Raw genomic sequence first — 72,089 nt, 5'->3', positions numbered from 1 at the left:
TGACAATTTTCTTTTCTGTAAGAAAAAATGGTTAAGGTGCACATGCATGACTAAATTCCACCAAGATGGTAGGTGGCAGTGCTGGTTTTTTATGTCACTTCCTGTCACATGACCCCATCCAAGATGGCAGCTAGTAGTAGAAACAGGAAGTGACATGTGCATACAGTAATGGCCGCCATCTTGAAAAATGGGCATGGCTATGGCATCACTTTTTGTGACATCACCAAAAAGGGCAGGGTTTAGGGTGGGACTATGCAATAAGGGAGTTGGGTTTGGGAGTGGGGCTATGTAAATAAAGTGGGATAAGGGGCATGGCTATTCAAAAGGGGCAGGGCTTGTGCAGGGTTAAGATGTCATATCCGGTAACATCATCCAAGGGGATGGGAAGTGGGCATGGCTTGGGTGTGGTTGGGTGGTGATATCATCAAAAGGGGTGGGGAGAGGGCATGGCTTGGGTGTGTCCTCACTTCTGATTGTCTGAAAACCCAGATGTGGGTGTGTCACCTGCTAAAATCAATTAAATTTGACAGATGCTAGTGAGGTGGGGGCTGAATTAGGAAGGGGTTGTGCAAATAAAATGGGGGAAGTGGCATGGCTATGGAAAAGTGGTGGGGCATGGGTGGGGTCAAGACATCATATCCAGTGACATCATCAAGGGGGCAGGGAGTGGGCATGGCTTAGACATGGTTTGGGTGGTGACAATTTTTAGCAGATGGACATTTCTTAATGCATTTTATAACATCCATCTGCTTTGAAAATGAGGACCATACTGTTCCCTAGTTCTACAGCTTCCCCTTCTTTGCAAAGGCTTGTTCATTAATCCCTTCCAATTGTTTAATTGTCTGTAATATAACACCTCTGTTCCTGTTCTTCCCTAGGGTATATATATATTTGGCTAAGACTCTTCTCATATGTCTTCTGGTATAGATCCTGCACCAATTTGATGGCTGTCTTGTAACCTGCCTCTAGGCTTTCATATCTTTACTGAGATATTTGTAACCTCCCCCCCTGGTCAGGCGGGCGATGTTAGCCGTAGGTTCTCTGAGGGTTGGTTGTCAGTAGTCGTGACCTCTCTCAGGAACTCTCTGCCAGAACCGGAAGGAGGTACAAATCAACTAACCTCGTCCCCCATCCTCAAAGGGCGGAAGAGGAATATAAAACTAAATTTAGGATAGATTCTGAAACAAGAGGACACCAGTCTGAAAGCCAAACTTGGTTATGTTTATTTGGTTCAAAGAAATGTTCAATATAAATATTTATTTCAACTTTTATATTCTATAGCAAATCAATTATAACCTTTGTACTTATCAATGTTACTCGTTTCTCAATATTATAATTTCAAAACATGCTAAAAGTTACCCTACCATTAGGTTTGGACCCAGTATCACATATTTCACAGTTTTTCATTAACCTTTTTTTTCTACAGCATCACTTTCCCAGCGATCGCTACCGGGAACATCATCAGATAAGTATCAGCCTTTAATAATCTCTGATATTACACTTCTTCTCAAATCCCTAGGTTAATTTAATTAAAATGAACTGATACTTCGTGTGCTCTTTTTGTCTCTTTTTTTACAGGGCAAGCCAACCTCAACTCAGGTAAGTATGTGTTTGTTTTTTTCCCTTTTTGTGTCTTGTAATTTGTTGCAACTTAGCTGAAACTTGACTTCATCGCCGTCTCTCGTGCTGTCTTTCTTGCATAGGGGCCCAGGTGCTCCTTCCACGTGTACGATATTCATGTGCTCTCCTCCAGTCAGACCTTCTCCCTACACCTGTCTTTAAAAACTTAAAAGGAAGCAATACCCTAACTCCTTATCTTAACCAAATGTCCTTCACTTGGTGACACTTATGTTTTAACTTATCAAAACTTTGGCCAAAACTGACTCAAACTAAAAGTAACTAAAATACCCTTCCCCTAAAACCTTATACTATTTTTATGTGCCCTATTCTAAGAAAGGAGTGCTTCCAGGGACACAGGAACCCAAACACTCAAAACACTTTCACATTAAACTCTATTCTTACAGTTATTTACTAATTTCTATTAATATTATATAATACATTCACTACCTAAATTAATTTAAAAATATTTCATGCACAAATTCCCCAGTGTTAGACCACCCACTCAATCAAGCCCTATTAACCATTAATCCTTTCCCTATCCCCCCTTTATACCTTAAATTACCTACAAATCCTTTATATTCCAAAACAGTAATATATCCACCCTTTTCCCTTTAATATCCCCTATCCAAACACTCTCTCCTATATAATCTTCCTTTTCCCAATCCTATCTCAGCCTAATCTCTTTCTCCACCTCAATCAGTACCAACTCCACCAGCACACAACCACTGTCTCCGCTGTCCCAACTCCTTCTGGCCACTCTCACACTCAAAAATACATATCCTCTCTTCATCTGTTTCTGCCCAACTTTTAACTGACCAGCAAGCTGTCGCCAAGGCAACCAGGTCTCAACTTGCTCAGCTGTGGTTCCAGAGTGATGTCACTATAGAACTCTTTTTTCTTTTCCCTCTGGAGGAGCCCAGTTAAGATTATTTTAACTCCTAGGTTACATATAGACTCCAAAACTGAACACAGTATTCCTAGTGAGGCTTTACCACTGGCCTGTACAGGGGTATTATCACTTTCTCTTTCCTTCTGGTTATGCCCCTTTCTATGCTACCTACCATCTAGAACAAACCTGCATTTGTCAATGAAAATTGGTCTTTCCACAGGTCTCTTCCTATGTATCTAAGGCCTTTGGCCTCACATCTATTTTTCTTATCTGACTTGCCCATGCTTCTACTGTTTTGTCTCTGAATCCCCATTTCATGCACAGAACCCAAGAGGTGGGCAGAGTTAGAGTCCTAGTGTATGGATGAGACAATAGGGCAGGGAAGAGGGCTTAGAAACTGGGCAGTGTTGTATAGAACAAGGCACCAATTCCACCAGCATGAGTTGCACCTTAACTAGGGTAGAACCAGACTGCTGGTTCTAACATTTACAAAAGAGTTAGCGTAGTTCTTAAATTACAGCAAAAGGGAAAACTGACAATCACTCAAGACAGCATGATTTGGAGTAATCTATTTTAAAAGATAAAGATACTGTTAAAATGCTGAAGTTAGAATATCCTGCTACAGAAGTTGTGGCAAAGGATAAAGTAGCTCAAATGCATTTAAATAAAGAATAGACATAGATAAATGATTACAAATAACTCCTACCAATTGCTATGCAAGTTGTGAATACATATTAAAAGCCCCTCCAATATTCAACTCGTGGCAGTCAGTGGTTTTAAAGTTGCCGATTGTCATGAGCTAAATCGAACCCAGATATTCAATGTCAGACCATGTCTGAGCACTAGCACTGCCTATCCAGGCCAGCAGCCGGTCTAGAAATTATTTAGGTGTTAGCCAATATTTAGTGCTAACACCCACATAACTTAGAGGGCAAAGATAGGGCTGCCTTTTGTGCTCTCATCTCTGCTCAGTTAACAATGTAGGCACTGGCACTGAATATGGTTGGTGCCTGCATAAGTGCCATCTTCTCCCTGACTCCACCGCTGGACCATCTGGGCACTAATTGCACAGTGCTGTGGCAGACAGAAGGGATATTCAATGGCACTGTGCAGCAAAGTGCTGCTGAATAACTGGAGACATCTTTCAATATCTACCCTATGATATACTATGGGGTTATACACAGCAGGGAATGTGGTTGCACTGCAAGTTGACAATGAGTACTGCAGTGGTGCCCTGTGATAGGCACTCTACTACAAATCATGATATTAATCCCTGAAGAAGCCTGATTGAATGGCTGAAATGGGCCCCATTAGGTTTTGAAAGATAGGTATATGTGTTTGATTTAAAATATTGTTGAAAAGTTTTTGAAATATAAATGATTGAAAATATAGGGGCTTTCTTGATCATTGAAAGAGAACTGAATCAGACTGAGTTGCAGTTTTGGAAAAAGAATATTTGCATTTCTGATATCTGAGATCCTTTCCCCTAATATTAAAAAATATTATTACAATATTATTATTATTATTATTATTTGGACACCTCTCGGGTCATACACAATTGACCCTCACATCTCCAGTCTATGCTGGTCTTGCCAGACACAGCAGGGTACCCTTAAACGTCTCATTTTTGATTGTATGTGTATTCAAGAATTTTGGATAGACATATGGCTTACTTTGACAGATGTCTTTCATTTTACTGGTCCAATGTTATAAAAATATCTGCTGCTCAAGGGTCAATGTTTTAGTAATATGTTAAATTCCGATGAACGTATGCTTGTCAACACCATGATTTCTTTAGCTTTGAAGGTAGTTTTTTCACATTGGAAAGTTCTGCATCTAGCTACTCATTAAGAATGGTGGAACTTATTATTTCAAGCTTACAAATTTGAAATGTACCTTGCTAAAAAGTCACCTCGCTTTGTCTTATATAAGGAAAAATGGTTTCCGCTATTGTCACACTTCTCAATAGCAAGATGAATAGTGTTTCTATTGCAGATTATCTTGTAATTGTGATATATGCATGAATTATTCTATGTGTTAAATAAATCCTCAATTTTTTTCTCTTCTTCCTCTCTTTTTCTCATTTAAGTTCCTGTTATTGAACCTGAAGATTTGTATTTCACTACATTCTGTATTAGATAAACATTGTTACTTGTTGTTACTTTCTCTCTTATAACAAAACCAAAAAAATATTTAGACCAACATATTATTAAAATATCAAAATATTTAAGAATATTGAAAATAGTATACACTATTGAATTACTGAAGATTTTAAAGGTGATTGTCAATGGTGGCCAGACCTGATTTGCTTTGTCGTGTTGGGTATACTATGGTCCCCAAGAAATATTATGGGGGTATACTATGGTCTACCTGGGTAGAATGGCAGGACAGTGAAATTCTAACAGAAATTAGGAAGGCTAATACATTTGTTAGAATAATAATAATAATAATAATAATAGGAGATTTCAGTTACCTCAGTACTGATTGCAACGTACTAGTGAAGTAAGGTGTCAGATGCCATAAATGACTACTCGATGGAGTGACAAGTCCTGAAACCGATGAGAAAGGGAACTACTTTAGATCTCATCCTTGCTGGAACACATGACCTTATGCAAAGGACAATGGTAATGGAGCTGCAATCAAATTTATCATAAACACTGGAAGAAAGATGCTACAGAAAACTAGTTAATGATAAAATGAGGAAATTAGAAAAAAAAAAAAACCCTAAAAGGAACGATCACCAGGGCCAAAGATTTTAAAAGGCATGAACATCATTTAAATAGTTGATTATAGAAGTTCAGATAAAATATATTCCATGCATTAAGAAAAGGTTTATACAAGACCAAATGACTGCCAGCATAGTTTAATGATGAGATGAAAGATGCAGTGATGAAATGGTCATCATTCAGAAAATGCAAAACAGATTTTAATGTGAATATGGTGAGCAGCAAAAACACTAGCAGGTGAGATGTAATGAGGCAGCCCAAGAGAAACTTTGAAAAGAAGTTTGACCTAGCAGCAAAAACTAATATTAAATATGTTTCCAAGTACATCTGAAATAAAAAGACCGTGAATGGATCAGTTGAACTGCTAGATGACCAAGGGTAGAACAAGGTGTGCTCAGAGAAGATAAGGTAATAGCTGAAAAACCAAATGAATTCTTTGACTCAGTTTTTACTGAAGAGTTCTTTAGGAGCTCAAACATGGAAGCTGCTAACTTGTTACTAGCATTCTGCAATCCATCATTTGACATGTCTATAGTACCTGAGGAATGGAGGATGATCAACGTAACATCTGTTTTTAAAAAGGCTTCCAGGGTGTTCCAGAAAACTATAGACAGATGAACCTGATCTTGGTGCCAGACAAAGTGATAGATACTATTCTATTAAACATAGTTTGTCACCAATGGAAATGAGTCAATATGGGTTTGGCAAAGGCAAGTCTTGCCTTATTAGATTTTTTTGAAGGTATAAACAAGCATGTGAATAATGTAAACCAGTTGATATAGTATATCTGTTTTTTCAGATATCATAACAAAGTCCCTCATTATGCAGTGGGAGTTATAACACTAATAATGAACATTCATGATATTAACGCACACTAACATGATAGCACACTTCAGGGGGGAAATTATCAATGTGGGCTGCTCGGCTGCAAATAAAGAAAATAGAATGTTAGGGTTATTTGAAAAGGAATGGCGAACAAAACTGACAATATTATTATATGTTCTCTTAGGCTTCTGCAGCTGGTATCATGATTGTCAGCAGACCTCACAGCATACCCTGAAGAAAGCCACAGCATGGTGGTTGAAACAACTGTTCAACTTACTCAGATGCAGCAAGACCTGGATAACTTCAACAATCAATATTATTATACCTCTGTATAGTTTAATTTAATTAAATTTAAAAAAAAAGCATATATAGTCCATTTCTAACCAAAATCAGGTTGAGGTAGGTAATATAATAAGAATATCACAATAAATACAATTTAAAATACCTTACTAATTCAGCAATAATCCTTTTTTGCCTCGACTATAAAAATTCCATAAAAGGTTCTCCCCTGTTATTTAATACTATTTAACTAGCCAGGAATGGCTCCTGGCCAGTTAGATAGGGCACCTGGTTATATTGGATATTCTGGTTAGTGGCTAGCCAGTAACCGGCTATATCGCGCAACATAGTTGGTTAGGCACAGATATTCAGCATCTAACCGGCTATGTTGAGTGGTCAAAATAGGCCTATCCTTGACTGCTGAAAAGTTAACTGATTAGTGCTGAATATCGGCATTGCTGGTTAACTTTTTAGTGGCCAAAATAAACCTGGATATTCAATGCTGGTCGCCGGATACGGATCAGCATTTAATATCCAGGTTTAATGCCGGTGGAGAACAGCAGACACACTGCCCACTGCCAGCTAAATATCAAGCCCTATAAGCCTACCTCTAATAATTACAATATCATTAATGTTAACTCCCCCCCCTCCCAAGTTAAGAAGTCTGAGTAAAAAACCAGGGGGAGGGGAGTAATATTTAGCCCACAGAGGTCAGTGTTTTTATAAATGCTGCCAACTGTGCATTTTTATACAAGGAGATTCCGTGCCAGGCCTTACCTGGTTATCAACGCTGAATGTACTGCTGATACTCTTCCATGTTAGCAGTTGTTGTGTCATTACTACATTTTAACAACTGCTACTTCACCTGCCGCCTTTCCCCAAGTTCTAGGAATGCCTCCGACCATTACTGTAGAGTTTTTTGAGATTCTGTGGGTTCAAATTTGAATGTTAACAGTAAATCTTAATGCAGCTTAGCAGATAGGAGCCTTGCTATCCTGGAATCTATTTCGTCCAGTCCCATGGCTTTATCCATTTTCACTATTCCAAGTTGTACATGAACACTCTCTTTTGTGAATGGCATGGTATCTGTTTCATTCTCACAAGTACCTTTGTTAGGCATCTGCAGTCCATTTGCAGGGTCTTCTTCTGCGAGCATTGAATAGAATTTTTTCTGTTGCATTTTCACATGTTTCTCCTCATATTGATCCTTGGCACTGCTTCTGCCTTTCCTCTTTTCCTAATGAATATTATACCAATACTATCATATGATAGATTAATGTCTTAAGGGCCCTTTCACTAAGCTGTGGTGAAAGGGGCCCTGTGCTAGCGCCAGCAGTCATTTTTGCTGCATGCTGAGGCCCTTTTTACCGCAGCGGGTAAAATGGCCAAAAAAAAGAAATGGCCATGCGGAAGATTGCACTTACTGTGTGGCCATTTGTGTGTGTGTGGGGGGGGGGGGGGGGGGGGGGGAGAACTTATCACTACCCATTCAGGTGACAATAAGGGCTCCTGTGGTAACCCGCCTGTAACCGTCCAGTGCACGGCGCTGCCAAATTACCGCCGGGTAATTCTCTGCTGAATATTTTTCAAATATTTCTGCTAGCACCAGAAATGCTGCATACTGGGGGTGGAACTACTGCCGGCGCCTGCATTGGGCTGATGGTAGTTTCGGATTACTGCATGGTAAGCCCGTGGTGGGCTTAACACTGCTTTGTAAAAAGGCCTGTAATTTTTTTTGGCCCTTAGCATCAGTTACGTTTTGTTTTCCTTTACTGTGTGAGTCATTTATGAAAGAACCCGGACTGTATATTGATCAAATAGACAAAAATGACAACATATTCAAATACTTTGGAAGGGAACTACAGCAGTTGTGTTGTTACAACAGTGGATACTAATGCTTCTATGCTTTTCCTTTGTGAAGACAAAGCAGAAGCATATTTATATTATAAAGAAAGAAAAATATAAAGTACTGGTCATTTCATTTTAATTTATGGATAGTATTTTAATCGTCCTCCTGTTTCCAACTGTTTATCCAACTGTCTCTCTTTGTTAAATTGTACAGCGCTGCGTAACCCTAGTAGCGCTCTAGAAATGTTAAGTAGTAGTAGTAGTAGTAGTAGTGATAGCTGCCATATGAATTAATTATAAGAGCTGCAGGGCAGGACATTAAACCCCAGATTCATTGCATGTGCAAATCCGGTCGTATTCTGAATTTACATGCACAACTTAATTAGTTAACAAGCCAATCAGCACCAATAATTGCCACTTAACAAGCAATTACTGACACTAATTGGCATTAATTTGAATTTACGCGCACAACTGTCTAAATTCTATGTAGCATAAGTTGAAAAGGGGGCATGGCCATGGGAATGGAATGAGTGGGTCATGACCATTTCTAAACTCTATGCGGGTTGTTATAGAATACACCTGGTCTACGTGTAATTTAGGCATAGGCATTTACACCAAGTTTTACTTGGCATAACTGCCCGTGACTAAATTTATTCACATAGATGGGTGCTCAGCGTATTCTATAAACTGCATGGAAATTTAGGCATATTCTATAAAGTATGCCTAAATTTAGACATACTTTATAGAATATGTCTACGCTTTCTTTATTGGCGCTGATTTTTTAGGCATGATGTATAGAATCTAGTCCTAAATAGCTTGTACGCCTCCATGACCAAACAAGGAGAAACCTGGGTGGGTTATTCTTATTTTGCTTTAAGACCCATATCTGTAGCAACAACTATGAGAAACTGCATTCTAGAGGGATCCCATTTTCATCCTCCAAATTCTCAAGCTCTAGTTAACAGCACAACCTGCTCTGCTGCTGAATTGTCAGTAGGCAAGACAAGTAGTAGATGGACAGGATTTCTCCTAGTAGTTTTATTGATAAAACTGTTCAATACTCTATCCCCACTGCTGGTTTCAGCAATTTAGATGGTACAAATAAGTCAACGCAGAACTTGAACTGCTCAGAGGCAATACTGTGAGACAGAAAATAACCTTCTTTGATTATAAAGTACATAAAAGTGTTTTGGAGAGTTTTCAGGTTAAAAAAATGTGTTCCTTAAAAAATGTGAGCAATGGTTATTAATCTCATATTGTATTAGAAAGCAATAACCAAATTTATAGAGGAAAGTAAAAAAAATCATAATTCAGAAAACTAGTAGAAAATTGGAAACCTTGCCAAAATTGATATTCATTAGGGTACTCTGACTGAATAGGGAGCATTTGGGCTCCGTGATCTTTTCAGAGCCCCAGCTGGTAATGGTTGAAGGTTAATGCTTTACCCCATTCTGTTCAATTTTCTGTCCTAATTAGTCCTCTAAATCCATAGCTGTGAGCACCAAGTGTCTGTGTTCCAAAGAAACTAATTAATGCTAGCAAATTAGATCAAGTCCAAAGATCCAGCAGCCAAACTCTTAGTTAAATGCTCCTTGTTAATAGGAAGTGTAGCTGTCAATAACTGCCATTGGTGTCTCTAATGAGGCTTCTTTCTTTCACTGAAAGTGATTTCATTTCTCTTTGTCCTTGGAAAAGCTGCTCCGTTTCTTTAAAAAAAAAAAAATCTATCAATGTTGAAATAGTAGAGCTAGCAATCTGACCTAATTCTTGCAATCAGTTGGGTTTAGATGACATGAAAAATCAAAAGGGGAAGGGGGGGGGGGGGAAATAATCTGTTCCCTCCCAAATCATGTTTTATAAATTCTGTTGAAAGTGCTGCCACTGGTAAGGCAATCAACATTTTCATTAACTGTCAGAATTCTAATGTCTTCATATGTCCTCTATTCAGTTCCCCAATTAGTTACCAGAATTATGTCTACACCACCAAAAGTAAATCAAAAGGGGAAAGGATGGAGGGTTGCTGAACCAATTCTACGACCCATCTCTACCATTTTTCAAATTTACATATAGCTGCTCAGGCTTCTCTATTTCAGTATACTTAATTCACATACCTGATGGCATGTGACATTGTTACTTGGGAGAAGATGCTGGTTATTTTTAAAGAAATAATATTCAAAGCTTTGCAACAGGGTAAACCCTACAGATTAAGAATAATCTGCTAATGTTCACTAATTCACATTGTTTAGCCTAGAGCCCATTTACTAATAAGTACATAGTACATAAGTACCGCCATACTGGGAAAAGACCAAGGGTCCATCAAGCCCAGCATCCTGTCTCCGACAGTGGCCAATCCCCCCCCCCCAAAAAAAAAACAACTTAATTCTTAAAAATGTTCAATGGACTTTTCCCTCAGGAATCTGTCCAAACCCCCTTTAAATTCCGTAAGGCCAGCTGCTGTCACTACATTTTTCGGCAACAAGTTCCAGAATCTAACTACACGCTGAGTAAAGAAAAACTTTCTCCTATTTGTTTTAAATCTACTATATTCTAGCTTTATCTTGTGTCCCCTGGTTTTGTTGTTGTTTGAAAGTGTAAACAAATGCTTCACATCTGTCCGCTCTATTCCGCTCATTATTTTGTAGACTTCTATCATATCACCCCTCAGTCGCCTTTTCTCCAAGCTGAAGAATCCTAACCCTCTCAGCCTTTCCTCATAGGGAGGGCTGAGAAGGTTAGGACTTCAGCTTGGAGAAAATAATGCATGTTTAAAGTGTTAGCACCCTTTAGTAAATCCAGGGGCCCTTTTACTAAGGCGCCTAGGTAGCTACGCGCGTCCAACATACGTCAAATTGGAACTACTGCCTGGCTATTGCATGCCCCAGGCAGTAATTCCATTTTTGATGCATGTTCAAAACATGCATTAGAAATTTTTAATTGGCATTGTATGCGTACTGACGATTATCGTCCGGTTAACGTGTGAGACCTTACTGCTAAGTCAGTGGGTGGTGGTAAGTTCTCATGCCAAAAATGGACATGCGCTGGTTTTAATTTGGCCACATATCTACTTTCGCCCCCCTCCCACAAAAGACCATTTTTGCAGGCGGGCTAAAAATATGGACCGGTGCATCCAAAACATGCGCCTACACCAGTGCAGGCCATTTTTCGGCACGCCTTAGTAAAACGGCCCCCTAGTCTCTGAGTTAAAAGTTACCTACTGAACCAAATATAAATTGAAACAACTTTATATGAAGCAGAAGTATACAACTCTGGTTCTCAAGAGTTACAGATTGGTTTGGCTCAATATTCAAAAAGGCTAGCCAAGATCTAAAGTTAAGTGCTGGCACTGGCACTTGATTTTATTCATAGAAGGGGTCTTTTACAAAGGCATGGTAATGTTTTAAGCGCTCGCTAAATGCTAGAGGCTTCCATAGGAATATATGGGTGTCTGTAGCATTTAGCACATGCTAAAAACACTAGCACCTTTGTAAAAGACCCACATTTTCAGCAGCGCTACCTGATTAACTAACACAGCTAAGTAGACAAGAAACTGTTGACCACACCAGTGCTTATACATGTAGAGCTATCATCAGTAAACACATCCAGTTAGCAACAGCAATATCTGTAGCAGTCTAGGATGGAAACAACATTTTCCTCCAAGTATTAATAGACCTCAGCAGTGCCACTCCAGCAGCTCAGCTTTTCATTGCTGCCTAAGTTTTATGTACCTTATCACCACATGTCTAGGAAATTAATATTCATAAATTAATTACATGTTGAGTGAAGAAAACTTTTCTCCGATTCATGCACGCTTCAACCCAATATTCTATTACACTGCACAAAATGTTTTTGGAATGCTTATGGCCAACCTATACCCCCTCCTATGGCCACACCCCTTTTTGGGTTGCACAGTATGGGGCCCTTCTACAGAGTGGCAGTAAGACCAATGTGGGCTTACCGCATGCTAATCTGTAACTACTGCCGGCCCAACACAGGCACCGGTGGTAGTTCCAGCCCTGGCACGTGCCATTTGCCGCACTAGGGAAAATAGCTAGCTATTTTCTAGTGAGGCGCTAACTCAGTGGTAATCAGGCAGTGCTGTGCACTACCCGGTTATCGCCAGGCTAACATGGGAGCCCTTAATGCCACCTCAATGTTAAGTGCTCTCCCCATATGGCCACTTGGTAGGTGAAATCCTACTGCATGGCCATGCCATTTTTTGGCTTTTTTACCTGTTGCAGTGGAAAGGGCCACTGCACACGACAAAACAGCCCCTGCTGCTAGTGCAGGGCCCTTTTAACCACAGCTTGGTAAAAGGACACCTATGGGATTTAGATGCCCAGCATTTTAGAATAGCACGCAGCCAGATGCATGTGCAAATTCTAATTAGTGCTAATTAACTTCAATAATTGGTTGTTAGCATCAAAGTAGTGATGGTTAACAGCTCATTAGCCAATTAAGTTGTCTGCACGTCTCAGAACTGTGCCCAAATTTGGGCACCCAAATCTGGACGCCATATATAGAATCCGGGGGGGAAGTACATACATGTTAATTGCAAATGAACTTAATCTATGGTAAGGGACTTTTCTGTCTGGTATCTGCAGGGGACATGCTAAAACAGTTACTGCATAGCCTTTGCACTTACCGGGGGTAATTCAGAAAAGATCACCTAAAGTTAGGTGCCGGGATGATGCGTGCTAAACTCAAATTCTATAAAGGCAATTGCGCAAGCACAATTTTCTAGAATTAGGAGGATCACGCATTACACTTGGCTCTTAACATGTGGTAAGTGCAAAGTTTTACTAAATTTTAGCAAAAAGGACCCTTTGTGCATATATAACTTTGTAAGTTAATTCGATATTGTCATCCATGTATTTCATGTAACACCAACTGTTTCTTTCACTCTGGAATGGCGAATGCCATAACAGAATATTATAAGCCACATTGAGCCTGCAAATAGGTGGGAAAATGTGGGATACAAATACAACAAATAAAAAAAAAAATAAAAAATATATGACAGATTTTGATACCTACATGTAAGTACTAGGTTTACCAAACTACTTGTCCAAAGAGATTTATTTTATTTTATTTTTGTTACATTTGTACCCCGCACTTTCCCCACTCATGGCAGGCTCAGATCTAATTAAGGAACTATCTCAAAAATTCAGGAGCCCTTTTAATATGCTGCAGTAACTAATGTGTACTTACTGTGGGGCATGCTCTGGTGTCCTGTGGTAGTTGTTGGATTGACGCATGCTTCTCACACACTAAAAAATACTTATTATGTTTCAGCCCTGTGAGAATGTTTGGAGGCGGAGAGTAGGCGTATTCTGTACTAATTGGTTAGCACAGCTACATTGCCGAGTGCCAACAGATTAGCGTGTTATTAGTACAGGGCCCCTTACTGCCTATAAAATAGGTGTCAGTAAGTGCTCTCGCGTTAATGGCCATGCACTAATGGGGAAATTAGCATGTGGTCATTAATACAGGAAGTGGAAAATGCAGCCATTTTACAACCGCACTAAAAGTGGCCTCAGCACGCCGGAAAGCCCCATGCTAGGATAGCACAGGCGCAGCTTAGTAAAAAGGGCCCCTCAATTTTAAAAAAGGTTTTTGAGATGTTTTTAAACACAAAAGTAGTAAGCACATTTTCATCCCTCAATTACTCCTCCAAAACCCAGGTCCCAATGAACAGTTAGTTGACACTTATGCATGACCCATAGCAGGTGTAAATGCCGAATTTTAAAATATTTTGAGGTATAAGTTTATTGCTGTTGCAAAATAGGAAATACATGTATACTTTTCTGGGGTCGCTTGGATTGGGAAGGCAAGTTGGCACCCGTTTTAGGGCTATTTATAATGTTTTAAAAAAAAATAAAATAGCATCATAAATGTGGCGGAAATTATGGCTAAAATGGACCCACTTACATTTACACCAACTTGAGATTATTATCTAGCTTTCTTGCATACCTTGTGACTTGGCCTGTTCTAAATCCAACCTCTTCCTCTGAAAATGCCTATCTCAAGTCACTAAATGTGCGTGCCTTCTTGTCACTGCGCATACTTTTAAGGGGAAATATTATATGAGATTTTTAATTTGTTTGGTGGAACAGTTTACCAATTAAAAAAAATAATTGAAAGTTGTCGGATGTTGGCTTAAACTGTGGGGAAGTTTTGGTATCTTTTTTAATTTTATAATTATTGGTTTGTGTTGTTAGTAGTATTTTGATCTTATGAGTGTTTTAATGTAAACCGCTTAGATCAATCATTCTTTTGTATATAAAAGTCTGGTATATATAAATAAAGAGTGGAGTGGAACGGGTAGACATGAATTGCTTGTTTTACTCTTTCCAAAAATACTAGGACTAGGGGGCACTCAATGAAGCTACAAAGTAGTAAATTTAAAACAAATTGCAGAAAATATATCTTCACTCAGTGTGTAATAACTGTGGAATTCATTGCCAGAGAATGTGGTAAAAGCAGTTAGCTTAGTGGGATATAAAAAAGGTTTGGATATCTTCTTAACAGAAAAGTCTATAAGCCATTATTAAGTTGAACTTGGGGAAAATCCACTGCTTATTTCTAAGACAAGCAGCATAACGTGTATTGTACTGTTTTAGGATCTTGTCAGGCACTTGTAACCTGGATTGGCCATTGTTGGAAACAGTGGCATAGCCACAGGTGGGCCTGGGTGGGCCAGGGCCCATCCACTTAGGCCTCAGGCCCACCCAATAGTAGCACATGTTTAGCAGTAGCTGGTGGAGATCCCAAGCTCTACCAGCTGAAGACTTCCCCCTGATGGTAATGAAAACACTACTCTCCATGATACTGGTACCTGTGCATGTTCAGTTTTCACCTCATGCCTGCTGCAGACTGCCAAGGTGGAAAGAAGCATTTTCCTGCCAGCTGAGATATCTTTTTGTGGTAGTGGTGGTGGGGGGGAAGGGAAGAACATTTGGTGCCCACCCACTTCTTGCCTAGGCCCACCCAAAATCTGTTGTCTGGCTACGCCCCTGGTTGGAAACAGGCTACTGGGCTTGATGGACTTTCAGTCTGTCTCAGTATGGCAAAGCATATGATCTCATGTTCCAATGTTCTTAAGTACACTAACAACTTTTTATGCTTGATAGTGTGTTTAATCCCCTTAGTGTTCAGTAACACAAACTTTTAAGTGGAGGAGTAGCCTAGTGGTTAGTGCAGTGGACTTTGCTCCTGGGGAACTGAGTTTGATTCCCTTCAGCTCCTTGTGACTCTGGGCAAGTCACTTAACCGTCCATTGCCCCTGGTACAAAATAAGTACCTGAATATACAGTGGTGGAAATAAGTATTTGATCCCTTGCTGATTTTGTAAGTTTGCCCACTGACAAAGACATGAGCAGCCCATAATTGAAGGGTAGGTTATTGGTAACAGTGAGAGATAGCACATCACAAATTAAATCCGGAAAATCACATTGTGGAAAGTATATGAATTTATTTGCATTCTGCAGAGGGAAATAAGTATTTAATCCCTCTGGCAAACAAGACCTAATACTTGGTGGCAAAACCCTTGTTGGCAAGCACAGCGGTCAGACGTCTTCTGTAGTTGATGATGAGGTTTGCACACATGTCAGGAGGAATTTTGGTCCACTCCTCTTTGCAGATCATCTCTAAATCATTAAGAGTTCTGGGCTGTCGCTTGGCAACTCGCAGCTTCAGCTCCCTCCATAAGTTTTCAATGGGATTAAGGTCTGGTGACTGGCTAGGCCACTCCATGACCCTAATGTGCTTCTTCCTGAGCCACTCCTTTGTTGCCTTGGCTGTATGTTTTGGGTCATTGTCGTGCTGGAAGACCCAGCCACGACCCATTTTTAAGGCCCTGGCGGAGGGAAGGAGGTTGTCACTCAGAATTGTACGGTACATGGCCCCATCCATTCTCCCATTGATGCGGTGAAGTAGTCCTGTGCCCTTAGCAGAGAAACACCCCCAAAACATAACATTTCCACCTCCATGCTTGACAGTGGGGATGGTGTTCTTTGGGTCATAGGCAGCATTTCTCTTCCTCCAAACACGGCGAGTTGAGTTCATGCCAAAGAGCTCAATTTTTGTCTCATCTGACCACAGCACCTTCTCCCAATCACTCTCGGCATCATCCAGGTGTTCACTGGCAAACTTCAGACGGGCCGTCACATGTGCCTTCCGGAGCAGGGGGACCTTGCGGGCACTGCAGGATTGCAATCCGTTATGTCGTAATGTGTTACCAATGGTTTTCGTGGTGACAGTGGTCCCAGCTGCCTTGAGATCATTGACAAGTTCCCCCCTTGTAGTTGTAGGCTGATTTCTAACCTTCCTCATGATCAAGGATACCCCACGAGGTGAGATTTTGCGTGGAGCCCCAGATCTTTGTCGATTGACAGTCATTTTGTACTTCTTCCATTTTCTTACTATGGCACCAACAGTTGTCTCCTTCTCGCCCAGCGTCTTACTGATGGTTTGTAGCCCATTCCAGCCTTGTGCAGGTGTATGATCTTGTCCCTGACATCCTTAGACAGCTCCTTGCTCTTGGCCATTTTGTAGAGGTTAGAGTCTGACTGATTCACTGAGTCTGTGGACAGGTGTCTTTCATACAGGTGACCATTGCCGACAGCTGTCTGTCATGCAGGTAACGAGTTGATTTGGAGCATCTACCTGGTCTGTAGGGGCCAGATCTCTTACTGGTTGGTGGGGGATCAAATACTTATTTCCCTCTGCAGAATGCAAATAAATTCATATACTTTCCACAATGTGATTTTCCGGATTTAATTTGTGATGTGCTATCTCTCACTGTTACCAATAACCTACCCTTCAATTATGGGCTGCTCATGTCTTTGTCAGTGAGCAAACTTACAAAATCAGCAAGGGATCAAATACTTATTTCCACCACTGTATGTAAACTGCTTTGAATGTAGTTGTAAAAACTGTTTTTCTTATTTTCTTTGAGATTGTTTTCCTGATCTTGGATCCCCCAATTGTGGACTAACAAAGATTATATTTTTCCTTAATGTTTGTTTTAATTGATATTTTCTCTTTTCTTTCCCATTTTTGTATTGGACATAAATGTAATATAAAATGAATAAATAAAATAATTTTAAAAAAATGTAGTTGTAAAAACCACAGAAAGGCGGTATATCAAGCCCCATTTCCCTTCCCCTTCCCTTAATATCCCATATGTGCTTAACAAACAGAAGAAAAATACTATTAAACAAAATTGAGAGCTAGCATTGGACATGCCGATAGTCCCTGCACCAAATCACCTTGACAGCATACAAGGATGAAATAAAAAGTCAACAATACAGAATATAGCAAAAGAAATTTGTCACACATGCACACTCACTCCTCCACATAAACATCCCTGCCCCTACCCTACCCTACAGATGCACATCCAACCTGCCCAATAGTTGTAAAACACCAGCTAGTCACACATCGAAAGGGGTGAACACAAGGAAGAATTCACCCAGGAGATGCTACTAAAATATGCACTCCCAGGCCAGCACACAATAAACAAATGGGAGAACAGAATAAAGGATGCAAATTATCCCCATCAACTTCAAAGTGGCTTGTAGATGAAAGGAAAAATACCCCAATATAAAGTATCTATATACAACTGCTAGAAGCCTAAAAAATAAGATGGAAGAGTTGGAGTACATAGCACTAATTGAAGAGGTTGATATAATAGACATCTCTGAGACCTGGTGGAAGGAGGCAATCAATGAGATACTGTGTTATCAGTGAACAAACATGTGGATAAAGACAAGCCGGTTGATGTGCTGTATCTGGATTTTCAAAAGGCGTTTGACAAAGTACCTCATGAAAGACTCCAGAAGAAATTGGAGAGTCATGGGATAGGAGGTAGTGTCCTATTGTGGATTAAGAACTGGTTAAAGGATAGAAAACAGAGAGTAGGGTTAAATGGTCAGTATTCTCAATGGAGAAGGGTAGTTAGTGGGGTTCCCCAGGGGTCTGTGCTGGGACCGCTGCTTTTTAACATATTTATAAATGATCTAGAGATGGGAGTAACTAGTGAGGTAATTAAATTTACTGATGACACAAAGTTATTCAAAGTTGTTAAATCACGAGAGGATTTAAAAATTACAAGAGGCCCTCACGAGACTGGAAGACTGGGCGTCTAAATAGCAGATGACGATTAATGTGAGCAAGTGCAAAATGATGCATTTGGGAAAGAGGAACCCGAACTATAGCTACGTAATGCAAGGTTCCACGTTAGGAGTCACCGACCAATAAAGGGATCTTGGTATCGTTGTTGATATGTTGAAACCCTCTGCGCAGTGTGCAGCGGCAGCTAAGAAAGCAAATAGAATGTTAGGTATTATTAGGAAAGGAAAACAAAAGTGAGGATGTTATAATGCCTTTGTATCGGTTCATGGTGCGACCGCACTTTGAATATTGTGTGCAATTCTGGTTGCCGCATCTCAAAAAAGATATGGTGTTTCATACCCATTTTTATGAGTCAATGTTCACCAAATTCAAACTGCGCCTCACCCACTTTTAAAAGGAATGTCAAAGCAATTTATATAGATCAGAAATATATATTGCATCTAGAATCTGTAATCTGAGCTAACTGTATCACATATTTCTTTCACTTTAGCAGACAGTAGGTTGACTTCATAAAACTTAAACAAGAGCTCTGCTTGCATTAGCATGTCCACAAAACCAGAATTTCTTGTTCACTTCTTTTGTTTGAGTAGGCCCAGGACTTTATGAGGGTCATTGTAAAAGAAAGCACCTTCTTAGATGCTATTTCATAAAGAAAAGTAGGTACTTTCTTATAAAATACTAGTGTATGTAGTATAACCTGCATCTGCATTGCTGATGCTCACATATATACCAGCCCATGAAACATCTGCACCTACATTTTCTAAAGAATTGCATAAATCATAAGGTATAAATATTCAGCTGGGAATGGTGAACATTTTTAGCTGGAGGTGGCTTTATGCTCCAATATCCAATGGTGGGCCATGTCCAGGCACCATCATTGAATATCCAGGTATTTGCAGACGGACAGGACTTATCTGATTAAGGACAATATTTGACCCTTATTTGGCTAGGTGAAATCAGACAAGGATAGGGCTGTGTTTTATGTGATCCAATTTGTCCAGATACTTTATATGGTGAAATGTTGATTATTAGCACTTAACCTCATAAAGGTGCTAACTCTGCCCTGACTCCACCTCCCGATTGCTCACACCATAGCTGGTTTCAGCTTAGGCAAATAGGATATTCAGCAACACTATCTGCTTAACTGCTGTTGAATATTGGCCATTTAACAAGGCAAAAATCCTCTCCTGCCCAGTTATATCGCTTTGAATATTGACCTCTAAGATTTTATTATCTATGGAGAGAATTCTATAGATGGTGCCCAAAATTTGGCAGTAATCTCAATTCTATAAATGACATATGCCCTTTATAGAATTGTGCTTAGCTCCAATTCCCATGACTAAGTTTAGGTGCCACCATTTATGCCTGCTGAAACCTGGTATAAATGCTGGCATGCAAGTTAGGTGCGCTGAGGCTGTATTCTATAATTCCACACACAACTTTATGGAATGCCCCTGACATGCCAATGGCCACACCCCCTTTTGAGATACACACTATCTAGTTTATTTTCGAAAGAGAAGGTCAGCCATCTTCCGACACAAATTGGGAGATGGGAGGCCATCTCTCAAGGTTGGCGAAATCAGCATAATCGAAAGCTGATTTTGGCCGGCCTCAACTGCAGTCCATCGCGGAGCCGGCCAAACTTCAAGGGGGCGTGTCGGAAGGGTAGCAAAGGCGTGCCGGGGGCGTGCCAGGGCATGCTTAAGAGAAGGGCGCCCTCGACCGATAATGGAAAAAAGAAGGGCGTCCCTGGTGAGAATTTGGTCCACTTTATTTAGTCCCTTTTTTTTCAGGTCCAAGTCCCAAAAAAAGTGCCCAAACTGACCAGATGACCAGGGGAGGGAATCGGGGATCACTTCCCCTGACTCCCCCAGAGGTCACTAACCCCCTCCCAACCTCAAAAAAACAACTTTAAAAACTTTTCTTGCCAGCCTCTATGCCAGCTTCAAATGTCATACTCAGGTCCATCGCAGCAGTATACAGGTCCCTGGAGCAGTTTTAGTGGGTGCAGTGGACTTCAGGCAGGCGGATCCAGGCCCATCCCCCCCCCCCCCCACCTGTTACACTTGTGGTGGAAAATGTGAGCCCTTCAAAACCCACCCAAAACCCACTGTACCCACATGTAGGTACCCCCCTTCACCCCTTAGGGCTATGGTAGTGGTGTATAGTTGTGGTTAGTGGGTTTGGGGGGGGGTTGGGGGGCTCAGCACATAAGGTAAGAGAGCTATGCACCTGGGAGCTATTTTTATTTTTAATTTTTAGAAGTGCCCTCTAGGGTACCCGGTTGGTGTCCTGGCATGTCAGGGGGACCAGTGCACTACAAATGCTAGCCTCTCCCACAACCAAATGCCTTGGATTTGGCCAGGTTTGAGATGGCTGGCCTCGGTTTCCATTATCGGCAAAAACCGAGGCCGGCCATCTCAAACCCGGCCATCTCTGACATTTGGCCCGGCCCCAACCGTATTATAGAAACAAAAGATGGACACCCATTTCGTTCGAAAATATGCTTTCGTGGCGCCGGCCTCGGAGATGGGCACCCTTAGAGATGGCTGGCCCCTTTCGAAAATGCCCCTTTTTGGGAATTAGGCACCATGCTTTATAGAATAGGGCACAGCCAGTAGCGTGCATAAATTCTAATGAGTGCCAATTAACATCAATAATTGGTTGTTTGCACCCAATTATTGATAGTTAAGGGGTTGCTTGGGTATGCATCCAAATTTCATGCCCAGATGATCGAAAGCCCTGTGCTGTTCCAAACAGTGCTCTACAAATAGTGCTGGAACAACGTGGGGCTTATACTGCCCCTATGATCAGAGATAATAGCATGCAAATTTATGTGCGCTATTATCTCTGATCATAGGGTAAAGTGTGGGAGGATTGTGCCTGAGCGCATCCTTCCGCACTGTCAAACCCAGACCTGTCAAACACAGGGACTGGAGGTCCGTGGGACCACCAGACCCCAAACAGCATGACTCTGGTGGCCTAGTGCCCCCACTGAATCTCCACCCCAAGCTAACGACACAGGGGCTAGAGGTCTGGCGGACTACAAGTTCAGGGGGGCTGGAGATCCAGTAGGTCTCCAGCCCCCCCAACCCCCCTAGCACCTCCCCAAAAAATCCTGATGGCCCAGTGGGCTGCAAATCAAACCCCCCAACCTGGTGGTCTAGCGGCCCTCTTCTCCACCCTCCCAGTACTTTTGTTAGAGGAGGGAGGTACATTCCTTCCTCTTGCAGCAGCACTGCCTTGAAAATAGGATTCGCTGGGTGGGGCTTCACACCATATAAGGGAGAAACTTGCTTGGGGATCGATCATGGGGCGGTAGCAAATGCAGGCACTAGTATGGCGCTAATAGCCTCTAGCGCTTGTGTTCGCTTCTGATCATCAGCCCATCAGTGTGCAATTCTAAGCACCATATATTGAATCTGGAGGTATGTGTGCACTGTCGAAGTCCACCCATGTGTATATGCCTGCTATCAAAGTATGCACCATTGATTTTAAATTGTGCCCAGGGAAAAGAGCTCAATTACGCACATATGTGACTATATGTGTAGGTAAATGATTAAAATACCATCATTTTATGCATGTTCTTAGCACCTATGACGAGTTGCCTCCTTATAAATTTATTTCTAGGAAGTGACTGTTGAACTTGTTCACCATGATATGAGATGACACGAGTGTTGATGCAAATATAGAACAGCAATGTTGTTCTGAAGGATAAACAATTCTACAACATACCCAGCACAGTATGGATTGGGCTTCTAAATTTTAATCGGAGATAAACTTATCTCCCCTATGGTTTGACTTGTGCCTCCAAGAATAACAATTTCCTCAGTCATATACATCCCCAAGAGTAAACTTAGAATGACTTCATCTTATATGTGGTTTGAACAAATTTGATAGAGTTTCTATATGTTTTGAAAGGCTTTATTGACTGCCAATAGAAGCTAGAGTTCTCTGTAAGCTTTGCTGTCTAGTTTATAAGATATTGGTAGGTATGGCTCCAAGTTATATGTTTTCTTGATTGGTGGTTGGGAGGCGGGAAATATTGCTGGACAGACTTATACGGTCTGTGCCCTGAAAAAGACAGGTACAAATCAAGGTAAGGTATACACATATGAGTTTATCGTGGGCAGACTAGATGGACCGTGCAGGTCTTTTTCTGCCGTCATCTACTATGTTACTATGTTACGATCTTCAAAGTATGATACTCACGATAGTCTAAATTTATCTGCCCCTACAGCCTTATTCTCTTATCAGTCTTCTCAAATTTGGAATTCCTTACCCATTCTGGTGAAAAGCCAATCAAATTACTTGACTTTTCGTAAAATGTTGAAGGCAAATTTATTTAGAAGGTATGTAATTAAATATTGTGCAGTTATTGTAATTTTTCTTGATATTGTAAGCTCCCAGTCTGGTTGACTGGTTTTACTTTATACTGTAATCCACTCCCAACCTATTTAAGGTGTCGAGGGGAATATAACATTAATATAACATAACATAACATAACATAACTCTCTTATGCTTGAGTACGTATTTCTATAATCTAATAGCTACACTGTATTTTCAATGCACAGCAGGTCATGAGATACATCTATTTGCCTCTGCATGGGAAAAAAGTTTCAGAATTTAAGCTTTCTCTATCCTAGGCTCACATCAGTTTAAATTAAGATAAAACAAAGATGACAACACCAGGGAACATTTCCAAAGCTCAGAACTTCTCACCACTCTATCATCACCTAGAAGTCAATTTTCACCTTTTCAGTGGCTGAATTTGTTAGTTTAAATTTGGCTGTAGGGCCCATGTGTTCTAACAATGTGGCAGCACAGGATTATGAGAATATCAACATGCGTGCTTGCTAAAAATGCACAGTGTCTAGGGTTCCAATTAAACAATGTCATGTTTTATGGACTAAAATGAGATGCAACATTAGAGGGCTTTTTTGAAATGTATATTGCAGTGGAAGATGTTTCCTGACAGTGCAGCATTGCTATCATATCAAGAAAAAAAAGCCCAGGGATTTTAGTTTTCTGCATGTATGTTCTGATATTACAGCATTTGAAGTCTGCTGAATTTGTGTCTATAATAGTGATGGCATTCATTCCTATACAAAGATTTTGTAATGCTTATCTGGATTTCTAAGAAAATGAGTCTGCCAAATCATCATTATAAACTCACTTGGTTCCAATGGGATCAGCACCATCTTAACCAGGGAGTAACTTGACTGCTGCTGTTAACATTTTAAAAAGGAGATAGAAGAGATTTTAAACCAGATCATGGAGAAACATTGACAGTTACACAGGACTGCATGGGTCACAGTAAGGTATCTTGAAAGGATACTGTTCAAATAGTGATGAGAGCATATCCAAACAGAGCGATTGTGATTAAGGCTGAGGTAGCGCAGGTGAGTTTAAAGATTAGACAAATATGAATGATCTCAGATTATCCATGTTAACTGCTAATAAGCAGGTTACATTCTGCATACTCAAGAAAACCCATTTCATTTATTATTGTATTGGTTTTGCGGTAAATTTCTTTGAACTCCATTGGGCAAAGGTAAGCTTGAAATGTGTTATGGTATTCTGTTTTGACACGAGAAAGTAGGGTTTGGTCTCCAAACATTAGTCAAAAATGTATTAAAATTAGTCCTATAAAGATATCACCCTACTTCCATTTTTTGTATTTATTAACACAGCTACCACACTACTTTATCCTAAACTAAAAATAAAATTCATTTTTCCTACCTTTGTGGTCTGGCCATTTACTGTTTCTAATTGTGTTGGTCCCAGTCTCTTGTTTCTTCTTTCCTTGATCTTAACTCTCCTCCCTTTCCATCCAGCATCTACCCCCTCTCTTCCCCATTTCCATCCAGCGTCTACCCCTTCTCTCTCCCCTTTCCATCCAGCGTCTGCCCCTCTCTTCCCCCTTTCCATCCAGCATCTATTTTCTCCATCCATGTGTAGTTTTTCTCCTCTTTTCCCTTTCCCTCATCTCCATCAGTATGCATCTCCTACCTCTTTCTTCACTCCCCTCCATCCATATGCAGCTCCTTCCTCTCTCTTCCCTCCCCTCCATCCATGTCCCGCATTTCTCCTCTTTCTCCCCTCCCCTCCATCCATGTGCATCTCCTTCCTGTCTTCCCTCTCCTCCATCCATGTCCAGCATTTCTCCTGCCCTCCTCTGCATCCATGTACAGCAACTCTCCTCTCTTCCCTGCCCTCCCCCTTCCATGTCCAGCAACTCTCCTCTCATCCCTGCCCTCCCCTCCATCCATCCATGTCCAGCAACTCTCCTCTCTTCTCTGCCCTCCCCTCCATCCATCCATATACAGCAACTCTCCTCTCTCCCCTGCCCTCTCCCCCATCCATATCAACAATTCTCCTCTCTCCCCTCCCTCCCATCCATGTCCAGCGATTCTCCTCTGCCCTCCCCTCCATGTCCAGCGATTTCTCCTCTCTTCCCTGCCCTCCCCTCCATGTCCAGCGATGCTCCTATGCCCTCCCCTCCATGTCCAGTGAGTCACCCCAAACCCCACCTGCCCCCGAGTTCCAGTTCCAACCCCCCAGCCCGACCTGCCCGCCCTCTTCTCCGTCAACACCCCTCCTTGCCTTCCTGCCGCCCAGCGTTTAAAACTCATTTTACCTGAAGTCGTGATGACAGTGAAAGAAGCAGAGCAGGCTCGCCTTCAGTCTTCAGCCTTCCCCTTCCTTCTCAGCATCCCATCCTCGTGGAAACAGGAAATGAGGGCAGGACGCTGAGAGGGAAGGGGAAGGCTGAAGGCGAGCCTGCTCTGCTTCTTTCACTGCCATCACATTTTCAGGTAAAATGAGTTTTAAATGCTGGGTGGCAGGAAGGCAAGGAGAGGTGTTGAGGGAGAAGAGGGCGGGCAGGTCGGGCTGGGCAATGTTGGAACCAGAACTTCAGACACGTTGGATGACTGACAGGTTGCAAAATATTGGGGGTGCTCGAGCACCCACAGCACCCACGGAGTCGGCGCCTATGTTTGAGGATACGTGCCCAATTTAGACGTGCACATTTGTACAGCATTTCAGCTAGTTCAAATGGCTGCGCCTAAAGTTAGGTACGATTCCTGGGCATAAGTGCTATTCTATAAACCGTGCGTAAATTTAAAGATACCTTATAGAATAGCGCTTTTTTGGTGCTGATTTTTTTCAACACCATATATAGAATTTACCCCTGTTTGTCCAATTAATTAATTTATTTTGATTTATAAACCATCTCTATCGAGAGACCTGATACAGTGAATACACACATAGTTCATAGTTCTCATTTGATAAACCACTTATAGAATTGCTTATCTAAATGTTGTACAAAATAAATCAAACTACATTGGGGAGTGGAGCACACAATAGGAGGCCTAGGTTATAATCAAACAGTTAAACTGTTCGTAAGAAGAGATTTGCTAAGATTGTTGTTTTCATTGTGTTCTTTACTACTGTCACATCTTGTCCATAGCTGGGGGGTTTCCACTGGAAGTGACCTGCCTCCATTTGCCACCCCTGCTTAATAGTTTAAACGCCTAGATATATAGCGTCTGAATTTCTCTCCAAGGATTTTGTTTTTCCTGCCACAGTGAGATGCAATCCATCATTACAATATGGTCTTTCGTTTTTCCATGTATTGCCCTATCCTCCTATATACCTAAAACTTTCTTGATCACACCAGGCTTTGAGCCACCTATTGAAATTCTTGGTGTTTTGTAAACTTTTCTCTCCCTTTCCAAAAGAAGGTAGTACTTCAGAAAAAAGCTACTGTTTCTACCAAAGGTTTTAACCCCTCCCCCAGCTCCTGAAAAGTTCTCTGTGCTGCAAGTGGGTTATTATTGGCTGGGCCATTTGTTTCCAGGTGGATAACAACATCAGTGTTAAACTCCTTAGTTTCTTCTCTGATTATAGTCAGTATTTGCTTGGTACTCCTGGTAGCTGAGAATCTGGAAGGCATTTCACTTTGCTGAGCCCCTTGGTGCTCTTCCCAAACTTCTGTGCATGCTTACCAGCATAATATGTATATACTTTTACACTGTCGACTTTAATAAGAGGTAATTTATGTGCATATGTGGTTACATTTACAAGGGAATGATTTTATAAAATTACCTCCTAATACCTTTCAGATATTTAAATGCCTATATCCTTGCTGTCTTTTTTCTTTTCTAGGATATGCATATTTAGGTCCTTAAGTCTCATATGGTAGGACTTCTGATGGAGATCCCCAGCATTTTGATGATGTTGTTTTTTAAATCTCTGGACTACATCTAGCCTATCTATATGCTTTCTGATTTATGCCCTCCAGATGAGGTCTCAGCAATGACTCAGAGAGCTTCTTTTTATCTGCATCTCTGTTTCTAGCCAGGGCTAGCCCTACCATTGAGCAGCTACATTTTTTCTCACATGGTCCCACTTTTCAACTCTGCTTTTCAGCCCCTTGTTATATATGCAAATGAGGTCCCACAATGAATCTCTCTGCGTATGATCCCACATCCTTCTTCATCCTTCACAGATCCCCTGACTCTAGCCACCACCTTGTAACACTATTTGGAAATCTTAGGATTATGAGACACGATCACTCTTGAGGTCCCTCCCCTGGCTCATAGGTAGACACACTTTACAGAAAAGGCATGCACATGGGGTTGGGGGGGGGGGGAAGTATGCACCCACCTGTGGTAGAGCACTCACTTATCTGTGTGCATCTGTGCTTAGTGGTACATGCCGTGCACCTGATATGGCAGGCATGGGGACAGTCCTAAAATGGCAGATCATGGGGAAAAAGCCCAATTTTGACAGCCAAGACACCCTACTGGTTAGGCTTTTCATGGGATGGGAACATTATCTGCCAGAAGAGGGACAGAAGCATGGAGAGGGCCTTGGAAAAGCTGTGCATTTGTTTACAAAAGAGCAGCCTCCTGCCCCAGAAAGGTGCGTGCCAACAGGGGGCAGGTCTGGAAAGGGTGAACTAGGTCAGAGGTACATGGTAAAGAGTGAAATGTGTCTGACAGTGTCTCTGTGCTATCAAAAGGGCCCACATGAAAGTCCCCTGGATGTTAAAAGAGTTACGAGATATGCACATGGTTAAAAGTTAGGAAACATAATAGGACTGAGTGGTCAGTTTTCACAGTGGATAAAGATGGACTGCTTCAGAGTTCTGTGTTATTTAACAAATCTAGAATAACAAGCATCAAGTGATGGGATTAAATCAGTAAGAAAACCCCCCACAAAATTATTTGAAGTTGCTGAAACATGAGTAAATTACAAGACACTGAGGTACTGGGCATTTTATTTATTATCTCATTTGTACCCCACAGTTTCCCAACAGTGTCAGGCTCAATGTGGCTTACAATGCAGCACAGAGGCAGACGCCAATGCAGTGAAATGAAGCTAATACAGCAAACCTACAAGAGATAATGGGGAAGAATAGGAATGGATGGAAGGAAGGAGAAGGGAAGCTTTGAGGGAAGAGGGAGGGGGGATATGTCCAAATGTCTCTAGATCGGTGTGCTTCCAGCAGTGGAGACACTGGAAGAGTCCACAGGGTAGACACTTCTGAATAACATGGCCTTCAGAGATTTCCAGAAAGTTAGATGATATGTGATGGTTTTGATGGTCCTCGGTAAAGAATTCCAAAGCTGAGTGCTAATGAAAGAGAAGGAGGTAGCATACATGGACTTGTACTTGATTCCATTGCAGTTTGGATAGTGTTATATGAGTTCAATGGAAGAAATGTATTACTGTTGCATTGTATGGCACTGAAAAATTCAAAAATAAAAAATATATTAAAAAAAAAAATAAACATGTGGACAAAAGTGAGCCGGTTGATGTAGTGTATCTAGATTTTCAGAAAGCTTTTGACAAAGTTCCTCATGAGAGACTCTTGAGAAAATTAAAAAGTAATCTAAATGACAAATTAAATTTACTGTGCACCAATGGAAAACGATGTGTAAAAGGAAAATAAATCCTAACAATAGGTAGACAATGCTGGATTCCACATTAGGAGCTACCATTCAGCAAAAGGATTTTGGAATCTATATAGGAAAAATTATTGAATATATCTGGGTCAGACTTCTAGGAAATGCAGAGTCCAAAAAAATGAACATGGGAGTAACATCAAGAGAGGGGAACAAGAAGCAACTTTAATTAGATCTCGGAACATGTGTCTGAAGATTTGAAGTGTTTCATTATTGATCATATTGTGCAAAACCCTCACAGTGGGAATGGCATATGAATGTTGCAATGACGTGAGTAGTTTTGGATTTACAAATTAGACACAGTTGAGCCTAAAGTTTTGAATTTGGCAATTGGTTTTATTTTTCTGGCATTTCTTTATTTTTTTTAATCATTAGTTCTGTAGGTTCTAACCAATCTGATCACAGTTATACTCGGATTGGCTGCTCTTTATAACAGCGTCTTATTTAAATCAGGTTGCCATTTTGATTGACGCTACTGAGCTGATTTCAGTACGGAGGACCATATGTTGTGAGTATCTGAGTAAATGAATTGTTACAGGATAAAGTTTTTATGGAACCTATGATAATATAATTTTTTCTTTTGCAGAGCTGATATGATCAAGAATTTCCCCTGAAGCAGCAAACAATAACTGATTGCAAAAGGGCATACAAGTTAAATAAAACTTTTTTTAGGACATAACTGTTTCTATGAGAATAAAATATATTTTTATATGAGAGGTTTTGTTTTTTTCCAAGCAATGATAAAAAATTAAGCATTGATGGTGCTATGATTTATTTTTGAGGATGAATGAATATATTTTATAGAGTTTTCACCTATGAGAATATACAATTCATGAGCTTCATTCAGATCAGAGTGCCGGTACACTGGAGAGTGGATATTTTGTTTATGTTGTTAGTGATTTTTGCTTCAGTCCTCATAATTAGTGGTTGTAACTTTAATGCCAGCCATCAGGGGATCCATGCACTACTTTGTGTGCTTGGGAAAGGATTTTGAGGAGATTGTTCAGTTTTTGCCACAGACACCACAGAATTGTTGTGCACTCATATCTGAAGTCACTCTCAGTTCCATCCCTTTGGATGAGGCCCACTACAATTTGTTCACACTTCATGAAACCACATAGTCCCAACATAAAATTGTTCATCCAACTAACAACATTCAACTGTAAAAATCCATGTACAGGTAACAAACAAAAAAAGTCAAACCTTTCTCTAATTTAAAATGAAAGACTGATTGTGTTTGCTTTCTTTCAGGAATGTCTATAAGTGTAGTGAGTTTTGGAATAATCAGTGAACCAGAGGAAGGATGCTATTCTTTCAAAGTGAATGCGATGTTTCATTTTAAAATGTTTCTTGAACTCCTTGCTCAAAAATGTCCAGGATTTCATTGGAACTTTAGCCATGGATAAAATTGATTTTGATAATAATATTGTAAGTGTCTCCTGTTATATGATGATAATGATGGTTGAGATTTCTCTTCCTACAGGAAGTACTGAAAGACATATAGTTTGAAATGAGCATCAGTTCACAACTTTGCAAGCACTCAAAAGCATGGAATATCTTTAGCACCGCTGCTGTCTTCAATACAGATGTGAGTATTGCTAGCCCGACAACTTCACCTGAGGCACCTGACATCGCTTCTCTTACAAAAGTCACAGTCAACATCTAATGTGTGATGTTGCTGCCTATACACTGCTGAGATCTAGGAAATGCAGGCCTGCTATCCACTCACAACTAATATGAAGTCAATGTAATAATCATTCTATGGTTATAATGCAAAATAGGTTCACTTCTTTCAGACAATGGACATACAAATTAGAAAGATCAGAACCTAATTCTTCAAGGTCGAAGGTTTATTAAAATTTGGTGGACTACCCTACATCAAACAAAGCAGAACGGGTGCATAAATCATCAACAGAATTACAATTCAAAACAAATATTACTACAAAAAAGGTAAAATCATTAAAATCTGCTCTGTGTGTGGTGGTGGCCAAAAAGCAAACAGAATGTTAGGAATTATGAGGAAAGGAATAGAAAATCCTTCTTCGCTAATTCTCCCTTTGATGTTGCCTTGAAATTTATGAAATTTTTTTTTGTATATCCTTGTGTTGTATATGTAATGTTCTTTTGTTTCCTGGTGAAACTGATAATACAAATTAATAATTAAAAAAGGAATAGAAAATAAGAATATTATACTGCCTCTGAATAGCTCATGGTGTGACCTCAGGTCGCTGCATCTCAAAAAAGATATATCTGAATTAGAAAATCTACACAGAAGGGTGACCAAAATGATTATCAGGCTTATTTTTGAAAGAGAAGGGTGCCGATTTTTCGACACAAATTGGGAGATGGGCGTCCTTCTCTCAGGGTTGCCCAAATCGGCATAATCAAAAGCCAATTTTGGGCGCCCTCAAGTGCTTTCCATCGTGGGGACGACCAAAGTGCCCGAGGGCGTGTTCAGAGGTGTAGCGAAGGCGGGACTGGAGCATGCTTAAGAGATGGGTGTTCTCAGCTGATAATGGAAAAAAGAAGGGTGTCCTTGATGAGCATTTGGCCAACTTTACTTGGTCCATTTTTTCTTGCGACCAAGCCTCAAAAAGGTGCCCGAACTGAGCAGATGACCTCCCCTTACTCCCCCAGTATTCACCAATCCCCTCCCACCCTAAAAAAAAACAATTTTTTTTTGCCAGCCTCAAAAGTCATACCCAGCTCCATGACAGCAGTATACAGGTCCCTGGAGCAGTTTTAGTGGGTGCAGTGCACTTCAGGCAGGCGGACCCAGGCCCATACCCCCCTACCTGTTACACTTGTGGTGGTAAATGTGAGCCCTTCAAAACCTACCACAAACCCACTGTACCCACATCTAGGTGCCCCCTTCACCCCTAAGGGCTATGGTACTGATGTACAGTTGTGGGTAGTGGGTTTTGAGTTAGTTTTGGGGGGCTCAGCACACAAGGTAAGAGAGTTATGCACTTGGGAGCAATTTGTGAATTCCACTCCCTAGGGTGCCCGGTTGATGTCCTGGCATGTCAGGGGGACCAGTGCACTACGAATGCTGGCTCCTCCCACGACCAAAGGGCTTGGATTTGGTCATTTCTGAGATGGGCGTCTTCGGTTTCCATTATCGCCGAAAATCAGAAACGACCAAGTCTAGGAACGGCCATCTCTAAGGTCAACCTAAATTTCAGAATTTGGGCGTCCGCGACCGTATTATCGAAACAAAAGATGGCCGCCCATCTTGTTTTGATAATACGGGTTTCCCTGCCCCTTCACGGGGCCGTCTTGTGAGGACGTCCCCAGGAAAACTTGGGCGGCCCTTTTGATTATGCCCCTCCATGTGAATGGAACTTCTCTCATATGATGAAAGGCTTAAGAGGTTACGGCTTTTCAGCTTGGAGAAGAGACAACTGAGGGGGGATATGATAGAGGTCTACAAAATCCTAATTGGAGTAAAATGGGTAAATATGAATCGCTTGTTTACTCATTCAAAAAGTAGAAAGACTAGGGGACATTCCATTAAGCTACATTGTAATACCTTTAAAACAATTAGGAAAATTTTTTTTTTCAGTCAGTGAATAGTTAAGATCTTGAACTTGTTGTCTGAGGATGTCGTACAAACAGTTTGAAAAAGGTTCAGACAAGTTCCTAGAGGAAATGTCCATAAACTGCTATTAAATTAGATACAGAAAATAAGCCACTAGTTATCCTTGGGATCAGTACATGGAATTTTGCTACTCTTTGAGATTCTGCCAGATACTTGTGACCTGGCTCGGCCACTGTTGGAAGCAGGATACTGGGCTAGATGGACAATTCGTCTGACCCAGTATGGCTATTCTTATCTTAAGAAGCACATCCTGAGAAACATCCGATAAGATTCTAATCTTGTAAAACAATATTTACTACAAGTTTGAAATACAATTGAACCTACCTCCATAGACGTGTACAATGTTTGTTCTTCCATCCTCGTAATTATAATCTGTGCTATACAGTTTTTGAATCAATATGTTTGGTAAGCCATTTACCTCAAGTTGACAGCTCAGCATAAAGTAAGGGGTCCTTTTACAAAGCCACGGTAAAAAAGTGGCCTACAGTAGTGTGGGTACATCTTTTTAGTGCATGATGGGCCACTTTTTACCGTAACTGGGGAAAAGACCAATTTTTTAATGGGCTTGGAAATGGACGTGGGCAAAAATTAAAACTAGTGCATGCCTATTTGCGGTCTGAGCCCTTACCACCAGCCATTGACCTAGTGGTAAGGGTTCACGCACTATCTGCATGGTAACTATACAATGCATGCCAATTACTGCTGGGAATGCCCCCTGTGGTAGAAAATAGAAAAATATTTTCTACCATGGGATTTGGCAATTGCCATAATCAGAATAACCACCAGGCACATGTGCTACCCCAGCAGTAGTTCCAATTTGGCGCACGCTACCCACACATTAGCCCTCCTGCAGCTTTGTAAAAGGGCCCCTAAATTTCCTATGGGAGCTGACAAATTGCAAGCTTAGTCTGAGCTATATTTATTGTGCTTTGGACCTCTTCACCAGCACAAACAGCTTGATAATGAAGATTCTCATGTATTCCGATATAGAGCAGCCCGAAGCACCATAGAGCTAAAAAATCACTGAGTCCAATATGCATATTTTAAAATACACAAATATATGCATAAAGTACAAGTACACACAGGACCACGGGGTGGGGGGGGGGGGAGGGGGGGAAAGCTGCTTTCTTCAGGCTTTCAGTGGCAGGCACAGGCAGAAGGCTGGATTGGTTTCCTGCTCCTGTACATATATTACATAAGTATTGCCATACTGGGACAGACCAAAGGTCCCTCAAGCCCAGCATCCTGTTTCCAGTGGTTAATCCAGGTCACAAGTACCTGGCAAGATCCCAAAACAGTACAATATGTTTTATGCTGCTTATCCTAGAAATTAGCAGTGGATTTTCCCTGAGTCCATCTGAATAATGGCTTATGGACTTTTTCTTGTAGGAAGATAGCCAAACCTTTTTTAAACTCCGCTAAGCTAACTGCTTTTACCACAGTCTCTGACAAAGAATTCCAGAGTTTAATTACACGTTGAGTGAAGAACTATTTTCTCTAATTCATTTTAAACTTACTACTTTGTAGCTTCATTGCATACACCCTAGTCCTAATATTTTTGGAAAGAATAAACAAGCGATTCACATCTACCCATTCCACTCCACTCATTATTTTATAGACCTCTATCATATCTCCCCTCAGTCATCTTTTCTCCAAGCTGCAGAGCCCTAGCAGCTTTAGCATTTCCTCATTGGGAAGTCGTCCCACCCCCTTTATCATTTTCATCGCCCTTCTCTGTACCTTTTCTAATTCCACTATATGTTTTTTGAGATGCGGTGAACAGAATTAAACACAGTATTCGAGGTGCAGTCGCACCATGGAATGATACGTTTATAACATCCTCATTTTTGTTTTCCATTCCTTTCTTAATAATACCTAATATTCTATTTGCTTTCTTAGCCACCACTGCATACTTAGCAGAGGGTTTCAATGTATCATCAACGATGACACCGAGATCCCTTTCCTGGTTGGTGTGACTCCTAATGTGGAACCTTGCATCATGTAACTATAGTTCGGGTTCCTTTTTCCCACATGCATCATTTTACACTTGCTCACATTAAACGTCATCTGCCATTTGGATGACCAGTCTCCCAGTCTCATAAGGTCCTCTTGTAATTTTTCACAATCCTCTTGTGATTTAATAACTTTGAATAACTTTGTGTCGTCAGCAAATTTAATTACCTCACTAGTTATTCCCATCTCTAGATCATTTATAAATATGTTAAAAAGCAGCAGTTCCAGCACAGACCCCTGGAGAACCCCACTATTTATCCTTCTCCATTGAGAAAACTGAACATTTAACCCTAGTCTCTGTTTTCAATCTTTTAACCAGTTTTTAATCCACAATATAACATTACCTGCTGTCCCCAGATTGTTAGCATCCTTAATTTCTGATAGCATTTCTACATCTGTACGTTCATCCTGGCCAGGTGGACAGTAGTACAATCCTATCACTACCCTTTTCCCCTTTACACATGGAATTTCTATCCATAGAGATTCCAAGTTGTGTTTTGTGTCCTGCAGAACTTTCAATCTATCTGATTCAAGGCCCTCCTTAATACACAATGCTACCCCTTCACCAATTCGATTCACCCTATCACTATGATATAATTTGTACCCTAATATAACAGTGTCCCACTGATTATCCTCCTTCTATTAGGTCTCAGAGATGCCTATTATATCTTAAGTTTTCATTTACTGCAATATATTCTAACTCTTCCCTCTTATTTCTTATAAGTTTATAAGCTTGGAGAAGAGATGGCTAAGGGGAGATATGATAGAGGTCTATAAAACAATGAGTGGAATGGAATGAGTAGATGTTAATCGATTGTTTAATCGTTCCAAAAATACTAGGACTATGACAATACTTATGCACTTATGATTTTGTTTGGATGTAGTGTGGACTTCTGAAAGTTGATAAGGAATTCCAGAAAATAAAGAGGAGTTATTGTTTTGTCCAGGAGAATTAAAACTTGTGACTGTGACTGAACTACTAGAAGCCAGGCATCTAATTGTGGAAAACTAAATGTTCTTGTTCGTGAAGATGTGCAACAGCCCTACAAGGCACTTTTGAATACCCTGGGGACCAATTGAGGGGACAGATCAATATCAGAGTTATATGTAGAGAGGAAAGGAAGACAGGAGAAGAAAGAAGAAATGAAAATGAGACCCAGGAAAAGAACTTAGATAAAGAAGACACAAGAAAATTTGAAAGGGGAGGTTGGGACCAAGAAAGTTAGTAAAATATATTGTCCAGACACCAAAAATAGAGTACATTTTATTTTCAATTAAGTAACTGGAATATGTCAGTTTGAAACATGCAACCCTGATAACTTTACATTTTACACAGTACAGAAGGAAATATATTTCCATTTCCCCAGTGTTGCATTGCATTTAGATTTCTCAGAGTTCCTATTTGTAGTGGTTGCTTATTCTGTATTTGAAGCCCTGTCTTTATTCCACTGGAGTGATACAAGTGGGGTATTCCGCTAGTGTTTAGTTTCTGTGTAGGGATCTGTAGCAGTTTGGCTTGTTCTGTTTTTCCAGCTGTAACATTTGTGAGCCCTTGGCCCAGGGGTGGCTGCGTGAGAATCACTCAACCACCTCTGGGTAGACGGAGTCCCGTAGAGACAAGAGTATCCCAAAGAACTGGACTGGATTGCAAGTGGAGGCGAACTAAGGTAGCTTTAATGGCAGCAAAAGGAACACAATGCAAAAGGCAAACAAACGGCTTAGCAATAACATAAGAGAAGAGAAGACTAGCTGCACATCCTAACACTAGCTAAAGCAAAGCAAAACATTAAGCATACAATAATAGCAAATAGGAGGACAGTCTAGCCAAACTGGAAAAACAAACACCAGAGCACAATCGGTTGGACGAAGCCGTAGTAGAGAGATTAAATAAATTCTTTGCTTCTGTCTTCACCAAGGAAGATTTGGGTGGGATACTGGTGCCGGAAATGGTATTCGAAGCTGACGAGTCGGAGAAACTTAATGAACTCTCTGTAAACCTGGAGGATGTAATGGGGCAGTTCTACAAACTGAAGAGAAGCAAATCTCCTGGACCAGATGGTGTTCATCCCAGAGTACTGATAGAACTGAAAAATGAGCTTGCAGAGCGTGGTACCAGAAGTTTGGAGGGTGGCCAATGTATCGCTGAGTTTTTAAAAAGGTTCCAGAGGAGATCCGGGAAATTATAGACCGGTGAGTCTGACGTCGGTGCCGGGCAAAATGGTAGAGACTATTATTAAGAACAAAATTACAGAGTACATTCAAAAGCATAGATTAATGAGACAAAGTCAACATGGATTTAGTGAAGGGAAATCTTGCCTCACCAATCTACTACATTTCTTTGAAGGGGTGAACAAATATGTGGATAAAGGTAAGCCGGTTGATATTGTGTATCTGGATTTTCGGAAGGCGTTTGACAAAGTACCTCATGAAAGATTCCAGAGGAAATTGGAGAGTCATGGGATAGGAGGTAGTGTTCTATTGTGGATTAAAAACTTGTTAAAAGATAGAAAACAGAGAGTAGGGTTAAATGGTCAGTAATCTCAATGGAGAAGGGTAGTTAGTGGGGTTCCCCAGGGGTCTGTGCTTGGACCGCTGCTTTTTAACATATTTATAAATGACCTAGAGATGGGAGTAACTAGTGAGGTAATTAAATTTGCTGATGACACAAAGTTATTCAAAGTCGTTAAATCGTGGGAGGATTGTGAAAAAATTACAAGAGGACCTAAAGAGACTGGGAGACTGGGCGTCTAAAATTGTAGATGACGTTTAATGTGAGCAAATGCAAAGTAATGCATGTGGAAAAGAGGAACTCGAATTATAGCTATGTCATTGGGTCAGTTTATACCTAATTGTTCAAACCTAAGCAAAGACCATGTGACAATTGCCAAATTGTGAACTGATATTGTAACAACCATCAGAAGCAGACACAGTTGTAATATTAACTTATAATTGTGTTCAGATCTGGGTAATTACCAAGCAAATGCTGTTATCAAATGTATATTTGTCTCATGCATTTTCATTGTGCATATTCTGAAAACTCACTGGTTTTAGGGTACTTGAGGGCCTGGTTGAGAACTGTTGGGCTAGCTGACCAACACAACCCTATTATAAGTCAGTGATAATAACTTTGCATCTTTTCTTTGCTGACTGAGCTGAGAAACCAGAAGTAAATAAACAGTTGTGTGCAATGTATAAAATTATAGCCCTGTCATCAGAATGTTTAATCTAAGTTGATTAGCAGATGATTCAATGTATTACACACAACTGAATTTAGCTACATGTCTTGCCTTCCTGTTTCTTTTGTCCAGAAGTGCACAGATGTGTTCTAGGAAACCTCAACTTTTATTTTTTGGTTTTATATGTAATAGATATGAAGTGCAGCTGTATTCTATTAGTTATATGTACAGCTGGGCAGCAAAAAATCAAGTTTCCTGCAGCGTCTGCTCATTTGGACAAAAACAGCATAAGGGTTTGAAATGAGACCACAGTTCTGCGTCATATTAGGAAGTTTATCCTGGGGCTTGCCAAATACAATGCCTGCTGGGTTGTCCCTATAACCAGCCCTTCGAAATGACACAATGATTATGATTTATGATGAAAGGTTATTCCATTGTGATAGTTTCTCTTTGTGCATCTATATTCTGCAGAAGCTGGCATGTTTGTAAATATAACTGATTCTGGACAGAACTTCTGCATGAAGGTAGCTCTTCCCTCATTATTCAATACCTCTCCTTTAAATAGTAGTAATAAAAATAATCAAGTGAATTTTTATAAAATACCACTTCATTCTACAAAACCAAAGGAGCAAGTTCCCACATTCCATCTTTCTCTTTTGATCTAGGAACAGGAAAAAAAGATTTTAAATGCTCCCAGGTTTCAACCTAATTAAGGGCACTGTTTACTAAGCCACGCTGTAGGCACACTAGCATTTTTAGTGCATGCTAAAAATTAGGGCACGCTAACTAGAGACACGCATAGGAATATATGGGTGTCTCTAGCATTATCGTGCACTACATTTTAGCGCACACTAAAACACTTGCGTGCCTTAGTAAACAGGGCCCTAAGGTTGAAAAATCCTTTGTACTTAAAAATAAAAACTCTGAATGATGAGCACCTGATTCTTATATCATGATGTCTGTTTTGGTGGCCCTTTACTAGGTGAAAAAAATCTCAGGACCAATACAACACCTGCTAGGGTGCTAGGGTGTCCTTATAACCAGACCCTCAAAATGACACACTGATTATGATTTAGAACTAATTGGTACTCTAACCGATGAAAAGTTATTCTGTTGTGATATGTCCTCTGCGTACATCCATATGCTGCACAAGTTGACATGTTTCTAAATATAACTGACATAAAATAATAATGAGCAATGACGACATGGATGCAGCAGCTGATAGTTTGTTTTGGGAGTATCAATATGGCGGCTGCTGGGAGACACTGGCTTCAGCCTTTGACATCATGATGTCTTCTGTCTTATTAAACCTCCTTGGTCCAGAGGTCACCTTCTTCCTTATTGAATTGAAAAGAAATGTGTAACGTTTGTATGCTAGTCTGCAGGGATCTCGGGTTCTACAAAAACTTGCTGGGTAGAATCTCTGACCTCTCACTAGCAGGTTAGTGTGTTCCACCTGAATGTTTGACTCCTTTCCACTCCATGGTTACTACTTGCACCTTGTCAGAATTTGGTCTTTTTTGTTAATTTCCGCATTTCACTTTCCTAGGAAGTAGGATCAGGGAGGTGGGCATTGCTAGGAGTGCTGAACATTTCAGCCACTGTGTTACACGGTGGTGACAGTAGAAACAGCAGCAGAAAGCCAAAGAAACCAATGCAGGGCTGTTCTCATATATATCCTCACAGTGCTCCCCCCCCCCCCCCACCGCCTTTTTGTTTAGCTGTGTGAGGAAAGCCTCACTACAGAAGTTTCTTTTTTGACAGTATACTTAGAACAGAAATAAAAAGGAACTGGGAAGCCTTGAGGAAATGTACACTGTCTGGGCTGCTCCCACTGCAAGATCAGAGCTTCTCCTATTGTCCACTTTAAAGAACCGGGGTCCTTTAACTAAGGCACACACTGTGTGCTAACGATTAGCTTGTGCTAAATGATAAGATGCCCTTTATATTCCTATGTGTGTCTTATCATTTAGTGCACCTTAATAAAAGGACCCCTTTGAGGCTTTCAATCCAGAGAAATGGTCAGAGATTGGAGAGACAGAAAGTTGGAGGAGTGCAAAACCTGAGAGTCAGAGTGAAGGAAATAGACAGTTCCAGGAACCCAGGACCTGAGAGAGAAGAGAAAAAAATTTGGACTGCATAAGCCAAAACAACAAAACAAAACAAGGCAGTCCCTGTCCTTCCTACAAAAAAAAACACACAACCACTGGATCATCAGCTGCAGTGTCCTTCACTGGCACAGAAAGAAAGGGGAGAGTGGTGAATCAGCCAGGATCTTGTTGAAAAACAGAGGCTATTTCCTGAGCAGAAAAGGTATTCTTTCTTTCTAACATGAAACCAAGTAAATTACTTTACTTCTGACCTTTCACTAAACATAGTAGGGACAAAAACTGCTCCATCCATTTCCATTTAAAGCACTGAGAGGTTTTTCAAATCTGTTGGGAACATATACAAAAGTATTAAGAGATCCAACTGGACCCCAACATGCTTCTATAATTACACTAAACAGAATTTTACTCATGCTAATTTTGCAGACTGGCACTAACTGACTGAAATTTCAGGTTTCAAAAATAACATCTGATGTTCAGAATATGTGCAATTTATTTTATATTTTATATTTACATCCTCGTTGTCTTTTCTTTGTATAACTGTCTAAGCGGCCCTTTTGCTAAGGAATGTAGGCACCTATGTGCATCCAACGAGCATCAATTTGGACTTACTGCCTGGCTACCGCTTGTCCCAGGCGGTAATTCCATTTTTTATGCGCATCCGATACACGTGGCAGAAAATATTTTTTATTTCCTTCCATGTGGCGCTAACTGGGCACTAATCGGCAGTATATGCGAGCTGACAATTACTGCCTGGATAATGCGAGAGGCCTTACCGCTAAGTCAATGGATGGTGGTAAGGCCTCAGGCCCAAAATAGACACGTGCTAATTTTAATTTTGCTGCATGCCCATTTTCATCCAAAAAAAGGCCTTTTTTGCAGGCGCACTGAAAAATGGACTTGCATGCGTCCAATACACGCGTCTACAACAGCGCAGGCCATTTTTCAGCACACCTTAGTAAAAGGACCCATCATTGCCTTACATATATTTATTCCTTTGTTCCTGTGTTTGTTTTTTTTAAGTTAAACCCAGTACCACACTGTGCTAAAAGTTGCCTGCGGTATCAGTAGCACGGGGCATTCCTGAGTGCCGAGGCCACTTTACCATGGCTGTAATATGGCCGCCCCATGCTAAAAGATATTTTCTATTTTTAGCACATGAGTAGCACGCGCCAAACACAAAACCACTGCGGGACACCTGAGCGTACCCTGCGGTAAGCATGCATTAGTGCTTTCCACAGCTTGGTAAAAAGGTCCCATTGTTTGTTGTGGATTAGATACCTGCTTCTCTGGTTGTTTTTTTGAGACTGATAGAGGAGTGCTTAGGATATCCTGTTATACCAATCTGTTTTGCTCCATTGGGTCAGTGTCCCAGAACCCTGATTTTCCAAGCAAAGGGAATTTATTCTTATAAATCTATGCCCCGTATACTGGGGATGGGTATTCATATACAACAAAAATGAGCAGAACCCCCCCCCCCCCCCCCAGACAATGTGCAATTTTTTATTTGCCAATAATAGTATTCATTCTTTTCTTAAAGAGTGTGTGCTATTTGAACATAGAGAACACTCTTTCTGGATGGTACATGCGTGTGTGGATTGTGCATGTGTACTGTTCTGCACTTGCGTTAATATTGAGAAAGAGTGTATATTATGTGCAAATAGCACACACGCTAAAAGAAAAGTGCGCACTCTTAATGACATTTGTTTCCAGCCCTCCCAATAAAACCAAACAAACATGAAAATGGAAAATTTCTGGGTTTCCCTTCCTCAACACACATATCCTCCCATGTCCTGACATCCAACCCACACACCCAACACATAAAGCATCTAAACTCACTCCAGACGACATTCAGTGCTATTTAACTGGCCAGGAATGGCTCCTAGCCAGTTATATAGCACTTAGCCAGCTAAGCACTAATATTCAGTGCGAGACAGTCAGCTATCTCTGCTGAATATTAGCACTTAGTCCATGGGACTACATTCTATTTTCTTTAGGATTTATTTACAGTCTTTTTGAAAGAATTCATTCAAGGCAGTGTACAGTAAGAATAAATCAAACATAAACAATAGACAATTACAGCAGTAAAAAGTATTCAAATAACAATACAAAGTATGATGTGGAGGGGCATAATTGAACGGGGCGCCCAAGTTTTCATGAGGATGTCCTCGCAGGATATCCCCACGAAGGAGCGGGGAAACCCGTATTAGCGAAACAAGATGGGCGGCCATCTTTTGTTTCGATAATACAGTCGGGGACGCCCAAATCTCCACATTTAGGTCGACCTTAGAGATGGTCGTCCCTAGAGGTGGTCGTCTCCGATTTTTGGTGATAATGGAAACCGAGGATGCCCATCTCAGAAATGACCAAATCCAAGCCCTTTGGTTGTGTGAGGATCCAGCATTCATAGTGCACTGGTCCCCCTGACATGCCAGGACACCAACCGGGCACCCTAGGGGGCACTGTAGTGGACTTCAGAAAAAGCTCCCAGGTGCATAGCTCCCTTACCTTGTGTGCTGAGCCCCACAACCCCCCCCCCCCAAAACCAACTCCCCATAACTGTACATCACTACCATAGCCCTTAGGGATGAAGGGGGGCACCTAGATGTGGGTACAGTGGGTTTCTGGTGGGTTTTGAAGGGCTCACATTTACCACCACAAGTGTAACAGGTAGGGGGGATGGGCTTGGGTCCGCCTGCCTGAAGTGTACTGCATTACCCACTAAAACTGTTCCAGGGACCTGCATACTGCTGTCATGGAGCTGGGTATGATATTTGAGGCTGGCATAGAGGCTGGAAAAAATATTTTTAAAAATTTTTTGAGGGTGGGAGGGGGTTAGTGATGACTAGGGGAGTAGGGGGAGGTCATCCCCGATTCCGTCCGGTGGTCATCTGGTCATTTAGGGCACATTTTTGTGGCTTGGTCATAAAAAAAAGGACCAAGTAAAGTCGTCCAAGTGTTCGTCAGGGACGCCCTTCTTTTTTCCATTATCGGCCCAGGACGCCCATGTGTTAAGCACGCCCAAGCCCCGCCTTCGCTACGCCTTTGACAAGCCTCCAGGAACTTTGGTCATCCTGCGATGGGAAGCAGCTGGGGACGCCCAAAATTGGCTTACGATTATGCCGATTTGGGCGACCCTGAGAGAAGGACGCCCATCTCCTGATTTGTGTCGAAAGATGGGCACCCTTCTCTTTTGAAAATAAGCCTGAAAGTGACCCAAGGAACTAATTAGGATGTTAAATAATGAAGGAGACAATTGCAGGACACCACCAAATCCCAGCAGCTTGCTTCTGTGTTTTTTTCACTTTGACATTTTTTTAAATCAAAAATGGATGAAAAAGATAAATGCACAGAGCACAAAAACATCTAGCAAGTGGTCATTTTCAAAAATCACTATCCACCTTATAATTGAAAGAGAAAAACGCCTAGATTTCGACTCAAATCGGGAGATAGACGTTTATCTCACAAAAACGAATAAATTGGTATAATGGAAAGCCGATTTTGGACATTTTCAACTGCACTCCATCATGGAAGCGTACAAAGTTGACGGGGGCGTGTCAGAGGCGTGGCGAAGGTGGAACTGGGGCGTGGTTATCGGCCGAGGAGAGATGGGCGCCTTTTGCCGATAATGGAAAAAAAGTATGCGTTTGTAGCTAGAATTTAGGACACTTTTCCTGGACCCTGTTTTTTCACGAATAAGGCCCCAAAAAGTGCCCTAAATGACCAGATTACCCCCACAGGGAATCAGGGATGACCTCCCCTGACTCCCCCAGTGGTCACTAACCCCCTCCCACCACAAAAAATGATGTTTCACAACTTTTTATTTTCACCCTCAAATGTCATACCCAGCTCCCTGGCAGCAGTATGCAGGTCCCTGGAGCAGTTGTTAGGGGGTGCAGTGGACTTCAGGCAGGTGGACCCAGGCCCATCCCCCTCTACCTGTTACAATTGTGCTGCTTAATGCTTAGTCGTCCAACCCCCCCCCCAAACCCACTGTACCCACATGTAGGTGCCCCCCTTCACCCCTTAGGGCTATAGTAATGGTGTAGCCTTGTGGGCCGTGGGTTTTGAGGGGGATTTGGGGGGCTCAACACACAAGGGAAGGGTGCTATGCACCTGGGAGCTCTTTTACCTTTTTTTTTTTGTTTGTTTTTGTAAAAGTGCCCCCTAGGGTGCCCGGTTGGTGTCCTGGCATGTGAGGGGGACCAGTGCACTACGAATCCTGGCCCCTCCCACGAACAAAATCCCTTGGATTTATTCGTTTTTGAGCTGGGCGCTTTCATTTTCCATTATCACTGAAAAACAAAAACGCCCAGCTCACAAATTGTCGAATAAAACATGGACGTCTATTTTTTTCGAAAATACGGTTCGGTCCGCCCCTTCACGGACCCGTTCTCGGAGATAAACGCCCATGGAGATAGACGTTTTTGTTCAATTATGCCCCTCCACGTTTGCCATTTGAATTCTGGACATTTTGAGGAAATGTGCAAAGACATATCAAAAATGCCTCTCCATATAACTTTGTAAGCCTAAGTGCTTTGAAAATACCCCTCTATGTTTCAAAATGTAGAACAACACTTCTCCATCTCAGCAAACTTTGGCCTTCACTTACAAACTTGTTTTAATGAATTCATGTACTTTAATGAACATTTATTAAAGTTTAGTGCATATGTAGTAAGTAATGGGACTTGTTTTAACATAAATTACATTATATTAATGTGTTTCAACGAGAGGTCTTCCGCAATCTGATACAATCTATGGTCTTAAATCAGATGGATTACTGCAACGTTATCTATGCAGGATGCAAAGAACAACTACTCAAGAAATTACAAATGGCTCAAAATACTGTGGCAAGACTAATCTTTGGAAAACACAAATTTGAATCTGCAAAACCACTTCGAGAAATTCTACACTGGCTCCCCATTAGAGAATGAGTAGCCTTTAAAATATGTACTCTAATCCACAGGATTATCTTCGGTGAAGTCCCTGAATACATGCTTGAGTTAATTGATTTACCACCCAGAAACAGATCCAGTACCTCACGATCATATCTGAATTTGCACTACCCAGACTGTAATGGCATTAAATACAAGTCAATTTACGCATTCAACTTTACATACGTAATAGGCACTCAACTGTGGAATGCTCTACCCAAATCAGTAAAATCTACCCAGAACTACCTAAACTTTAGAAAATTATTGAAATCAGTATTGTTTAAGAAGGCTTATTCCCCAGGTTCAACTTAATTTGAATCTCTTACCATTAATAAGATCCAAGGACACCAATTACCTGTTATTATCTCTTGCCTATTGCTGTTTAATTGTTATTTCCTATCTTTTCTTAATTTGTATTGTTTTATTGCATTGTAGCCTTACTACAGATTTATGTAAGCCACTTTGAGCCTGCGATCAGTGGGAAAAGGTGGGATATAAATGTAATAATAAATAAATATTCATGGATATTTGGATATTCATAATATTCGTATACAATTTAAGCTCCTCTTATTGACCTATAAGTGCATTCACTCTGCAGCTCCTCACTACCTCTCCACCCTCATCTCTCCCTACACTCCTTCCCAGAAACTCCGTTCACTAGGCAAATCTTTCCTAATTGCACCCTTCTCCTCCATCGCTAACTCCAGACTCCGTTCCTTTTATCTCGCCGCACCTTATGCCTGGAATAGGCTTCCTGAGCCATTACGTCTACCTCCATCCCTGGCCGCCTTCAAATCCGGGCTAAAGACCTACCTGTTTGATGCTGCTTTTGACTCCTAACTTGTCACCTGCTCGTAACCTTTATCTTGTTTTCCTCTCTTCAATAGTCCCTTTCCCTATGTGTCCTTCTGTCTGTCCTACCCTTATCCCTTATTGGTCCTATCTGTCTGTCCTGATTTAGATTGTAAGCTCTTTTGAGCAGGGACTGTCTTTCCTTCATGTTCAATTGTGAAGCACTGCGTACGACTGGTAGCGCTATAGAAATAATTTATAGTAATAGGAGGAGGAGGAGGTTAGTAAATGAAAGCCTTTTTTCTTCTTTACTGTATGATAGCTGTCTTATCCATGAATATACAGGATTGGCAATACCTTAGCAAAAACACTTTGTTCCCTTTCACACACTGATCTCTATACAGGGTTCAACCTTTGAACTATTGCTATGGTTTCACACCTTAACACACCCTAGAACACCTCCACAAAAGAGAGCAAGGTTTTTGTAGATGTAGCAGTGTTTTTAAGTTCTTGCTGCTTTTTTTTTTTGTGCTCTCTGCTTTGATGTGTGAATAGGTGTAAAAATAAAGGAGTCAATATTGAAAACAATTTAACTGGGCAGGAGAGGCTCCTGTCCGATTAAATGGAGCAGATTTCCATGGCATGTAATCCTGAGCTGTGACTACTGTGGTACTCTTCAGATAGTATAGAGATTGTTGAAAAATGGAGTCACATGGCCTAAAACAAAACTGCTCAGTTAGGAAAACCCTTTATTTTTAATTTTTCAGTGTCAGATTCATTTTTATTTTTATTATTATTTTTATTTTTATCTCGATTTATAATATATCTTTTTATTATTTTTTTTATATATTATTATTATTTATATTTTTTATTGTCTCATCATCATCATCACGGATATGCCACCATCATATTAATCTTATCCTTTTTATTTATATACTAGAATTTATTATACGGTTGGCCCTTATGCAGGGGATTTTTAACATTCCCATTCGTCTCACGCCTTTATAAACACATTTTAATACAAAGTGATAACATTACAATGGATTACACTTAGCTCTCATACACTCAGGCTCATTTTGTTAGCCATCATCAGCAGTGTAATTCAATTCCCTTTGTTTTTTAAGGGTAAAGCAGTTGGTTTTATCGCTTCATATTAGTATGTGCCGGCCCTATCCAAATGGTACACATCACCTTAGCAACGGTGTTTGTTGATCACATGGGAAAGTGACGTCATCTTTACTTCCGGTATTAATTCCGTTACCGCGGGCCTTTTGAAATTTTGCTTTTGATTGCGTACGACTGAGTAGCACAGCTCAGTTCCGCATACGGTGAGTCTTTGTATTTTTCTTTGCCTTTTTTCTATTCTAGCCAGTTTCATTATGACAGAATTTACGTAGTACACATCGAGCCGTTAGATAAAACTAAAACCCAGCGCTTTTTATTTGGCATTTTTTATTTGGTATTCATGAGGTTTGATTTTTTTATTTTTTTATTACGTGGTTCGCCGATTATATCTTATTTTTTTAATAATGTGCTTCACATTCATATGCCTTAGTCACGCATATCTTTTTTACCAGTTGGGTGTTCAACCGACATCTCAGCTAGTGACGTCACCATTACCTCCGGCACAGCGTTATGCTTTAGATGGCGTGTTCGCAATTTTTAATCTTTTTAAAGTTTTGTTTTGTTCGCTACTTCGGTACAGTGCTATGCTTGAGTTGGTGAGCCTGTTTTTTACGACTATGATTTTTAAGGGCTATTTGGCGCATCCATAGGCACCAACCCCATTTCCAGTATTGGTGGTGTACACTACGTTTTCGCGTTTTTGTAAGTTATCACAGCTCACGTGCATGTCATTCTCGGTGAGTGTGTATCAATTTTCACACTGTATGGAGGCGCAGTTTCATCTTTTTATTAGTTCATTAAGCACAATATGATGTAAAAGGTTTTTAAAGCTCATTTTTTGGTTTATTATTACAAGGATGCTTTTTGGTTTGATGTTCTTTTTTCTCCTTTTGCTTTTTTTTCCTTATTTTTTCATACATCGGTTGCATTCAGCAATAGCCATTTTGCATATTATTTACATATATATGTTTGATTGTTTTTTCTTTTTGATACCTTGATGCAAATTGATTTTGAGATCCCTGTTCAATGTTTGTGTCCTGTTTTGAGTTTAATACATATGGATGTATGGGTAGTATGTATTTATTAATTTTATTGATTTATATATTGATTTCAGATACTTGTTTTAGCAGTTTTTAGGGTTGATTTATCACCTGACCCACAAGGCATTTTATCTTCAGATAATAATAGGTATGTTCCCCATTTTTGACGTTATATATTTCAATGTACCTTATTTCATGTTTTGTCCTCATTTATCTCTATAAAAATTTGTTTGATAATTATTTATTATTATTTATACTTATATCACTTATGTCCACAACAGTTTTATTTATTATCATTCAAGATGTATACATTTGTATTTTTATTCATTAACATTTTCATTTTCATTTATTATCATTTGAGATATATGTATTTGTACATTTATATTTGTACATTTATATTATTTAATTAAGTTGTCTCAATGGTTTAAATATGCATATAATTTTATTTGGAGTTTTATGGTTTGATTATGTTTTTAACTACATTTGTATGTGTTTTTTATGTCCATTATTTTTTAGACCCCTGACGCAGGCCTCACGGCCGAAACACGTCACGTGTCGGGTCAATTGTGTTTATTGTGAATAAAGACCTTGTTCAGGAAGACACTCATTGTGAGAGGACTTTTATTGGATCCACTGTTTGTTTTATCCTGTTGGATTTGCTGTGGAGAGCTCACCTTCTGTGGGTGTTTGCTAAAACAAAACTGCTCAGTTAGGAAAACCCTTTTACAAATGCCGGTTACAGCCTACTCTATTTAACCAAAGTAAGTTAAAGCTACAGAGTATAATAAAAGCTGCAGGAAAAAGCCTCAGAACCCCACCTATCCCTTATGTATATTCTTTAGATAATAGATTTCATGGAGATATCACTGTATAAAAAACCTTTGCTTATAATTATTAAAACTGTGACTCATATAAAAAAAATGCTTAGGGCCACTTTTACTAAGGCGCTTAATGGATTTAGCGAGCGCTAAAAGCTAAAACTCTCAGAGGGAAAGGAGACTTGATATACTGCCTTTCTGAGGTTTTTTGCAACTACATTCAAAGTGGTTTATATATATTCAGGTACTTATTTTGTACCTGGGGTAATGGAGGGTTAAGTGACTTGCCCAGAGTCACAAGGAGCTGCAGTGTTAATCGAACTCAGTTCCGCAGGATCAAAGTCCACTGCACTAACCACTAGGCTACTCCTCCAGGAATATAATGGGCATTCTTAGTGTTTAGCACATGCTAATTTTTAGCGCGTTCTAAATCCACTAGTGCGCCTTAGTAAAAGGGGCCCTTAGCTTTTAAACAGATGTGCTTCTCTATAGACTTCCCATCGATTGTGGCCAAAGTTTCACCACAGGCGATAGGAACAATGCGAGTTAGCTGAATTGACTAACACATTCTTGAAACAGCCAAAGGGCGAAAATTTGGCCACAGTCGATGGGAAGTCTATAGTGAAGCACATCTGTTTTAAAGCTTAGGGGCCCCCGTTCAAAGTGGCAGTAAGCCCAATGCGGGCTTATGGCGTACTAATTTGGAGCTACTGCCGGCCCAAAACGGTGTTGGCAGTAGTTCTAGCCCCAGCACAAGCTATTTCCCACGCTAAGGAAAATAAGGCTTCATTTTTTTTTGCATAGTGGTTACCCGGCGGTAATTGGGCTGCCTGCTTACTGCCGGGTTAGCATGGGAGCCCTTACTACCACCTCAATTGCTCCTCCCACATAACCATGTGGTAAGAGCAACCTTATCGCATGGCCATGTATTTTGGCAGCCTTTTTACCTGCTACAGTAAAAAGGACCTCACCGTGCAGCAAAAATGGCTACTGAGGCTACCGCAGGGCCCTTTTTACCATAGCTTGGCAATAGGGCCCCTAAAGTGTTTTTTTGATTTGAGTCACAGTTTTTTATGGTTCACCAGTATAACAGCAGAGCACAGAGTTTTAATGATTATAAGCGGAGGTTTTTTATGCCAGTGATTACTCCATGAAACCTATTACCTAAAGAAAATACATAAGGGATAGGTGGGGTAATGAGGCTTTTTCCTCCAGCTTTTATCACACTTTGTAGCTTTAATTTACTTTTGGTTAAATAGAGAACGCTGTAACCGGCATTTGTGAAAGAGTTTTCTTTTATGATTGGAATTGATCTCTTTTACCCTCTGATATTTTGAGTATAATAAACAAAACTAAAACAAAACTGCTACAGTTGAATAACTATGCAAATTTATTCCAGAAGCGGTACAACTGCCAACCAGGATTGCACTGCAAGTAGAAAGAACTACTACAGTTCTGAGATTTACTTGATTCTATGTTTACATTAGAGCCTCACAACTGCATCGTGAAAACAGTTTTTTAGACTAAACCAACTCCAAAGTATATGCTTGATATTTTATGAAGAACATTATATATTATTGGTCCAGGTGTGGATACTTTCTAATTTAGACTACTGCAACAGTTCATATGTGGATATCTCTAGTCAGTTAAGGTCTAAGCTCCAGATGCAATGGAATACAGCAGCCAGGTTGATTTTTTTTTGTTCACATAGAGCACCTCTATTGCTGATATGCCTAAACTGGGTTCCTGTGCAAGTGTGTACCATAAATTGTTATATTTATTAGACTTTATAATATATCATCCATCACATAATAATGAACGAAAGGAAATAAGCAACACAACGAAGAAGAGAAAGACCTCCACAGAACACACAAAAGAAACCAGAAAGTGGAGTTGGAGAAAGGATGGTGCTACTAATTGAGTTTCTGCCAGGTACTTGTGACCTGGATTGGCTACTGCTGGAAGCAGGATATTGGGTAGATGGACCATTGGTCTGACCCAGTATGGCTATTCTTATGTTCTTATGTAAAGATGGAGGCACAATCACAAGTACTTTCATTTTGTTTCAGTGAGCAGTGAACTTTGGAACACCGCTTCTTTTGAGTACAAAGAGACCTTGGTATCTTTGGGTGCTAGTTTGAGATCTGAGTTGATAAAGATAACAACCCTTGATGCATGCAATGTGCCAAAAAACAGCTGTGTAGGGTCAGCTAATAAAAAATTTCTTTTTGGACCTGTGGTTACACCTCTGTCCTTTGGCCACCTCTTCTTTCTGGTTTCTTTTGAAAGGAAATAAGCACATATAAGCATTACAAATTAACCACCATATTCACAACTTTTCAACCACGAAAAGAAAGACTGGGCCAAGATCCAGGAAATTATAAAGAAGAAAACAGGTGTCACTTCTGCTTTTTGTGTGGCAACAAAAGCTGACAAATGAGAAGGATCTGAAAATATATATTTCTTGTCCTTATATTTAATAATGCATTTACAAGGAAATTTCAGGAAGGAAACTGCTCTTAGTTGAAGCAGTGCCTGATGATAAAGCAAAAACTTTTTTCCCCATTTCTGAGTATCATTAGACATCTGGAAACATTCTAATTGTGAAGTTCATAAAAGGAGCCTGATGGTGCCTGAAAAATATACATAGCAACCAGTGTTGGGTAATGCCAGTTGAACTAATAGGGTCCAAGAAACTAAATCCTCAGTATCCGATTTTCCCAATAAAATAGAAACATCCAGAACATCCATTCATTGTCTTTCCACAACTGTTCCTCTCATCTGTTTCTTAACAGTGGGAAGATAATAAATCTTTGCTATAGGTGGTAATGATTGTTCAGGAATCTTTAAATGTTCCACTAAATATTATTAAACATTACTTTTGGTTGAGGAAGTTCAATATCCTTAATTAGCAGATTGTGCAGAGTTCTCAAGAGTTTCAGTTTTCAACCTCAATGCAGTCAAATCCTTAATCATAGCTGTCTGAGAACCTTCAATATCATTAATCTAACTCTTCATTTGATTAAAATCTAATGTTTTACTATGATTCTGCTCTAAGTTCAAAATTCCAATAAATTTAACTTTACTTATTGACAGAAGACCAGTGTCCCCAAAGTTTGAATAGCTTCTCATATTGTTTCCAGAGAGAAAATTACCAGTCTCTGAAGGGAGAAAGGCATAGTTTGCATAGAAGAAATTATCCCTCTGAAGAATCAGTAGTGATCACCTCTGAAGACAGAAGTATATTCCTTGTCCCCTCAGTTCCACATTGGGGGGTTGTAGCTAGAAAAGTTCTTCCTGTAGGTCTTTAACAGCCTTCACAATGTCAGTGTGGGGACATTGTTCCAAGGACTCCTGCAACTTCAGTTTGCATCCACCAAGGTAGTTGTTGCAACTTGAAGCTTTAAGATATCTCATACCTGAAAGAAGATGCCAAGAGAGGCATAATCAAAAGGGACGCCCAAGTTTTGCTGAGGACATCCTTGCAAAACATCCCTGTGGAGGAGCGGGGAAACCCGTATTATCGAAACCAGACGGACGTCCATCTTTCATTTCAATAATACGGTTGGGCATGCCCAAATCCTGAAATTTAGGTCGTCCTTAGAGATGGGCGTCCCTAGACTTCGTTGTTTCTAATTTTCGGCGATAATGGAAACCAAGGATGCTCATCTCAGAAACGACCAAATGCAAGCCCTTTGGTCGTGGGAGGAGCCAGCATTCGTAGTGCACTGGTCCCCCTGACATGCCAGGACACCAACCGGGCACCCTAGGGGGCACTGCAGTGGACTTCATAAATTGCTTCCAAGTACATTTATTTTTTGTTATTTATTTTTGTTACATTTGTACCCCGCGCTTTCCCACTCATGGCAGGCTCAATGTGGCTTACATATTATATACAGGTACTTATTTGTACCTGGGGCAATGGATGGTTAAGTGACTTGCCCAGAGTCACAAGGAGCTGCCTGTGCCTGAAGTGGGAATCAAACTCAGTTCCTCAGTTCCCCAGGACCAGAGTCCACCACCCTAACCACTAGGCCACTCCTCCACATAGCTCCCTTACCTTGTGTGCTGAGCCCCCCAAATCCCCCCAAAACGCACTACACACAACTGTACAGCACTACCATAGCCCTTACAGGTGAAGAGGGACACCTAGATGTGGGTACAGTGGGTTTGTGGTGGGTTTTGGAGGGTTCACATTTACCACCACAAGTGTAACAGGTAGGGGGGGGGTGGGCCTAGGTCCGCCTGCCTGAAGTGCACTGCACCCACTAAAACTGCTCCAGGGACCTTCATACTGCTGTGATTGACCTGAGTATGACATTTGAGGCTGGCAAAAAATATTTTTAAAGATGTTTTTTGAGGGTGGGAGGGGGTTAATGACCACTGGGGGAGTAAGGGGAGGTCATCCTCAATCCTCTCTGGTGGTCATTTGGTCAGTTCGGGCACCTTTTTGTGTCTTGGTCATAAAAAAACCAGGACCAGGTAAAGTCGTACAAGTGCTCATCATGGATGCCCTTTTTTTTCATTATGGGTCGAGGACGTCCATGTGTTATGCATGCCCAAGTCCCGCCTTCGCTACGCCTCTGACATGCCCCCGTGAACTTTGGTCATCCCCGCGATGGAAAGCAGTTGGGGACGCCCAAAATCGGCTTTTGATTATACTGATTTGGGCGACCCTGTGAGAAGGATGCCCATCTTCCGATTTGTGTCAAAAGATGGGCGTTCTTCTCTTTCGAAAATGAGCCTGCAAGACCGCAGACAATAAAAATAAATTTTGATCTGTGGCACCATAAGGATTTTTGGCCAATGAAGATGAGAAGAACATTGGGTCTGTTTAAGCTCTGTGAGATTGTGTTTGATCTTGGAGCTCATTGAGGCCATTTTCCTTTAAATATAGTCATATTCTAATATGTGGACTGGTTAATAATTGTTTTGATAAAAGGTGTCAACTGAGCCAGGTGTAGTTTCACCAAGAGATGCTGAGACAACCGAGAAGATCAAATGTCGGTCCATAGACCAGAGAAAACTGAAGGCAGGGAAGAGGAAGGATAGATTCATCACTGCAACCTTCATTTAAGCATTCTAGAACAGAAAGGAGGAAGCAACGTGCTCAGCGGTATAAGACCACCACCTTCTTGGATCCCTAGAAGACCTTTTTTTTGATGATATAAATTGCAACAATTGTTTATAATAAAAGAATATTGTAGTGGTAAACAATATTTAAATAAAACATCTACATGGAAATTTCTAGATAAATGTAGCGCCAAGGGCCTTGATTTTTGGGCACAAAGCCAAAAAGTCCATACACCTCTTTTGTGTTACCAAGAAAAATCAGAAAAAATCTGCATCTTCAATCCAAAAAAATTGCATATCCATTTTCTTAGAGTCTCAAGTCTGCACTGTGATCAGGTTACAGGGCAACACATACTACCAGTGTTGTTCTTTCAGTCACCACTTCTAGAGAACTTTTTTGACAGGGACAACTAAGCCAAATGTAGAGAAGTGTATATACCTAAAAGAGAAATGAACACGTATCCCCCAGAGAACCGTAGTAGTAGTGCAGCTGCAGGTAGACAAACATGACCTACAGGATTATTGTGGTTGTCCAGGTCTTGCCGCATCTGAGTAAGTGGAAACGATGTTCAGCCATTGTGCTGTGGCTTTCTTCAGTGTATACTGTGAGGTCTGCAATTTTTCTTTATATAATGGGTTCTATACCTGATTTGATGGGGTTTGAGTTAGGTGGTTTCCTCAGGAAGGCAGGAGATTTCATTGACTTCCTCAGTAAATTAAGGTGTGGTAAAAGTCTGATTTTTACCACACCTTAATAACTCCCTCCCTTTAAAGTTATGCACAGACCTCTTCTTCCTCCTTCCAAAGACACCCCAACTTCCATAGAAGATACCTCCAACCCCCCCTCACAGTACTCTACTACTGAATGTACAACTGAAGCACTCAGGACCCCATTAAGAGTCTTCTCTCTCACCCCCCCCCCCCGGACCCTTAGCCAAGACCCCCAACCACTTAAAGATCCTCTGAGACCTACTGGTGGTGTCACTAGTGTCTAGGGATAGAGCAAGTCATTGTTGGTTGTACCCAAGGATTTTTTATCCTAAGGGTTTCTGAGGTTTCTTTCTCCTTTAAACAAACAAGTCTTTAGATTTGTTGAGCTTGATACAAACTGGTGTACATACCTAAATTCTGTGCCAGTATATGCTGCACTTTTGTTATTTTTGTGAGACACCAATTGAAAGGGTCCCTGGTGGCTGAGGAAATCAAGTAGGAGATCTAACGAGAGCCCAGAGTCCAGAAGAAGACTGTCCTAGAAGTAGGTGTAAGAGAGGATTTATTTATTTTTATTTATGCATTCTTCTATTCCACTGTTATCCAAAAACAAGTTTTGGTTCAAAGTGGTTTACAATTTTGGTTGACAGTTACATTAGTATTTAACCATTATGACATGGGGAGTATATCAATAGTCTTTAGAATTTTCTGAGGGGCTGTTTAGAAGGAAGTAGGTCTATAGTTTATGTAGTTTTCTATACAGTTTTGATGAGGTAGGTTTGTAGAGGTGGGATGTTGATGAATGTAGGATGATAGTTTGTGTGGTTTTCTGAAAGGTTTTGATGAGGTAGATTTGTAGAGATGGGACATTGTTAGCTTATGTAGATTTGTAGAGGTAGATTTGTAGAGAAGGACATTGTTATCTTATGTAGTCAGATATAGAATTTTTTGAAAAGGTAGGTTTTCATTTCTTTCCTGAATTGGAGGTAGTTAGTGATGCTTCTTATGGCTTTTGGAATTGAGTTCCACCATTTAGAACCCAGGTAGCTAAATCCAGCTATGTAGATGGTTTTATAAGTTATATTTCTGCAGTTGGGTAGGTGAAGAAGTAGGTAGCCTCTGCTTTCTGGACTTGCATTTCTTGGGGATAGCTCAATCATGTTTAGCATATATTCAGGTGCTATTCCAAATAGTATGATGGTGCTTGTTTTGAAGAGTAGTCTTGCCTTGATTGGCAGCCAGTGCAATGTTTTGAGTAGTGGAGTTGCTCTTTCATATTTCAGCTTCTTGAATATCAGTCTTGCCGCAGACAGTTTATAGTGACTTTAGTGTGGCTTCCTTTCACCCTACGTAAGCTGTGTTGCAGTACTCTAGTTATGATAGTATTGTCGATTGTACCATTATCTCGAAGGATTTTCTTGGGAAATAGTCTCTTATCCTTCTCAGTTTCCATAGTATGTTGAAGCATTTTGATGTTACTGCTGATATTTGACTGTCCAGTGATATATGTTTATCGAGAATGATTCCTAATATTTTTAGTTGTGTTTCAATTTGGTATGTTTGATGATTGATTATGAAGTTTTGGTAGGATGTGGAGTTGTGTGGGCTGGATAGTACCATGAATTTAGTTTTGTTTCTGTTTAGTTTGAGTTTGAAAGTCATTGTCTTGGATCTTTCGTCTCTTTTTCCGAAATAAAGATAAACCCTTTTTGGGTTTAAAAGTTTTACTTTTTCCTGATGTCTCTAAGGAGACACGACGACGAAGGAAACAATTCCTGCTCCTTAGGCCTGAAGTTTTACACTTGGGGGGTACCTTTTTTTTTAAGATACCCCTGCAAGTGTATAATAAGGTTTAGGGATAAAAAATATGTATTTACAGAGCCGTCTCATGTATCTTCACTCATAACCTCAGTGAAAATGGATAAGCGTTAATTACAAGTGTTTGCTCTACTTAACAGTATTTGTATAATTTCTTTTTTTCTGATTAACCTTTAGATAATTTGTCTCCAGTATTTTCCTGAAATCTTGGATCACATGTATGGACTTGAGTATAGTTTTCCTGTTAATGTGAAGCTTAAGCTTCACTTTCTTTTCCTGTTTGTTTTATTATTTTTACACAATTTGTAGATTATTAGATACTTTTCCTGAACAAGAGGATTGTCTTGTAAAATATTGGATAATATTAATAAATATATAAATTAAAAAAAAGAAAGTCATTGTCCAGTTTTCCATGAGGTCCAGGACTTTTTAAATTTTCTGTACTATTTCTGTGATACTGTTGTGAAAAGGTATGTATATGGTGACATCGTCTGCATATATGAATGGGTGGAAGCCCATGAATTCTAGTTTTTTTTTTTCTGAGTGGTGCCATCATTACATTTAACAGTATTGGTGAGATTAGAGATCCCTGTGGTACCCCACACTCAGGGGCAATCTGACCATTAGGCCACCTTGGACGGGGTCCTCAGGCAGCACTCTATGGGAGCAGCATCTCGGGGAGTGGATTTGCAGTGTTTTACCATGTCATGACGTTCCAAACCCGGCAGCAGCAGTGATTCCCATATGCTGCCCTGCCGCCACTGGCACCCGGCTCTTCCCTTTGCTGTGGCCACCTTTCTGAAGTAACTTCTTGTTCTGTCAGAAGCTTAGGCAGCCACAGTAAAGGGAAGAGGCGGGTGACAGCGGTGGCACGGCAGCATATGGGAATCGCTGCCGGGTTTGGAACATCATCATGATGAGGTAAAATGCTGAGGGGGGGGGGGGGGGGGCGGCATGTTAGCTCCGTCTCATGTGGCATCTTGCCTTGGGCCGGGCCCTGCCCACTCTCAGAAATCCATGGGGGTGATATCTGGTTGGACATTTTTACAATGTAGGATCTGGTCCTTAGGAAACCACAGAACCATGCTGCTACTAGTCCGCTGATTCCCATATTGTCTAGCAGGGTCATTAGTGTTGTGTGATCTACTAGGTCAAACACACTTAACATGTCGAATTGTATTAGTAATATGTTTTGTCCTTGGCATATTAAGGATCAAATCCCTAGTCTGTTTTAGTACTTATATGCAGCGTACTCATTGGAACTGATTGACATTCACTAAAAACATTCATTAAAGATATTGTGTTTCCAACACAATTATCTGATCTGAAATGTGCCTCTTAACTTAAATGGTACACTTTGGGCCTTGTATAGATGATCTTGTCCCCTTAACACAGAATCCATCCCAGGTCTTACAAGGGTTCCCAGAAGTAGAAACTTGGGTCCATGTGATCCCTCAAATTTAGCATGCACATTCAGAAGGGAGGTTGCAAAAAAAAAAAAAAAAAGTGCCAATGTGGGACCCAAGGCTCCTGGAAATATGAACACGGTATTTCTGTGCTTTAATGGCAGTGTTTGGAGGTGTAATGTCTTTCACAGAAATCAGGTGTAAGTTAGCTTAGTGAGTCTTTAAGTTGACTGCTGTCCCTGCCAGAGGAACAAGAAGGAAGAGGAAGCACATAAAAATTGCAAGATGAAGGGTGGTCCATGCATGCCTGTGATATCACCATCAATGTGGAAACAAACGGGAATCATGAAAATATGGCACATTCATCCCCTGATTCTATAAAGATTGCTAAAAATTGTAAGCACAAATTTAGGCGTGTTCCTAATTTATGTGCGCAATTTATTAGAATAATGAGCTAATTAGTGCCACTAAATGGTTTTTTAATTGGGATCAATGCATGTAAATATCTGTGCCTAACATTTAAGTGTGGTCCAAAAAAGGGGGTACAGAAATGAAGGATCATGGGCATTTCGAGGTGGAGCAGGGGTGTGGTTTTGAGTTATGCATGTAATTACAGATTAATGGTGTTCTGGGTGTGAAGTTAGACACGGGCATTTGCACCACATTTTTCATTGGTGAAAATGGCCATGCCTAAATTTATGCTGGACTCGCCTCATAACTTTAGGTGCGGCTTATAAAATACAGTTTACAAGGGTATTTTTTGGTGCCATATATAGAATCTAGCCCTCTCTATATAAGGCAGAATTTTCACTGTGCAAGTCTGGTCTGCCACAGTTCTGGGAATAAGTACTGAGGGCCCCTTTTACGAAGCTGTGTAGGTGCCTACACATGCCCAACGTGCGCCAAAATGGACTTACCGCCAGACTACTGTGTGGCTCTTGTGGTAATTCATTTTTGGTGCACGTCCACTACATGTGTCTGAAAAATAATTTTTATTTTCGGACGCACGTAGCAGATGCATGCCAAGTGGCATCTGACGCACGTAGGTCCTTACCGCCCAAATTCTTTACCACTAGGTCTATGGTTGGCGGTAAGGTCAAAGACACAAAACGGACGCACAGCAATTTTGATTTTGCCGCCCGTCCATTTTTGGGGAAAAAAGAGGCCTTTTTTTACAGGTGCACTGAAAAAATGATTCTGCGCGTGCCCAAAACCTGCGACTACACTACCGCAAGCCACTTTCAGCGTGCCTTTGTAAAAGGACCCCTGAGTCACCAAAGAAGAGGATCCATCAGAAGGTTTAACCTGCATTGACAGTGGAGCCTGCAGGTTTTCACTGCTAGCAGAACAAACCACAATGATCCAAATTATGGACACTAATGTCCTGACTGGGATAGGAGATGGTAGACCTGCCATAATGACAGCATTGGCTATTCATGTAAATTTGTTTAATATGTACACTAAAATAAATCTACAGTACTACATGTCAAAAATATAGTGAACCATGGTATCACCCAGGATCCACACTATAACCATATTTGCAGTTCTGGTCACCCCATCTCAAAAAAAGATAACAGAGCTGGAGAAGATACAGAGAAGAGTAACAAAAATGACAAAGGGGATGAAATGGCCTCTACTGAAGAAAGGCTGAACATATCAGGGCTCTTCAGCCTGAAGAAGAGATGATTAAAAGGTGATATGGTAGAAGTTTAAATAATTAAGAATCAAGTAGAATAGAAAAATAAGAAATGACTGTTTACGTTTTCAAACTGTAACAGGACTAGCATATGAAAAATAATTTGGAGAATATCATGTCAGTATTTAAACCCTATAGTCGTTTTTTTTTTTTAATGCTGGCTGTGGTGATTAAGAGACTCATTTTCAAAGCACATAGACTTACAATGTTACATAGAGGGGCATAATCAAAAGGGGCGCCCAAGTTTTCCTGAGGACGTCCTCGCAGGACGTCCCGGCGAAGGGGTGGGGAAACCCGTATTATCAAAACAAGATGGGCGTCCATCTTTTGTTTCGATAATACGGTAGGGGACGCCCAAATCGCGAAATTTAGGTTGACTTTAGAGATGGCCGTCCTTAGAGATGGTCATCCCTGATTTTCAGTGATAATGGAAAACGAGGACGCCCATCTCAGAAACGACCAAATCCAAGCCATTTGGTCGTGGGAGGAGCCAGCATTCGTAGTGCACTGGTCCCCCTCACATGCCAGGATATCAACCGGGCACCCTAGGGGGCACTGCAGTGGACTTCAGAAATTGCTTCCAGATGCAAAGCTTCCTTACCTTGGGTGCTGAGCCCCCAAACCCGCCCCCAAAACCCACTCCCCACAACTGTACACCACTACCATAGCCCTAAGGGGTGAAGGGGGCACCTACCTGTAGGTACAGTGGGTTTCTGGTGGGTTTTGAAGGGCTCACACTTACCACCACAAGTGTAACAGGTAGGGGGGTGGGTCTCAGTCCGCCTGCCTGAAGTGCACTGCAGTACCCACTAAAACTGCTCCAGGGACCTGCATACTGCTGTCAGTAGGCTGGGTATGACATTTGAGGCTGGCAAAAAATATTTTAAAAGTTTTTTTTTTGAGGGTGGGAGGGGGTTAGTGACCACTGGGGGAGTAAGGGGAGGTCATCCCCAATTCCCTCCAGTGGTCATCTGGTCAGTTCAGGCACCTTTTTGAGGCTTGGTCATAAGAAAAAATGAACCAAGTAAAGTCACCCAAGTGCTCATCAGGGATGCCCTTCTTTTTTCCATTATGGGTCGAGGATGCCCATATGTTAGGCACGCCCCAGTCCTGCCTTCGCTATGCTTCTGACACACCCCCGTGAACTTTGGTCATTCCTGCAATGGAAAGCAGTTGAGGATGCCCAAAATTGGCTTTCGATTATGTCAATTTGGGCGACCCTGGGAGAAGGACGCTCATCTCCCGATTTGTGTCGAAGAATGGGCGCCCTTCTCTTTCGAAAATAAGCCTGATAATGTGCTATGAAAATGAGCACCTAAATCATTTATATATATTTAGCACTACAATACATGGCTCTGAATATATGCATGACCATTGACCTATACTTATAGAGGGCAAGCCCACAAAGAATGCTACAAATTAGGTGCTAAAGAATATGTGTTAGCATGAGTCAGAAATCATATGCCTAAAATTAGGCACAACCACTTTTACTCACTGTATGGCAGGTGTAAATGTTCACACCTCAAGTGACAGGATTCTATAAAGCATGTAACAAAATCATTGGAATGCCCATGACCTACCCATCCCCTGCCCACGTCAACATCCTCTTTTCAGATGCATGCTATAGAAATTATGTGCTAAATTTATTGTCTGGGTGTCATACTATAGCAGGACATGTTTATTCACTCCTACCCTAGCTGAGATAATATTCTTGCACCTCACTGACCTCATGTGCAACTTTCTTTAAATTAGTTCCCTTATTTTCTTACTCCTGTTACTCTATGTATCCATTTGTTCCATCTTGGCTTACGCCCTATGCTGTCTCTCAAAATGTTTTATTGCATATTGCATAATAATGTAGCATATTATGCCATACTTTGTATTGTTATTTGAATACTTTTACATCTTTAATTGTCTGTTGCATATATTTGGTCTTGCTGTACACCGCCTTGAGTAAATTCTTTCAAAAAGGCAGTAAATAAATCCTAATAAAAATAAATTAAATTTAAAAAATAATGCACTTACCTGTGTCACTGCTAATGTGCACTAATTAGTGGTAGTTAAAGCCAATCATTGCTGCTTAGTGCCATTTAAGCACTGATTATGGGCTAATTAACCAATTAAGTTATGCACATAAATTATGTGCTTAACTATGCGCACAGTTTCAATGGCGTAGCTAGGTGGGGCGCAGGGGGAGCGGCCGCTCCCCTAAACAGCTGTTTTGAAAAAATGGTGCCTATGCACCTCGTGGCAATAAATATTTTTTTCTGCTCCCTCCCTCCCGAGTCCTCTTCTGCCTGTCTCTCCCGTCCCGTCCGTGTGGTCACTTTTTACTTCCCTGAAGCCTTCTCTATCTCCCTCCTGTGCAGCACCGGCGATTCCCAGTCAGCCTTCTGCCAGTGTCGGGGCCTCTCTCTCCTCAGGCACGTCCCACTTCTGCGGAAAACAGGAAGTTGCAATAGAGTAGGCAGGCCCCGAAGCTGGCAGAAGGCTGACTGGGAATCGAATCGCCGGTGTTGCGCAGGAGGGAGACGATGAAGGCTTCAGGGATGTAAAAAGTGACCAAGCGGACGGGACGGGAGAGACGGGCAGAAGAGAGGGTGAAGCCAATTTTGGTAGCCTGTTTCCACTCCCCCCCCCCCCCCCCATGCAGCCGTTGTTGACGTTCAAAGCAAGCAAACTTACAATCTGCTGAATACACGTTGTCGTTCTTTATTGTTGGTCCATCTGTAAAAATGCTAAAGCTGTTTCAGATGATAGAATATACTGAAATTAAATGGATTCCAAATATTTTATTAATTTTCAAAGAATACAAATAACAGGAAAACAATGATGGAAAAACATAGGAAGCAAGAAACACAACAGGTGGGAAAGGAAAAAAAAAGAGAAAGGAAAGTCGGATGATAGTATCTAAGAAAAAAATTTGGTCTATTTTGGACAACTACCTCCAAACTATTCAGGCCACACCTTAAACCAGTACAAAGGACTTATTTGTTACTGAAATTAAATGGAAGTAGAATTAAACTCTCCTTTCATTGGGGCACATGGAATCACATCTTCATCTGTGTTGTAGAAGTTTACCTTTTAGATAAACAAATGGATTATTCTGTTTTTTTGAACATGTTTCAGGGGCATGTGATTTTATAAGTCAAAATAAAATTAAATATTTTGTTTCATGCAGATCTCTTTTGTTTAAACATAAATGGGCAATAAGCCCCTAATGCAATCCATTTGTTTTCTTATATTTTGTTCTTATGATGACTTATTCTACTACTACTACTACTATAAATCACTTCTATAGCGCTACCAGTCGTACGCAGCGCTTTACAATTGAACATGAAGAAGACAGTCCCTGCTCAAAAGAGCTTACAATCTCTTATCTCTATCTGGTCGATAATAAAAGGAACACTGTCCATCCTAAAAAAGTTGTTTTGTGGCAGTACATGAGGAATTGTGATATTGGATAAATAAGTATATGTTTGTGTCCCTAGTCATGCATCCTACGTTTATATAATCCTTTCAAGAAATCCAGTTAATTGTTTAACATTAGTGGAACATAGCCACAGAGGCATGGTATGGTTGCATTTTTAATATGCTAATACTAGGGCCCAGCTAAGGAACAAGTTATTTTGAGTTAGTCTTCACTGGACCAAACTTGCTTTCCTTGTGCCATCACTATCCAGCAGGATAGGCAGTGTCGTGGAGGATAAAGGATTTTTTTTTATCACACATTATCCCAAGCAAAATCGGATTCAGTGTGCTTACATATAACACATGCTAGAGTGTCCCTATAACCAGCCCCTCCAAATGACACACTGATTACGATTTATAACAAATTACTACTCTTCCTATGAAAAGTTATTCTGCTATTATACTTCTGTGTACATCCATATACTGCACAAATCAACATGTTTGAAAATATAAGTGAGATTAAATACAAATGCTACCAATAATAAAGAGTGACAACGTGGATGCAGCAACTCATAGGTTTGAGAATGCGGCGATGACAGCTGCGCGGGGAAGGGGAAACTGAGACTGGCCTAATTGGTTTTAACATTTTGACGTCACTTGGTCTCCTGTCTATTAAAAACTCGGAGCTGCCAGAGGATGGACCGTGGGAGCAGGCCAGGGAGATATGTGGCCCTAAGGAGGATGGGGAGCGCTGAAAGAGACGGGGAAGAAGGTTAACATGGGGAGAGAGAAGGATATAGTAAATGCTGGAGAAAGATGAAGACACAAAATTCAGCACCAGAAAAAATCAGTGCCAAGCACTATTCTATAAAGGGCGTGTGCCATCCTGCCCCAGCCATGTGCTTCCAATGGCCACGCCCCTTTTGGGTTGCACTCTATAGGAATTGTGCACCTAATGCTATAGAATAGCATGCAGCCAGTGGCCTGTGCAAATCATAATTGGTGCCAATTAACATCAACAATTGTTTGCTAGTATCCAATTATTGCTTGTTAATCGCTCATTATTCAAGTTGCACACACAACTTAGATCGATGCCTGCGTTTGAACATCATATATAGAATCTGGGGATTAATAATTTTGGGGGTCTTTTACTAAGGTGTGCTCAAGTTTTTAGCGCGTGCTAAAAATAGGCCTGCGCTAAACATTAGAGACACCAATGCATTCCTATGGCCATCTCTGATGTTTAGCGCGTGCCCAATTTTAGTGCGTGCTAAAAGACCTCCCTCAGACTTTCAGAGGTCCTTTTACTAAGTGGCAGTAAGCCCACCATGGGCTTACCACGTGCTAATCTGGAGCTACTGCTGGCCCAAAATGGGTGCTGGTGGTAGTTCTGCCCTCAGCATGTGGCATTTCCTACGCTAGTGGAAATATTCAAAAAATATTTCTGCAGGCTTTAACCCACTAGCAATTGGACAATGCCAGTACCCGGTTACTACTGGGTAAGTGTGGGAGCCCTTATTGCCACCTTAATGGGTGGCAGTAAGTGCTCCCCCTTGCATAGCCATGCAGTAAGTGAAATCTGACTGAATGGCCATTTATTTTTTCAGCCTTTTTGCCTGGTGAGGTAAAAAGGGCCTCAGTGAGCAGCAAAAATTGTCCCTGCTGCTAGTGAGTAGGTCCCTTTTTACTGCAGCTTAGTAATGGGAATGGGACTTGATTTACTGTCTTTTGGTGGTTTTTGCAACTACATTCAAGGTGGTTTACATGTTATATACAGGTACTTATTTGTACCCGGGGTAATGGAGGGTTAGGTGGTTTGCCCAGGGTTGTAGGGGGTGGGGGGCTGCAATGGGAATTGATCCCATTTCCCCAGCATCAGGGTCTGCTGCACTAACCACTAGGCTACTCCTCCACTCCCCTGAATGAAAATGCCAGAGTTGGATAGTAAGGTTTTTTTTTTTTTTTTATACTAAAGCTTAGCTTGAATTATCTGCAGCAGGGCCCTTAGGAATACAATGGGCCCTGCTGCAGATAACTTGTGCTAAGCATTAGTAAAAGACCCCCTAAGAGAGGCAAATACCAAGCTATCTGATCCCCAATGGGAATCAAACACAGACAGTGGTGCATATAGAAATAAATAATAGACATTTCAGTGAAATTAAAAGTGTTTGATTAACTTTAATTGCAGATGTTAATCCAAAATAAGCATAACACAAATTGTGAATGTGCAAATGGGTTGACTGACAAGGTTTAATAATTTATTAAATAATGTAAGAACACATACATTTTCTGAATAGATATGTGAAATTAATTTTCATCTAGTCTGACTAGACAGACCTGAATCAGTATTTATTCTAGATGTCTGAAAACTGCAGGTTTTACAGTCTTTTTGCAAAATGTGAATGATATCAAAATTGCAAACAACCCCGGATGGTTGGCTTTGCTGTATTTCTAACATTTATATTGTCATCTGATTAGTTAATCATCCATATCCTATGGTGAGAATATGTTTTCACAGTTCTAAGACAGTGTTAACTATGAAACTATAGATAGCAATAGAGATTAATTATCTATTGCACAAGTCCCACACCTTGTGCTTATCAGATAAAGAAAAAGAGGGTATGTCTGCACAGAGGCATTACAAAAACTTGATGAAACGAATTTAATGAGTATTTTCAAATGGCACATCTTAAAAATGTAAACCATGTTTTACACCTTTGATCTTATTTCATAAAAATATTTGATCTCTGTTTCAAGTCTGAGAATACTTCCTGACTTTGATATATATTCTGTCGCTGGGTATTGATATTGAAGAGAGTACATTTGGTGAAATGATAGCCTCAAAAGACAGTAAATACTATTGGAAACTCAACTAATGCTATATATTCCTGCAGAAAAAACAAAACCTAGTGCCTTCAGGGATCTCAAACCTGTCTGGCTTTCAGGATAGATATATCTTTAGCTTGAGTAGTACTGATGAGAACAACCAGGCAGGCTGAATGGGCTTTTGTCTTAATCTATAGTGTTACTATGTAAATGTGGCAAATCTGGCAATAAAATGTGATAGAAAATCATTAATTGGTTTGATATTCATTGGCTGTGGTCAGCATATTTTTATAAACACTGGTTATGCTGCTAAATATATGTGTAATGCACTGATCATGGGACACTGTCCGTATAGTGGCAGTGTTCAGCCACTATGAAGGTAATTTTATAAAATGTTGCCTATATGTGTAAGTGAAATAGACACCTATTTCTAGCATATATTTTATAGGTTCCTATACGTTTTATGTATAGGCTTCTACGGGGCTCATTGTCGAAAGAGAAAAACATCCAAAAAGTGTCATAAAGCAGCATTTGGATGAACTTCTTCACAAAACGTCCAAATCGGTATTTTCGAAACCTATTTTGCAGACATTTATCTATGCAATTCGTCTGCACTGCATCCAAATCACAAGGGGGCATGTTGGGGGCAGGATTAGGGTGGGCTTAGGGCATTCCTAACACTTGGACGTTTTACAGCCATAATGAAACAAAACGAAAATGTGTAGGGCTAAAGCTTCAATGTTTTGGTCTAGACCTGTTTGTAGAATGAATAAGGCACCAAAAGGTTCCCTAGATGACCACTGAAGGGAATCAGGGATGACTCAACCTTACTCCCCAGTAGCTACAGTACAATCATACAATTCAGCTAAGCCTTGAGCTACAGTGTTTCAGTATTTATGAGTATAACTCACTTCAAGAGGTCAACCCTGAAGTGTTAGGGGCCGATATTCAGTTTGGCTAGCTCCTGCAGTGGACGGTGAGCACAAATATTCAATGCTGGGCCATTTCTGTGACTGGCATTGAATATCTGGTATATTTTTGCCTGGTTTAAACTTAATTGGCTGAACCATATTCAGTGCTGGCCAATTAAGTTTATATTGGCCAAGGATAGGCCAACTATTTGGGTGGCCCAATTTGGCCACCAAACGTAGCTAACAATGAATCGATATTTGCAGATATAACCAGTTTACCACTAAGCGCCGACTATGAATATTCAATAGAAGATAACCAGCTATCTGCCGCTGAATATTAATGGATAGCCAGTTAACTGCTATTTAATCGGCCAGGAGCCAGAAGCACTGAATATCATAGGGTAAATGTCCAGTAGATAATATGGCTGTTAGGAACTTGAAAATTATAATGATCCAAGCGATGGTACTAAAAGACACCTGTAGTATAACAGAGAGAGGGAGCAAAGCACAGACAAAAAGCCAAGCTACAAAACAAAAACCACCAAGGGCCTTCAAAAAATGGGGATTAAAGTCTTTAATTATATGTTGAAGAAACAATACTTGAATGGACCTGACACGGTCCGTGTTTCGGTGCACAGCGGTCGCAAGCAACAGCTGACAACATGTGGCGGTATTATGAAGACAATACAGTCGTAAAGATCAATGAACCGCAACGCCGTATCATCCCCTTCACATAGATTGAGGACAAAATGATTGCTCTAAGTGAGCAAACACAGTCCTTCAGTAACGGACTCAATCCTGTATAAGTCGTTGGTGAGGCCCCACCTGGATTATTGTGTTCAGTTTTGGAGGCCGTATCTTGCTAAGAATGTAAAAAGAACTGAAGAAGTGCAAAGAAAATCTACAAAAATGGTATGGGATTTGCGTTGGTAGGCGGGGCTAATGCTGGGCAGACTTCTACGGTCTGTGCCCTGAAAATGGCAGATACAAATCAAGGTCAAGTATACACATAAAGTAGCACATATGAGTTTATCTTGTTGGGCAGACTGGATGGACCGTACAAGTCTTTCTGTGCCGTCATCTACTATGTTACTATCAGGCTCATTTTCGAAATTGATCGCCTGCGATCTTCCGACACAAATCAGGAGATCACAGGCCAACCTTCAAGGGGGCGTGTTGGTAGGGTAGTGAAGGCGGGACGGGGGGGGGGGGGCGTGGGTACGAGATGGCCGGCTTCGGCTTATAATGGAAAAAAAAAAGTGGCCGGTTCGAACGAGCATTTCGCCGGCTGGACTTGGTCCATTTATTTTTAGGACCAAGTCACAAAAAAAGTTTCCCAATTGACCAGATGACCACCGGAGGGATGCGGGGATCACCTCCCCTTACTCCCCCAGTGGTCACCAACCCCCTCCCACCCAAAAAAACTTAAAATACAATTTTTTTGCCAGCCTCTATGCCAGCCTGAAATGTTATACCCAGCTCCTTGACAGCAGTATGCAAGTCCCTGGAGCAGTATTTAGTGGGTGCAGTACACTTCAGGCAGGTGGGCCCAGGCCCATCTCCCCCCACCTGTTACAGTTGTGGTGATAAATATTGAGCCCTCCAAAACCCCCCAAAACCCACTGTACCCACATCTAGGTGCCCCCTTCACCCCTTAGGGCTATGGTAATGGTGTAGAGTTGTGGCGAGTGGGTTTTGGGGGGGGATTTGGGGGGCTCAGCACCCAAGGTAAGGGTGCTATGCACCTGGAAGCTATTTTTTTTTATTTTTTTTAAGTGCCCCTTAGGGTGCCTGGTTGGTGTCCTGGCATGTGAAGGGGGGCCAGTGCACCACAAATGCTGGCTCCTCCCACGCCCAAATGCCTTGCATTTCGCGGGTTTGAGATGGCTGGACCCGGTTTCCATTATGGCTAAAAAACGAAGCCAGCCATCTCAAGTAAACCCGGCGATCCTGCTCTAAACCCGGCGAGCGATTTATGGACCTGGCCCCGAAGATGGCCGGCCATCGATTTGGCCGGCGTCGTTCGATTATGCCCCTCTATGCATATTCAAAAGATTGGTATGAAAGGGGAGGTGCTACTGTTGGGAGATTTCAATTTGTCTGACGTGGATTGGAACGTCTCATCTGCGGAATCGGAAAGAAGTAGGGAGATTGTGGATGCCTGTCAAAGTGCCTTGCTCAGACAAATGGTGATGGAACCCATGAGGGAAGGGTCGATGCTGGATCTAGTGCTCACTAATGGAGGTAGTGTTTCCAATATCCGGGTGGGTGCCCACCTATGTATCAGTGATCATCACACCGTATGGTTTGATATAAGAAGGCGGAGTGCGGACACAGAAAACTCAAAGTACTGGATTTCAGATGTACTGATTTTGATAAAATGGGGGAATACCTGAGGAAGGAGCTGTTGGAGTGGGAAGGTGTAGGAGAAGTGGAAAAACAGTGGTCCAAGCTAAAGGCTGCTATAAATATGGCGACTGATCTTTTTGTGAGGAAAGTAAACAAAAACAAGAGAAGCAGGAAGCCTGTATGGTTCTCCAAACAAGTAGCTGAAAAAAGAGCAAAAGAGGCTTTGTTCAAGAAATACAAAAAAATGCACTGAGAGGATCACGGAAAAGATTATCGGAATAAACTCAAGCGAAGCGGGAAATACGGCTAGCGAAAGCACGAGCAGAAGAAAAATGGCTAAAGGTCCCAAAGACTGCACTGAAGAATATTTAGGTAAAGAAATATCCATCTACACTAAAATCTTCCAGATAGTCTTCAAAGTCACTTCAAGAAGTTGGGAAAGTATGGAAGGAAAAGTATCAATAACTGTTGTACTCTGCAAAGTCTCCACAGCTGCTGATCTTTTTGACTCATCTCAGCTGCTCCAGACTGAAGGTCCCATCAGCTCTGAGGAGGTGATAATCACAGCCAAAACAACTATTTTTAAAACTTTAAAAAAATCCCTGAAATCCTAGCTGTTCAAACAGGCATTTCAATAGTCAGTAGAAGACAGTCTTGGATTTCATACTGCATTGACAAGTTTCCCTTCCCTTTCCCTTCTTTCCTATCCTACATTCAATGCTGCTCATCCCCCTCCCCCTTCACCCCTATCCCTTTTAAAAATTCCGAGTGTCTGGTATTGCTGAGTGAAATTGCCTTTTCTATCAACATATTGTGATTGCTTTTCTGAATTTTACTTTGTTTCTAGTTTTATAAACCGCCCAGATCTGCAAGTCAGCTTGTGCGGTATAGCAAGTGGAAATAAACTATAAGGGGTCCTTTTACTAAGTCACGTAAGCGTCTATGTGCACTCAATACGCGCCAAAATGGACTTATCACCCGACAACCATGTGGCTCTTGCGGTAATTTCATTTTTGGTGCGCGTCTGAAAAATATTTTTTATTTTTGGACGCACGGAACGGACGTGCACCAGGTAGCATTTGACGCACCTAGGTCATTACCGCCCGGATTCTTTACCACTAGGTCAATGGCTGGTGGTAAGGTCTCAGACCCAAAGTGGATGTGCGGCAATTTTGATTTTGTCGCACGTCTATTTTCGGCCCCCCAAAAAAAGGCCTTTTTCACGGGTGCACTGAAAAATGGATTGGTGCAAACCCAAAACCCATGCCTATACTACTGCAAACCATTTTTCATCCCGCCTTTGTAAAAGGACCCCTAAACTATTTGAACTTTCTTCACATACAGGTTTGATAGGACAAGCTCATCACCTGGCAACTATACAAGCACAGAGATCACATGGCTCAGAGTCATGTGATCTCTGTGCTTGCATAGTTGCCAGGTGATGAGTAACATTCAGCATTCCGCAGCATTCAGTGATCATGAGGGCTCAATACTTCCCCTTCTAATAGTGTTAACACTTCTCCTTTGGGCACCACAGCAGGAGTTACTGTATGCAATATTAAGACTCTGGCTAAAAAATCTTAACAATTCTCCTCTGACCAGTCATGGGAACAGAGGATACAGCAGTCTTTTTTTTACATAGCAGGCACAGCAAAGGTAAAAAAGAAATTAAATGCTCCAAGTTAGGAAATTAAGACTCAAATGATCAGCAAGATTTCAGGATTCAGAGCACACTCCACCATCTTGGCTCCTCCTCCTACTAATACTGCATGTTAGCAAGCAAAGGGGCCACTAGATACTTCATATAGAGGCCTCGTTGTGACAAAAGACCTAGTCTGTTCTTGTGTCTAAAGAAGGTAAAACACAGTTGAATTTGTAGTCTATTAAAGAGACAATAAACCTCTTTGCATTCTAAAAAAGAAAATACATACAACACACACATAAGCATACACCTTGAAGTTTTATGCAAATGAACATAAGAACAGCAGTACTGGGTCAGACCAATGGTTCATCTAACACAGCGCTTATGTGCTTATCCTGCTTATAATCGAACGAAAAAAACGCCCAAGAGTCGACCTAAATCGGGAGATGGACGTTAATCTCACAAAAACGAGTAAATCCATATAATCGAAAGCAATGTTTCAGTGCGTCCGTGTCGCTCGTACGTGGACGTAAAAACGTCCAAATAAGAGGCGTGTCGGGGGCGTGTTAGGGGCGGTGATACGACGTGGACGGGTACAACGTATAACGAATAGCGAAATGGCTCTGGTTGAGCGGGAAGATGGGCGTAATATGATGGACCCGAAATAAAAGCGACCAGAGCAAGGAGGAAATCGTCTTTAGACCCATTAGCGATTGTGTGTAGTTGGAGAGTGGCGATATTGTTGGTGGAAGAGCTGAAGTGGTGGTTGCAGAGAGAAAGCCGAGCGTGTTCAGTACCTGTGACGGTCGTCTGTGTGCCCTGCCTCTTTTTGTGTCTTACCCTTTCACCGTTCCTTACTCCTACTCCTTTGCTCCATCGCCCCCTTCCCCTCCCCCTATCCCTCCCCATTCACTCTTCCCACGTGTATACTCTATTCCCTGACCTCCGTTTGTCTCTGTGTGCCTGTACTGTTTGGCGAGTGAGTGGCCAGAGGGCGTGGTGGCTGGAAGTGACAGATCTGTGTGTGTTGCTGTTTGTTTGACTACTAGTCCTAATACTTGCACTGGTGGTGGGGATATGGATGCACTTAATGCACTTGTGGCATGCATGCTACACGAAGAGGCCACCCACCGCAGGAGGTATTCACGGCCCCGATTGTTTAGGCCCCGCACCACCTTCCTACAACTCACTGACCAGCAGTGTCTAACAAGGTTCAGGTTTGATAGGGCCACTATTCGTCAGCTGTGCGAGCAGCTGACACCCCTCCTTCAGCCCCAGACATGTAGGAATAACCCCATCCTTGCCCACCTCAAAATCACTTCCGCTCTCTCTGTCCTGGCCACTGGCAGTTTTCAATCCGTATTAGCTGCTAACACAGGCCTCACCCAGGCTTCTATTTCACACTGTCTCACCCAGTTCCTGGATGCCTTCATGACTCACACCTCACACTACATCACTTTCCCCACCACCCCCCAGGCCCTGCACAACAACATGGCCGCCTTCTATGCTGTTGCTAGATTCCCCTCGGTCATCGGTGTGATAGACTGCACACACGTAGCCCTCAGACCCCCCCGGGCACACGAAGCCACCTACAGAAATAGGAAGGCATTTCATTCTATGAACATGCAAGTTGTATGTGATGCCCAGGGGGAGATATTAGACGTGTGTGCCAGGTACCCCGGCTCCAGCCACGATGCCTACATCCTACAGCACTCGGGCATCTTCCGCAGGTTCGAGCGAGGGGAGTTCATTGGTGGATGGCTACTAGGTAAGTGCAACATGCATGTACCACCCATACTAGACCTCCTCCACTGGGCAACCCTCCGCCCTGGCTTCCTCCACCACAACCCACTATCCAAATCCCCCCGCCCCCCCTGTACCTGCTCCAAGCGATACACACTCATCTATCTCATTCTGCTTTTCTGCAAAGGTGACCGAGGCTACCCGCAGAGGACATGGCTTATGACCCCCCTGATCCACCCACAACCAGGGCCAGAAGAAACCTACAACAGGAAACATCGCAGCACCCGGGGGATCATTGAGCGCACCTTTGGTTTATTGAAAAACCGCTTCCGCTGTCTGGACCGGTCTGGAGGAGAGCTGCTCTACAGTCCAGAAAAGGTGGCCAAGATCTTTGTGGCGTGCTGTATGTTACACAATTTGGCCCAGCGCAGAGGACAGCCTCTCCCAGAGGAGCCACAGCCACCACCAGAAGAGGCCCCAGATGAGCTGGAAGAGGAGCCCCCTCCACCCCCAGCCCACAGAGCAGAGCTCAATGCCTACCAGCTTGGCGTAAGAGCAAGACAAAGACTCATTGAAACAAGTTTTAGGTGAATGTAAGTGAACA

The sequence above is a fragment of the Microcaecilia unicolor genome, chromosome 1 (genome assembly GCF_901765095.1).
Source record: "Microcaecilia unicolor chromosome 1, aMicUni1.1, whole genome shotgun sequence".
NCBI classification, from domain to species: domain Eukaryota; kingdom Metazoa; phylum Chordata; class Amphibia; order Gymnophiona; family Siphonopidae; genus Microcaecilia; species Microcaecilia unicolor.
Note: the sequence above shows the minus strand (reverse complement) of the source record.